This window comes from Polypterus senegalus, chromosome 4 (genome assembly GCF_016835505.1).
Source record: "Polypterus senegalus isolate Bchr_013 chromosome 4, ASM1683550v1, whole genome shotgun sequence".
Classification (NCBI taxonomy): domain Eukaryota; kingdom Metazoa; phylum Chordata; class Cladistia; order Polypteriformes; family Polypteridae; genus Polypterus; species Polypterus senegalus.
Window position 1 is genome coordinate 163855205 of NC_053157.1, and position 60948 is coordinate 163916152.

At 37.6% G+C, this 60948-nt stretch overlaps 1 protein-coding gene across 1 annotated transcript; it reads left to right on the forward strand.

Moving 5' to 3' along the window:
* Window positions 1-32115: 32115 nt before the first annotated feature.
* Window positions 32116-39264, forward strand: LOC120527784 (transmembrane protease serine 11D-like). The gene is made up of 6 exons (XM_039751599.1): window positions 32116-32257; window positions 32457-32522; window positions 33064-33235; window positions 34386-34657; window positions 36465-36601; window positions 37861-39264. The coding sequence occupies exons 1-6, from the start codon at window positions 32158-32160 to the stop codon at window positions 38023-38025; spliced, it is 912 nt and encodes a 303-aa protein (XP_039607533.1). The 5' UTR covers window positions 32116-32157; the 3' UTR covers window positions 38026-39264.
* Window positions 39265-60948: the final 21684 nt, after the last annotated feature.

Consider the following 60948-nt stretch of genomic DNA (forward strand, 5'->3'; position numbering starts at 1 on the left):
GGATCCATGGTGCTAAATTCTTTTATAATTTTAAACACTTCAATCATGTCACTTCTTAAAGGTTCAACTCCTTCAATCTCTTCTCATAGTTCATGTCTCAGAGTTCTGAAATCAGACTAGTTACTATTTTTTTGTAGTATGGAAACCAAACCTGAGCACAGTACTCCAGGTGAAGCCTCACTAGTGCAATTTACAACTTAAGCATAACCTCCTTTGACGTGTACTCCACACATCGTGATAACATGTATACCGTAACACCCTATTAGCCTTCCAGGTCACTTCTGTGCACCGCCTTCATTGAGTGTTCGGTTTGAGAAGAGAGAGGAAACTTTATTACTTGTTCAGGTTCTTAATGGAAACTAATATCTTTGTCTTATAAATAATCAAACATGATTATATTTTGCCGCAGATGTTGAGTATGTGCAGAATAGCCTGTGGCAGATATAGAAGGTGACTATCCTTCCTAGAGGCAAAGTTACTAAAGTGTCAGTCAGGATTTAAGGTCTGAATATAACAATATTCCAGATATACAAGTAATATTACTAAATATGCCATTTTACAGGTTTTTTTTGTCTACAGTCTTTCTTCACATCTTTAGATCTAAATATTTTTTAACCAATTTTAAACTCTTAAAGGCTTTATCAGTTACACATCTGGACTCACTCCCTTCACTTTTGTCACCTCTGGCTTAAAATTATTTGGTGAAACTTCTAACATTTTGAAATAAAGAGTCAATATATTATCTTACCTATCATTTCAAAAATGGCTGTAAAAATCCCATCTGGGATAAGCCTGATACAACATATCATCAAACAATAGAACAGCAAAGATTATCAATATGCGTGAACATATATTAACAGATCCTCCTTCTCTTTTACATTGCCATTAAATCCTTAATGTAATTCTCATCTCTAGAATGTTGGTTTACAGTTTTCAAAGCAACAATAACATGCTTCTTTGTAACAAAGTCTTGTCCTAGTGTAAGTTTTTTTTATTCCTTGGTCAATGTCTTTCAGTTAATTTTGGAACAAAACCACAACAGAAACTGGGAAGTATCCTTGGCACCACAGTTAGACTGGTTTGTTAATGTAGCGCACTCAAGTTATTAGTGGCATCTCAAACACGGACAATGTCCTAGGAGGTATGTACCTTGAAAAGAAATTAAGCATCCAGGTATTGTATTCTGCCTAGAAACTTTAACAAGGCTAGCTTAATATTTCAACTGTGTGAAAACATATAGAAGAAATGCTCATGAAATAAAAGACAAAGATAATGTTTGTGCCAGTTTCTTTGCATATCACTTTTTTTAATCTTGCTAGAAAACAGCAAGGTTACTGCCTATTATGTCCTTTTGTATGTAAAAGGTCAAGGAAATATTGAAAAGTAAATGTAATGCCCTTTTACAGTATATACATGTAGAGCACAACGTTTTTGATAGCTCCCTTCTGAGGATTTAAATCACATTTAACATGCTGCTCTTACGGTTCTTTCTTATCAAAGCACATTGTGAGGAAAAAAACTGGTTAACTGTTGATTAACAATCAATACCGTGGAAACCTGAATCACGCAGAATGGTCTTCTTATTAATACACGTAGTGAAAATGGCAAACAACATCTTAAAAGATGCAAATTTCAGATTAATAACCACATTGATTCAAAGGACAATTTTGGTATTTTTCATGTCAAGGGTATGTTTTCATCATCATGGTGTATAATTTCTACAGGAAACTGTGTTCTTATTAAGTGAAGCAATTGTTTTTATACATTTCACAATGTTACCATACTTGTTCTTTAATGTTTAAACCAGTCCAACAGAGAAACAGAAGCTTTAAAACATATCAAATACATCCATTTCTAAGCCAAGAATTTTGTCAAATATTGATTGGTGTCTTTAAATATATTGTAAAAACAACTTATCCATGTTATTTTCAGGGGAAAAAAAACATAAATGAGGTCCCGTCATTCTAAACAAAGTCTGGCTGTGCTCTTTGTTTTGGTGAATGTTTCCCTCTGTGAGAATTGTTCACCCTCCGGAGTTAAGTGCTCCATAGTTAGGATATAGCAGGTTGGATAATGGATGGAGTGATATCTCATTTTCTGAGTGCTCAGTTGCTGTTGATGTTTTGAGAACAATATGAGTACTTAGGGAAAGGTTTTTCATAGGATTTAGATGTGTAAGCTCTTATTTTTTATTTAAAAACATTATAAAAGCAGAGTGTGGTTATTGTGCTGTTCTACTTGTTTATTCTCATACAAATGTTTTGTTGGGGGCGGCACGGTGGCGCAGTGGTAGTGCTGCTGCCTCGCAGTTAGGAGACCTGGGTTCGCTTCCCGGGTCCTCCCTGCACGGAGTTTGCATGTTCTCCCCGTGTCTGCGTGGGTTTCCTCCGGGCGCTCCGGTTTCCTCCCACAATCCAAAGACATGCAGGTTAGGTGGATTGGTGATTCTAAATTGGCCCTAGTGTGTGTTTGGTGTGTGGGTGTGTTTGTGTGTGTCCTGCGGTGGGTTGGCACCCTGCCCAGGATTGGTTCCTGCCTTGTGCCCTGTGTTGGCTGGGATTGGCTCCAGCAGACCCCCGTGACCCTGTATTCGGATTCAGCGGGTTAGACAATGGATGGATGGATGGATGTTTTGTTGGTCATTATGAGCAGATGAGTGAGCAGGAATATATCCTGACCTCAGGAGGTTGTGCCAAGAATATGTAATAAAATGTATTGTTTCTACTTTCCTTTGATAGTCAAAATCATATTGCAGAAATGTGGCAAGCATGTTTTCTGAACTCAAAACCATTACCCCTGCAAACTGAGATTTCAAACTTTTCAAAGTTTTAAGGCTTTAATTTTCATATTTGATCCTATGTCCCGCAGACCCCAATTTAAACTGCAACAACAGGTAAAGTTTTTTTTTTGGATAAACGAAAAAATGGTCTTGAGTATAATATTACAAAAATTGACTAACACCTGCTTAAGTTAAAAAATTGGAGATGCCATGAAGAAGAACAATTCCATTTCTGAAGCAGAAATGGAGGCCCTAGTAACATACTGGCCTTTTGAGATGGTAATCTAGTAAACTTGTTATTGTACATGAAGAATAAAAGATACTGCTGTATAAAATGTGGTGTTATCTTTAAACGTATTTTTGATTTTTTTTTTTTGAGTAATGTGAGTAATTTGGAATACCTTTGGGGATTATGTGTGGATGACAGGCTTTCATGACTTTTTCCCTTCTTATTTTTACACTGTAAGTTACATTGTACAATCTGTAACAAGTTTCTAGGAGTTTGGGGGTATTAAAAGATGAGGTTGATTAGGGTTTGTTTAGGTTACCCCAAAGCACACTGAGTCAAGAACCCTAACCTAACCCTAATTTTCATTAATCAATATAATATATATACAGTACATATATTTACATTTATTAATATGTATGATACTTTTTTGTTTAAAGAGAAATTTACATTATTTTTGTATTAATTTCAGTAATTGTACTCTATTTGTTTTTCAGTTTTATGGCTCTGGAATGAAGCTCCTTGACATGAGTAAACCGTTTTGAAGCTATAGGCCAATAGTCTTTAGGACTGGTTTATTTCTTCTTTGATTTATCTCATTGGTGGTTGGTCACTGGTGCAGGAATGGGAGAGATTTTATTAGTTAATAATTATCATTTTTGCCTGTGCCAGTAATTAATGAAATTGTCTGGTAAGGACTCCTATATTATTTTTCTTACCTTTCTTCATAGGACAGGGTTTCTGGCCTTTATACTCATATTAAGCTAACTGAAGCACACTCGTTTTAAGAAACAGAATAATACAATTTGCTGATAAACACAATAATTATAGAAAATATGATAACTGCACATTAGAACACTCTAGACGAGAACAGGCCATGCAGCCCAACAAAGCTCGCCAGTCCTATCCACTTGTTTCCTCCAAGAAAACATCAAGTCGAGTTTTGAAAGTCCCTAACGTCTTACTGTCTACCACACTACTTGGTAGCTTATTCCAAGTGTCTATCGTTCTTTGTGTAAAGAAAAACTTCCTAATGTTTGTGCGAAATTTACCCTTAACAAGTTTCCAACTGTGTCCCTGTGTTTTTGATAAGCTCATTTTAAAATACAAGTCTCGATCCACTGTACTAATTCCCTTCATAATTTTAAACACTTCAATCATGTCACCTCTTAATCTTCTTTTGCTTAAACTGTAAAGGCTCAGCTCTTTTAATCTTTCCTCATAATTCAACCCCTGTAGCCCTGGAATCAGCCTAGTCGCACTTCTCTGGACCTTTTCTAGTGCTGCTATGTCCTTTTTGTAGCCTGGAGACCACAGTACTCAAGATGAGGCCTCACCAGTGCATTATAAAGGTTGAGCGTAACCTCCTTGGACTTGTACTCCACACATCGTGCTATATATCCTAACATTATGTTAGCCTTCTTAATGGCTTCTAAACATTGTTGGGAAGTTGATAGCTTGGAGTCCACTATGACTCCTAAATCCTTCTCATATATATATATATATATAAATAATATATATATATAATATATATATATAATATATATATAATATATATATATATATATATATATATATATAATATATATATATATAATATATAATCTATAAAATATATATAATATATAATATAATATAATATAATATATATATAATATATAATCTATAATAAAAGGCAAAGCCCTCACTCACTCACTCACTCACTCACTCATCACTAATTCTCCAACTTCCCGTGTAGGTAGAAGGCTGAAATTTGGCAGGCTCATTCCTTACAGCTTACTTACAAAAGTTGAGCAGGTTTCATTTCGAAATTCTACGCCTTATGGTCATAACTGGAAGGTATTTTTCTCCATTAACTGTAATGGAGTTGAGCTGGAAAGACGTGGGGGGCGGAGTTTTGTGTGACATCATCACGCCTCTAACATAATCACGTGAACTGACTGTCAACTCAGTGCATAGAAAACCAGGAAGACCTCCAAAAAGCGCTTAAGAAAACATGCATTATATAATTGAGAAGGCAGCGAAACAATAAGAAGCGAGCGAGTGACATATACTACCATATTCATGAGTGCTGCTACCTCGGAAAGAAAGCAAGGTGTAAACCTAAACTTTAAATTAAGTCAATAGACAGGCTACCGCTGGCGTTTCACATGCCCACGGGAATGCGGGATACAAGTTTAATGAGAGGACGCAGGATATAAACGAGAGTTTTGATCACTTTGTAACTAAGTTAAAATTGTAGGTGAAGGGTGTGCTTATGCAAATTCCGAGAGACTGTGTTTGTGGGGGATTGACAGTTAAGGCGGGTGGGGGAGTCACGTCATCATGACCCCTCCCATTTACCTCATTTCGCTCTGAGCTGAGCTCCGCAGCTAACGCCGTCTTCCGAAGCAACTTCGTCAGACTGCCACCAAATACTCACAGAAAAATCCACAAGTTAATACACACGCTGTCTCTAGAGATTCTCCACAATGAATCCTCCAGGCACTACTTACAAAAGGTTACATTGACAATCGTGTTACGTTATTTTTAAAATCTGAGAAGCTTTGATGCATGTGCTCCATAACGCGTTAAAAAATAATGCATTTAATCACACTTTGCATTACAAGCAAAGGGGAGCTTTTGTCAATGCATGATTTCCTGGTACACCGATTACATTGATCAGCATCCCGATTCATTTTACCCTCGCACCACCTTAGTTTGAGAAGAAGTATGAAAAAATATGAGGTTAACACAGAAAAACAGATCACCAATTCAAGCTTTATGAATAATCGATTCGCCATCAATAATTGTTTTGGTAAAGCCATCCTCCTTCCATTTTATAATATTTCCGCCATTAATCATGATTAAATGAACGGTAAAAAAGTAAGAGCAAAGCGAGGGCGACTTATTTAGGCAGGCATATATATGACAGCAACACTCATGACAATGTCAATCATGTTACGTTATTATTATATATATATATATCATATAATATATGAATGACCTCCAAAGAGCGCTGAGACTTTTGATATCATGAACGTGTCTGCAAAAACTGTGGTCTCCTGCCCAGCAAAGTCGAGCAGCCAGCCCAGCATAGCTGTGCCGCCTTTGAGACGCTGACTGCGCTTCTGCCTTAAGTCAAAGTGAGCACTTTTAATTTTTTCATCCTCCCCTGCGCTATAGCCCAGACAAGTGCAAACACGGGACCCCTTTTCTACACCACGGCAAAATAATATTAAGGCGATTCACACTTTCTTTTGCTTGTATACGATTATGAGGTCCTCAGCTCGGATTATGAAGACACGCACAGGAGTGGAGGACTGACAGTGCCATCACAGCCGATTAATGGCGGGACGTCTCACCAGTCTACACAAGACCCACCGCGACTGCCCCCAAAAGGCGATCATAACGTCAGCGAACACATCTCTCTATACTATATAAAAGAAAAGGCAACTTTCCTTTCTTTACACCTTTTTCATTTTATCCCAAACCAAAGCCTTTCTCTCTTAACACTGCAGAGGACACAAAACTAATTTTCTTTAAATGCCGGTAAGGCACGTTAACAGAGGCACAAATTTGAACGTGTCACATAGAAAATGTAATTTCTATACCACAGCCGTCGTGTAGCGCCTTTCAAAAGGGATCTACTACCGAGAGATGATCCATATACATTTTAGCTGCTGTTAATTACTTACCTGTTGTGTTAAAATGTAGTTTACCCGCAACCACTCCAGTAGTGCTCAATGTACCTGTACTTCTTAAAACGTTAATGTTTTACTGTTTAATAACTTATAGACTATATTTTATTATTTCTCCCTTGCACTCAGTGACCAAAGCTATACACACACATATATAAAAGCTATACACACAAGTATATGTATGTGTATATATATATATATATATACACACATACATACATACGTATCGTACGATGCGTACATACATACATACACATATATATATAATTTGTGTGTGTGTATGTATGTATGTGTGTGTATATATGATGTAGATAGGTATGTATGTATATATATATATATATATGTGTGTATATGTAGATATGTATATAGATATGTAGATATGAAGATATGTATGTGTATATATATATATATATATATATGTATGTATGTATGTATGTATGTGTGTGTGTGTGTGTGTGTGTGTGTGTGTATATATATATGACAGCAGCAATCCAAGCTGTGAGAAAACAGTAAAAGGAGGTGTGTCAGGCGTCGTGGTACATTTTCTGATGCAGCTACGAAAACAACTTCGGACGCAGCGCCAAATACACAAAACAATTACTTTGACAATCATGTTATATTATTTTTAAAATGTTTCCTTTTCTTTTTCATAACTTCTTTAACACACTACTTCTCCGCTGCCAAGCGCGGGTGTATATATATATATATATATATATATATATATATATATATATATATATATATATATATATATATATATAGATATAGATAGATAGATAGAGATATATATATATAGATAGATATGAGAACAACATATATATATATATATATATATACGTATATATATATATATATATATATATATATAGATAGATATGAGAACAACACTCATATCAATGACAAAACAATTACATTAACAATCATGTTACGTTATTTTTAAAATTTTTCCTTTTCTTTTCGTACCTTCTTTAACACACTACTTCTCTGCTGCAAAGCTGGTATTCTACTAGTGTATATATATATATATATATATATATATATATACATACATACATACATACACACATATATATAATTTGTGTGTGTGTATGTATGTATGTGTGTGTATATATGATGTAGATAGGTATGTATATAGATATGTAGATATGAAGATATGTATGTGTATATATATGTATATATATATATGTATGTATGTATGTATGTGTGTGCGTGTGTGTGTGTGTATATATGACAGCAGCAATCCAAGCTGTGAGAAAACAGTAAAAAGGAGGAGTGTCAGACGTCGTGATACATTTTCTGATGCAGCTACCAAAAAACAACTTTGTGACGCTGCCGCCAAATACACAAAACAATTACTTTGACAATCATGTTACATTATTTTTAAAATGTTTCCTTTTCTTTCTCTTTCCTTCTTTAACACACTACTTCTCCGCTGCCAAGCGCGGGTATATATATATAGATAGATAGAGATATATATATATATAGATAGATATGAGAACAACACTCATATCAATGACAAAACAATTACATTAACAATCATGTTACATTATTTTTTAAATTTTTCCTTTTCTTTTCCGTACCTTCTTTAACACACTACTTCTCCGCTGCGAAGCGTGGGTATTCTTCTAGTATTAATTTATAAGGTACGACACAGACAGGCTGAGCCTGGCTATTTACTGGTAATTTAGAGGTCTATTTATCTTGGTACAGATAAATAGTTTTAGGGCTCATTTATACTTCACACTCAGAACGCATACACGTACACGCACATATCATGGCTGCTACGCTTTCCCAGCGTTCATTTGTTGCGTCGTCTGAGCGTATCCTCAGAAATTAACACTATGCGTGCATGAGTTGCAGTATCAGTAAAAAGTCGGGGGACACAATGTGCTAAAAGTTGGAATGTGACATCAGAGTGTCTGTCTACATGGGACAGAAAGCCACACTGAGGATTCCACAGGATCGATATACGCACTTTGATGTTTGGTGAATGGTTCAATGTGGTGAAGCAAAATGGCGACATACAAATGCATTTGTGGTGCTTCTATATTCAAGGATTGCTTATTCCTGATCGTAATGACACGATACATTTTAAAAGACTCACATACTATCTTTTGTGCCGTCTTTTTTTCTGGAACTTCCTCCTGACCTGACAGCAGTGGCAAACAGCAATAGATCACCACACAGAACACATTAAATGTATGATATTCCAACTCTCTGCACATTTAGAATCCTTAGATTTATACTTGATATCACTTTCATGATGAAATGCATTAAAGTATGTATGTTACATTTTACAGATGTCATTAATTTTGTTTAAATAATGAATACTGTTAATAATTACACACGATAGAGGAGTGGTAGCTGTCTTTTACAAGGAGTCATGTCTCTGGTATTCCCTGCCTGGAGTTTACATGTTTTCTTGCTGGGTTTCCACAGTGTTCAGATTTTGTGACACTGAAATGACCCCAGTGTGTGTCTGCTTGCATTCACCTTGCGATGAACTGATACCCCGTCCAGGGATTGTTTCTTCCTTGTGCACAATGGACACATCCTTGGATTGATGGATTTAATCATTAAGCATCCTTTTCAGAGTGTCATCGGAATTTAATGGATGTTCCAGGCAATTCACAACACGGAGAAGCCAGACCTGTTCTCACCGTGATAATATCTCACACTGCCACCTGGTGGATTCTACTAGATTTACGTAAAGTACGCGCACAAGTATAAACAGTAAAACACTTGCGTAGCAGGAGCGTCTTCTGGAGCATGCATCACATCGTGTGAAGTATAAAGCAGGCCTTATGATACCAAGTCTTTAAAAATGATAACTGTGGTTGTGTGGTTCATTGCTTTGTTGCTCTCGGTTCAAGTGGAGGATTATGCTGTACTATACTCTTTCTCTTTGCTGCATGACCCTTTGTCTGTGGTGTTCCATGCTTTTCTCAGTTTTCTGTGTTGTCTACAACTTCATAAGGGAAAGCACTACTTTTTCTGGCACAGGAGATACTGAAATTGTCTTCTTGAAGTAATCCCTGCTTCTCAGACTGTACCTTACTTGGCTTGGCAGGCTGGCATTCCAGCCCCACAAAGACAAGAATTTGTTAACGTTCACCTCCTAAAAGAGGGAGTGGCTCGTCAGCTTTTTAGTTTCAGAGGCTGGTCATTTTGGAGAATATGAGAGCAGAATGCTCCCCAGAGAGTTTCCTCAGAGTGCCCTCAGAATTCCCATGAGAGTTTAGTGAGTTATTCAGAGTGAGTACTCCAGAAATATGGGGTGCAGTTAGTTTTTGAATGAATGTGTAACTTCTCATGATTGGATTAAAGTCAATTTCAGTTTACAAAATCGGGAACTAGGTTAGGTATTCATCCAGGATGTCTCTGTACATTGCTGCAGTCATCTTTCCCTTTATCCTGACTAGTCTCCCAGTTCCTGCCACTGACAAACATCCCCACAGCATAATGCTGCCACCATCATGCTTCACTGTAGGGATGGTATTGGACTGGTGATGAGCGGTGCCTGGTTTCCTCCGACACCTGGCATTCACACCAAAGAGTTCAATCTTTGTCTCATCAGACCAGAGAATTTTGTTTCTCATGGTCTGAGAGTCCTTCAGGTGCAAACTCCAGGTGGGCTGCCATGTGCTTTTTACTAAGGTGTGGCTTCCATCTAGCCACTCTACTATACAGGCCTGATTGGTGGATTGCTGCAGAGATGGTTGTCCTTCTGGAAGGTTCTCCTCTCTCCACAGAGGACCTCTGGAGCTCTGACAGAGTGACCATCGGGTTCTTGGTCACCTCCCTGACTAAGGCCCTTCTCCCCGATCGCTCAGTTTAGATGGCCGGCCAGCTCTAGGAAGAGTCCTGGTGGTTTCGAACTTCTTCCACTTACGGATGATGGAGGCCACTTTGCTCATTGGGATCATCAAAGCAGCAGAAATGTTTCTGTAACCTTCCCCAGATTTGTGCCTCGAGACAATCCTGTCTCAGAGGTCTACAGACAATTCCTTTGACTTCATGTTTGGTTTGTGCTGTGACATGAACTGTCAACTGTGGGACCTTATATAGACAGGTGTGTGCCTTTCCAAATCACGTCCAATCAACTGAATTTACCACAAGGGGACTCCAATTAAGCTGCAGAAACATCTCAAGGATGATCAGGGGAAACAGGATGCACCTGAGCTCAATTTTGAGCTTCATGGCAAAGGCTGTGAATACTTATGTACATGTAATTTCTCCGTGTTTTTATTTTTAATAAATTTGCAAAAACCTCAAGTAAACTTTTTTCACGTTGTCATTATGGGGTGTTGTGTGTAGAATTCTGTAATCCATTTTGGAATAAGGCTGTAACATAACAAAATGTGAGAAAGGTGATGTGCTGTGAATACTTTCCGGATGCACTGTATAGTAATTTTTTTAAGTGTCTAAAGACGTGAATATAAAGTCAGATGGCCAGAGAGAACACAAAAAATCTTCAGCGGTTCAAGTCATTCCATCTTGTTTTTTATGTTTTGTCTCATTGGATTTGATACAGTGGGTCTCTTGGACAACTAGGGCATCTGCCTTCACTCGAGCATCACTTCAGCACACCAGCACAGAAAAAATGGAAAATAAAACAGAGAAAAACATCTAAATGCCATATGCAGTAAACTCCTAAAGCCATCTTCATTCCTATATTCAGCTCAGGATGGTAAAACTATTCTAGTACATTGTAAATTATTTCTATATTACATTCCCCCCTTACAAAATATTATGCTGCCTCCCCTCCTCATAGACAGCTTCCATTGACAGAAAATCCTTTAGTAGGTAAGTTGGCAGAGGCACTATGACTTATCAGAACAGTTCCTTACTGACAAGAAAACCTAATCATATCCTGTTGATTTAATTTGCCAGAAGCTATAATAGAAAAAGGATAGGTTAAGAAAATCAGTCAATGGATGAAAGTGAACCATTTTTTCATGTGTGTATGCCATACCTCAATTCAAAAAACTTTATGCATTTTACTATGAGCCACAGTGGAATTCTTATATTTCATAGTTATTCTACTAGTTCTTATCTTAAGAAATTGATAGCATTTGAGACAAAAGTAAATTGCCACTTGCCTGAAGATATTCCTTTAAACTCCACAATGTTGTAACAGATGCCAAGCTTATGCAACAAGTGGCTCACATGACTGCAGAACAGGAAATTGAGTGAAATAATTTTGTGGAAACAGAATGAGGTGATTTAATTTTCCGGAATTCTGTGATGTGACTTAATTTGTGGAAATAAGACAGTCATTATCCCTAATGCTAAATTTAGAGCAGGCAGCTTTCTAACAAGACCAGTTAAAGCAACATAGTAGTCAGAGAGTGATTTCCTGTTATTCTACATGACTTGCAAATAACAGGGAGGAGATCTTGACTTCAATCAATACCTTCTGCATAGTGCAGAAGATAAAGACAATTTTTGTTGCTTCTGTGCTTCTGGGTTACAATCTTATTCCTCAATTACTTTGGGTCAAAATGATTGTGTAGGCTTTCTCATGCATTCAGTCACCCTTGTGTAGAAAGAGAATGGGAGGAGGAGAAATCCATACTGGCAGAGTCTCTCTGTATAAGTGTGTGGGAAGACAAGGGGTGCTTGGCAATGTTAGTACTGTGGATGCTTAAATAGTAAATTCTATAAGGCCACTTAGGGAAGACAGACAGAGAGAGAGAGAGAGACACACACACTTTGACCATGGTAGTCTGGAAGGTCATTCACTGAACTACTTCAGGTCACAATTGGATCCTTATCACTAAAACACAGACAAGGTACCACAGAGGGTTTCTTACAGACCTGGCACTTCATTATCTACTTGGTGTTGTAGAAACACAAGTGATCTAACCTGGTGACCCTTCAGAGTCATCGACATACCCGTAACCCTAGACAATGCCTACGTCTTGGATCAGAACTGCTTTTGGAAACACAAACAAAAATTTAAATCTTGAGAGATCAGTTGATTAAAAACTCATTGTTAGGTGGATAAAAATGCAGAATATAAAATGAGAGAGATAGTAGGTGAGAGGGGAGAGAGCTTCTTTGTTATCTGGAAAGTAGGGAAGTCACCTCATCAACAATGACTTCCATAGAAAGGCCCACTTAAGCTGAAAGCATCCTTACATAGTGTTCTGTCTTAATTCATCTCCATTCCGTGAGCTTTTGGTGAATAAACACAATACCTTGTGATGTATTATTAGCATATTTTCTATGTTTGATGAGAATTGGTCTATATGTATAGTACAATCTTTAAAAAAAACCCACCAAAATATAACAATGAAAATATTTGGTTTCCAATGGAAGAGACTCTTTGGGGAATCATAAATAATGAATTGCACTTTTATAGTAATAATTAAAATAGGTACAGTTTGTTCCACTACATTTATACCATTGTTGCCAGCAAAGGTTTACATGAGGCACACCCACCTTGCTTATTTTCATATTTTATTACTGCTGTTTAACTCTTCATAATATGAATTTGGAATCTGCATAAAGTCAGTTTAGAGTTATTATTAGGGTCATTATATTTAATAGGTAGTTCCACCTATCCTAACCTACTTAATCTACTTCAGAGTGGCAGCAAGCCAGAGTTAGATAGGGCATCAGTCCATTACAGTCAAGTGTAATGTATTAGATTTGTATCTTAAATTTCTTAACACTTTTACAAAATGCATTCTATAGTTACCATGTCTTCCACTCTTGTAAATTGAGACACAAGCAGCTACAGTATCTATTCAGTAAACTGTGAATTATCACTCAAGCACAATGCCATCCAGCTTTGCCATCCTGCTGTTTTCTCCTCAGTATCTAGTGCTGTCTGTAAATATGCATGAGCAATTTGTTTTTCATATTTGGTGGATAAATACAGTTATATGATTTTCATTTTTGGCTAATAATACATGAGGTTTAATTTAGAAACACTTTCTAATAGCTTAAAGGGTAAATAGAAAATAAAATATATAAAATACAGCATAAAGATGAAGGACGCCTCACACCTGGACAAACTTGTTAAGAAGACAGGCTCTATTGTAGGAGTAAAGCTGGACAGTTTAACATCTGTAGCAGAGCGACAGGCATTAAGCAAACTCCTGTCAATCATTAATAATCCACTGTATCCACTGAACAGTGTCATCTCCAGGCAGAGGAGTAGCTTCAGTGACAGACTGAGGAGACCCCACACTATGCGACTCTTCAATTCCACCCGGGGGAGTAAATGCTGACATTACTCAAAGTTATTGTCTGCTTTTACATGCATTTTTATTACTATTTAATTTAATATTGTTTTTTGTATCAGTATACTGCTGCTGGATTATGTGAATTTCCCCTTGGGATTAATTATCTATCTATCTATCTATCTATCTATCTACAGTGGTGTGAAAAACTATTTGCCCCCTTCCTGATTTCTTATTCTTTTGCATGTTTGTCACACAAAATGTTTCTGATCATCAAACACATTTAACCATTCGTCAAATATAACACAAGTAAACACAAAATGCAGTTTTTAAATGATGATTTTATTATTTAGGGAGAAAAAATCCAAACCTACACGGTCCTGTGTGAAAAGTAATTGCCCCTTGTTAAAAAATAACCTAACTGTGGTGTATCACACCTGAGTTCCAATTTCCGTAGCCACCCCCAGGCCTGATTACTGCCACACCTGTTTCAATCAAGAAATCACTTAAATAGGAGCTGCCTGACACAGAGAAGTAGACCAAAAGCACCTCAAAAGCTAGACATCATGCCAAGATCCAAAGAAATTCAGGAACAAATGAGAACAGAAGTAATTGAGATCTATCAGTCTGGTAAAGGTTATAAAGCCATTTCTAAACCTTCGGGACTCCAGTGAACCACAGTGAGAGCCATTATCCACAAATAGCAAAAACATGGAACAGTGGTGAACCTTCTCAGGAGTGGCCGGCTGACCAAATTTACCCAAGGGGGCAGAGACGACTCATCCGAGAGGTCACAAAAGACCCCAGGACAACGTCTAAAGAACTGCAGGCCTCACTTGCCTCAATTAAGGTCAGTGTTCACGACTCCACCATAAGAAAGAGACTGGGCAAAAACGGCCTGCATGGCAGATTTCCAAGACGCAAAACCACTGTTAAGCAAAAGAACATTAGGGCTCGTCTCAATTTTGCTAAGAAACATCTCAATGATTGCCAAGACTTTTGGGAAAATACCTTGTGGACTGATGAGACAAAAGTTGAACTTTTTGGAAGTCAAATGTCCCGTTAAATCTGGTGTAAAAGTAACACAGCATTTCAGAAAAAGAACATCATACCAACAGTAAAATATGGTGGTGGAAGTGTGATGGTCTGGGGTTGTTTTGCTGCTTCAGGACCTGAAGGGCTTGCTGTGATAGATGGAACCATGAATTCTACTGTCTACAAAAAATCCTGAAGGAGAATGTCTGGCCATCTGTTCGTCAACTCAAGCTGAAGCGATCTTGGGTGCTGCAACAGGAAAATGACCCAAAACACACCAGCAAATCCACCTCTGAATGGCTGAAGAAAAACAAAATGAAGACTTTGGAGTGGCCTAGTCAAAGTCCTGACCTGAATCCAATTGAGATGCTGTGGCATGACCTTAAAAAGGCGGTTCATGCTAGAAAACCCTCAAATAAAGCTGAATTACAACAATTCTGCAAAGATGAGTGGGCCAAAATTCCTCCAGAGCGCTGTAAAAGACTCATTGCAAGTTATCACAAACGCTTGATTGCAGTTATTCCTGCTAAGGGTGGCCCAACCAGTTATTAGGTTCAGGGGGCAATTACTTTTTCACACAGGGCCATGTAGGTTTGGATTTTTTTTTCTTCCTAAATAACAAAAACCATCATTTAAAAACTGCATTTTGTGTTTACTTGTGTTATATTTGACTAATGGTTAAATGTGTTTGATGATCAGAAACATTTTGTGTGACAAACATGCAAAAGAATAAGAAATCAGGAAGGGGGCAAATAGTTTTTCACACCACTGTATCTATCTATCTATCTATCTATCTATCTATCTATCTATCTATCTATCTATCTATCTATCTAAATCCAAAGGTGTTATGTAGAAGGGAGTTTAGTTATCACTGAAACAGGTCTTTTCTAAAAGGTTTAACTGCATGCTTAACTCCCTTATAATTCCATGGAGAGTAAAAGATCTGGAGGACTTTACCAGTATGTAATACCTGTTAAATATCCTGTCATTTCCTAACCCACTTAATCCAAACCAGGGTTGTGGGGAGGGCTGGAGCCTATCCCAGCTAGCACAGGGTGCAAGACAGGAACAAACCCTGGACAGGGTGCCAGCGCTTTGCAGCGCAAACACACAACAGGGCCAATTTAGACAATTCCCCTAACCTGCATGTCTTTGGACAGTGCGAGGAAACCGGAGCAGGTGAAGAAAACCCACACAGATGCAGGAGAAGAGATAAATTACATGTAAGGACTCGCGAGGTGAACTGTGGTCCCATTACTGTAAGGCGGCCGCACTACCACTGCATCATATCTGTCAAATGCTTTTTTAAATTCCTAATTGTTTACTTAACTTTAATTCTGTTTTATTTCCACAAGAAGACTTACAGCTGGAGTAGAAAATAATGGCCCCATCTGTTTGCTCCACTGCAGGATTAACTTCATATTCTCAAAAGAAAGAACACTCACTGTATATTACCAGCTGTGACATAGTTTATTAGAAGTGTTATTGCTTTATATTTGGTATTTGTTAGGTCTTCATGTTTCATCATAACGTTTGCTTTAACTTGTTATTACTTAAGTCACCGGTTCTCAAACTGTGGGGGGGTGTCCCCCCTAGGGGGGTGCTGAAGCTGTACAAGGGGGGCGTCAAATAAATGAAAAAGACATCAAAATACATTTTTTACATTTTTATTTCAAATTTAAATTTGCAAGCATATAATCACAACAAATGCATTATAACTAAAATTAAAATAAAACATTTCTAAGGCATCGATCTAATGATGGTGCTTTTATAGTCGTGTATTTTCAATCCAGAAAGTTTGAGACGTATCGGTATCTGTCATGAACATTCGGGTAACAGTAGATCAGGTGATAATGCGGCGCGACTGCACCATATTGGCAGCGTAGCCAATATTGCCAAATTGAGTTAAATAATTTACTGCATATTGGGTTATTTTCATGATACAACTAACAGCAGTATAATATTTGTTGGACGAAAATATGTTTGTCTCTCGCAAATTGACTTCATCGGTGTCCTCGTTATTAAAGCACTTAAAAAAAAAAAATGCAAATATTTCATCGAAGTTAGCCGACCACATGCAAATCTTATGGAAGTAAAAATGATAGGATACTGCGACACCGCACGAGTATCATACCTTTGTTTGTTGTATCATGGGTTATTCTCATCTATCTTATATTATGCAGAGGGCGCAGAATTATTCCAGGTAGAATTGATGCAAAATACAAAAGTTTGAGAACCGCTGATCTAAGTTATGTAATCTTATCATCATTTTCTTCTAATTGTTGCATAAAAAGGCAAACCTAAAAGCAGACACAACCAGCAAACATAAACCAGAAACAGTACCTTTTAAATGGTGTCGGGGTGAAAAATAGGAATCCAATAATCACAAAAAGCAGAACCAAAAGACATGAACAATAGAAATGCTGAAGGAGCCATTTGATCAGCTGCTTCTCTTTAAATAACAATGGTTCGGGGGATCCTCAGCTACTGCATTAGATAGTTCCACCCTCCTTTGGTTCAACATACAAGGCACCATAAAGCTAACAGTATTCATAAACATAGAACTATTAAAAAGCAAGATAATATTAATTAATAGTTAATAGATAGAGACTTCAGAACAGACAGCAGAATTAAGCTTTATTGCATGGCACGCATACAGACTCATCTCAGATGGAACAATGAGCTAACAACTAAAAGCAACTCTTACATTTAATACAATTCTTATCACACAAGTCATTATTCATCCTCATATGACTCCTCAATATTTCACCGCTCAAGTTCTGCCCCTAATTAATCTACCATTATCTCTCGGCTGGCTTGGTGTCAAACCCTTCACTGTCCATCATACAGTATCTGTCTGACAACCCCTACCTACACCCCAACTTCTTTCCCAGCACTCACCAATTATTTACAACCCAAGAGTTTACATTCTCCCTCTTATCAAGGGGCCCATCTCTTCTCAACTCTCCTGCATGTCCAGACTTTAACTAGAGAGATAATGGTGGTCTGTGGCTTATACAGGGTATTAAAAATATATATATAGGCATGAGCTTTTTTAACTCCTAACTCTTGCATCTTAATACTTAATAAAATATAGTGTCTGCTTTTCTCATGTGCTTATAATACTTTTTCTAATAAGTAGAGATTGCCAATTTTAAGAATACAATTTTCTGTATCAGCAGCACACAACTGATTATACAGTAGAATCATTTAGTATGTAGTTAATGCAGTGACCAACTGTTGTGGCCAAGGTGTTGGCTGAACCATCCCAAAAAAAAAAAATCAGTCCATCATAGACTACTGCCACTACTTCCAGATACACAACGGGCTGCATTGTGGGTTGAATGTTGCTAGGCTACATGGAACGATGCATTTATGGCCTGTACTACTCTAGGAAATTATGTAGGAATTTTTTAAGGCTTGTAAAATGTGTTTTTCTCTGAGTTTCTGGTGGGGCCACAGGCTGGACCACTCAGAGGTTGTTTCTGCCAGTGGGCCGTCATCTGAATAGGTTGGTCCTAGATTGTCCCCCATCCAAGTAGTTGCTGGGCACAAAGATGCTTAGCTTCAGGTGGTTTACCTGTTCTGCAGTAAAGGAGGTGTGGCTGCTGGCTAAAGTAGCACATATGGGGACTGTAAAGTTGCTCCATAATCTCTGAGATTCATCACTATCAGGGAACTCACCCCTGCTAAAGACAGAAATTATAGTCTTAAAGTATAAAATATAAGAATAACCCAATGTGATAGAATAAAAGACATAAAACAATCAGCATATTCTGTTACTAACATGGATTAACTTCCAGGTAAACATTTGGCTTGGAATAAAAACATGTAGGCAGTGTGTCACTCCTAGGCCAAACTTTAGAGCATTGCTAACATCTCTGATTGTTCTTTTGAAGATCCCTATAAAGAACATCATGTCAAACACATTGTCCTTTATGGTAGCTAGACAGACAGACAGACAGACTTTATTGGTCCCCAAGGGGAAATTAGAACTTTACAGAAGCTTGAGAGAGAGAAAGAAGAATATTTAAATAATATATCTCTCTATTATATAAAAAACTCCTGGGACGAGATAAGACTTTTTAGCCTGAGATGAGACATGACTTTTCTGAGAGATACTTTCATGTCCTGTGAGATGAGTCTTTGTGTTAAGAGATTTAACCTCGCCCTGGGCCGGAAATAAAAGACAAAGATTAGATGACAAAGTAGAATGTCGTAAAGAATTCAAAAACGTTGGCATGATACACATGCACAGCAGGATAGAGATAATGAAAGTACTAAAATTCGAAAGTCTCAAAAAAATGATAGTAAAGATTGCATTAGCGTTAACAAACGGAAATTATTACTCAGTGAAATAACGGAACAGCGAAAAGAGATTGAATTTTGTTTGGATTTAAACTTTAAGTCAGAGACTTGTAGATCGTCTAATTCGTGTTGTCATCAGGGAAAAGTAGTGTTTCTTCCCAATGAAGAGGCGTATCCGCAAGCATTAAAAGATTTGTCATTTGATGAACGTGACATCCAAATACACAAGTGGCAGAGACGTGAAGTGGCTGGCGCGTAGCAGAGGCCGGGGGGTTGGTGGGCAAAGCCCCCTAGTAAGTAATAAAACAAACAACAACCCCCTAAACACACTGGCTTAGATACTGGAGAACTGCTGCAATCAATAAAAGGGCTATAGGTGGCGGCGAGATGGTCAGACCTGTTGAAGGTGTTAACATTTAGATAAAGCAGGTCCAGGTTCTTTTGTCCAAAAAAGGAACATGGCGATAGTAGCTGGTTTAGAATTACTCACCGCTCTTTTAGAGTTTAAAAATAAACATCAGCATCATCAAGATGATAATGTTATATCTTTCATTTATGAACACATTTCATGAGCTCTCAGTTCCATAAAGAAGTGCACAGACTTGGAGTCTTAACCACAATTCTTGGATAGCTGCAATGCATTTTGAACTTTAGTTTAAAACTCATCACAAATTTCAAGCTGCATATTGTGCAAGTGCCATGGTGGATGGACTGGCATCCCTACTGAGATGGAAGATGGATCTTTGCTTGGCTGGTAAAGGCATAACAGAAGGATAAAATGAGAGGAGGCATAACCCAGCCAGGATGGGGCTTGATTATTAACACAGTTGGGATGGAAGACTAATGGATGGACTGGGGAAGGTTGTTTGTCAAAAGTTACTGTGAATTTAAGACTGTGGTGTCGACTATGAAAGAGGTATTTGTGAATAAACTGTGACTGTATTGGTATGTTTGTGTCTAAGGTTTGAGGGCCTGGTGGGCCTCCCTGAAGGTCACAACTGTATATATTAATACATTTAAAAATTTAAAATATTTACATTTTTTTTTAATGGAATGCATCATGGCTCCCTCAGTCCATAATCTCCTTTCCTTTTTTCTTGAATTCACCCAGTAGCTTTATAAGGAACTCATACAGGTTCAAGTGGAGCCCAGGCAACTGCTTCATTATAGCTGACCTTCACATTCGGGGCTCATTTTACATGACAGAGAACAGAGCAATCAAAGACTGTTAAGAAAATTAATCAAAATATTTACAGCCATATTTAAGGCGGCATACTAAAATTTGCTGGATGGAACAAAAGCTGTATCATTTAATCTATAATGTTATTTGTCATATATATTGTTTTCTTTCACTTTAAAACAAGTATGTGTTTTAATTGAAATCTTTCAAACCGGACTTTACTTGACCCAAGCTAAAAAAATGTAATTAATCATAATTAATTTCCTCAGGCCTTATGATTAACTACATTTATTTTAACCTCTTTAAACGTACCATTATGTTTTGCATTGTAATGGATATATTCTAGTCCTTTCTTTACACAGTCTTATTTAATGTACTGTAGTTCCAAACTGTGTGTCCTATCTATGTATTTGTAGTACACTCTGGTGAAATTATTAATGTCTGCTGGTGTGTGACATAGAAGTATGGGAATGGAGAGCTTAATGTGAACATTGTGGAGTGTTGCTGAGATCACTGAATGTGCTGGTGATAATAAACTAGCTTCAAAATGTAATCAGCAAGGAAAGGTGACATTTGGTCAACTTATTTTAATTGTTCTATACATTTATAATTCCTAACTAATTTAGTATGCCTGGATATTGTTCTGAATAATTACCACCGTATCAAAATACAAAAGCCATGTGAGACAAATGAAAGGTGTAGTCTGCCTGGCACTCTTTTTGGCTCATAGTCAAAGTCAGCATACCTGATGGAAAGGCAAGCTTTTTGAGATCTATCCAATGAACTGTTTTTTTTTTTTTATCTTACTCCAGATTTTCTGAAGCATATATTTGTAATTTAATCTATGTACCACTTTATCATTTCTATTTTGGCTGAGATATGGCCTATAACATGTGGATAATGCAGTTTAATATAACTTAGTGCAATGATCTACATACTGTGGACCACCCAGGCTGGCACTGCAACCTGAAATCGACACTGACAAGCATGGGACACAAGTTCAAGGTACACACTGCATTTTTATTTTCTTTAATACCTTGTGGGCAACGCCTTCCCCATTCCCACAAGCTCAACTTAGTTCAACACAAGCACAGCACTCAAACAGTTCTCTTCCTTCTCTTGATCTCCTTTCTCCACCACTCCTTGGGTCAAGTTTTGTTGCTCCTCCTCCCGACTCTGGCTCCTTCTATAAGGGACCCGGAAGTGCTCCAGGTGCTTGATGACTACTTTCTGGCAGCACTTCCGGATGTGGTGAAAACACTGCCCATAAGGCCTGCAGCACTCCTTGGAGATCTCTAAAGGGCTGCACCAAACTCCAACTCCCATGAAGCCCTGTGGGAGTCTGAGCCACTGCTGTGGCCCAGGGGGGTTGCCATCTAGCATCCCTGGGAAGGTATTGCTCTGGCCACGTTTGCTCCCCCAGTCCTCTCAGTGTAGAGGCATCCCACCAGGCAAGGGCCCTGGCCACATGCTACAATACCAATAGAAAACTTTCAATATAACATAACAGTGGCAATTGTTCTGGTTGGCTGGTTTGAATTATTTTCCATTTTCTTGGTTTCTTGGTATTCCTTGCTGGTTTACACTATTATTGCCACTTTTAATAATCTCCCTCTCCCTGTCTGTATACAGTATACTGAATATATACATACATATGTGAATGCAGCAACAGAAGGGGCATTCATTATATCCCTGTACAACCAGAACAACACATAAGAGGAAAAGAGGTTAAAAAAAACAAGTCTCCTTTATCAAAAAAAAAAAGTCATGGAGGAATACAGAAATGAAAGAAAATGAAAGTACAAAAAAATAAGAAAAAAGACAACAAACCCTGCTGCCCCACTGGGTCTACCCTAATGGAATTATGAACTGCCTGTCTTTGTGGAAGCACATACTGTATTCTGTACTTCTTATCTGTGTGCAGCGATCTGTTGAGATCACTGAACTAAAACACTGCCTAGTCCACAGGCTGCAACTGTGTTTAGCTCTTTTTCAATGAAAATGACAGATAGCCGAGTTTATTCTTACATAGTATCATTTACTGAAGACTGATTACATACAGTGATTTATAAATAGAAATCAGTAATAGAAAAGTAAAAATCCATGCAATACTTGTAAAGATTCATAAGTATTCATATCTACCTAAAGGAGGGCATGGTGGTGCAATGATGACTGCTGTTGTAAAGTCAAGTGGCGTTATTGTCATACCATCCATACAGTAACACAAAATAATGTTCCCCTGGACTGCAGTGTAACATATACACAAATATATACATACTGTATATAACATATGTGTATGTTATATAAATAAATATTTAATATAACACAGGACAAGTGTGAGACATGTAAACAAAAATTAAACTCTACTATAAAATATACTCTACTAAACTCTGCTTATAGTCAGTAAATAGGCAAAGGAATACAGATCAGGTCAGGTTGGGGAGCATAGACTGGTACAGTGCATTGCCGTACCCACCACACATTATGAAAAAGCTCAGGATCCCGATTGGCAACCCCCATGGCAGACATGCGGGCCAGTCCCAACCTCCGGAAGTGACCATCAATCTGCTGGTTAGGTAATGTGCCTTATTTGGGAATCCATGAGCAACCACTCATTCAACGCAAAGTCAAACCACCAGTACCCAAAGATTCCCCAAAGCGACACAATACCAAAGGAGTCTAGTCATTGTTTCAGGTCACTGGACACCGTCAATTTCTCACAGCCATATTGCAAAATAAGGAAGCACTAGGACTCTAAAGACCCAGTCGTACTTTTGCACAGATATCGGGAGTGCCACACACCCCTTTATAGCAACCACATGAACCCCATACTCTTCCAATCTGTCTACTGACTTCATAGGAAGAGTCACCAGGGATATGATTATTGCTGCCAAGGTAAGCAAACCTCTTGATGTGGTTGACACTCTCTCCACCGACAGACACACTGCTGATGGCTGTGCCCAAGAGGTCATTAAAGAGCTGAATCTTGGCTTTTATCCAGGACACTTGCAAACCCAGAACCTCAGACTCTTTGCTCAGTCTCTCAAGAGCCCCAATCAGAGTCTCCATTGACTCCGCAAAGATCACAGCATCGTCAGCAAAGTCAAGATTAGTGAATCTTTCTTGACCAATAGATGTTCATCAGCCGCTGGAACCAACAACCCTGCACAACACCCAGTCCAAATGACATACATAAATGTAGCCTATCAGTTCTGAAATCCAAATTTAAAGAGTTTGGTGCCAGGCTGAGGAAATGAACTGAACTTCTCTGAAGTTCTGCCTGTGCCAAGCGCCAATACAGGTAAGATTGAGGGAATTAGAAGATTTAACGTGTGGCTCAGATCTTGGTATAGGGTATATGTTTATGGGACATTGGGACTTCTTTTGGAACAGATGAGACCTGTAACGGCTGTTCTTCCAGTTCTGGATTACATCTGAACTGGAGGGGCACCAATGTGTTGGGGAGGCATATAAGTAGGTTAGTCAAAGATTGTTTAAAGTAAGGTATGGGGGGACAGGAAATTTAGAACAGGCCAGATTTAGAACTATACACGGAGGAATAAACAATAGTGTAAAAATAAAATTGCATATTTATCTGGACTTTCAGAAAGTATTTGATAAGATGCTACATGAGATGCTGGACGTCAGACTGAAAGCATTGGGAGTTCAGGGTGTTGTTTGTAGCTGGGAACAAAATTGACTCATACCCAGGAAGCAGAGGTTTATGGTGGATGGAACCTTAACAGAGTTAAGATTGGTGTTCTATAGGGGTCAGTGCTAGGGCCGCTACTATTTTTAATATATATAAATGATTTTAATAGGAATATAAACAACAAGCTGGTTAAGTTTGCTGATGATACCAAGATAGGTAGATTGGCAGATAATCTGGAATCTGTTGAATCATTACAGAAGGACTTGGATAGCATACAGGCTTGGGCAGATTTATGGCAGATGAAATTTAATGTTAGTAAATGTAAAGTATTACATGTAGGAAGTAAAAATGTTAGGTTTGAATACACAGTGGGAATTCTGAAAAATCGAAAGCACACCTTATCAGAAGGATTTAGGAGTCGTAGAGGAGTCTACACTATCAACTTCCAGACAGTGTTCATAAGTCATTTAGAAGGCTAACAGAATATTAGGTTAAATAGCAGGGTGTGTGGAGTAAAAGTCCAAGGAGGTTCTGCTCAGCCTTTGTAATGCACTGGTGAGGCCTCAGCTGGAGTACTGTGTGCAGTTTTGGTCTCCAGGCTACAAAAAGGACATAGCAGTGGCAGACATTAGAAGAGCAACTAGGGTGATTCCAGGGCTACAGGGGATGAATTATGAGGAAAGACTAAAAGAGCTGAGCCTTTTCAGTTTAAGCAAAAGAAGATTAAGAGGTGACATGATTAAAGTGTTTAAAATTATAAAGGGAATTAGTACAGTGCATCGAGACTATTATTTTAAAATTAGTTCATCAAGAACATGGGGCAACGTTGGAAACTTGTTAAGGGTAAATATAGTTAGAGCTGGCTTTGTTGGGCTGAATGGCCTGTTCTCATCTAGAATGTTCTAATGTTCTAATGTGCAGTGGGGTGTGAACAGGATGGGCCTTCCTGAAGTCAACAATCATGTCTTTTGTGTTGTCCAAATTAAGAGACAGATTGTTGTACTTGCACCAGTCCTGTAGTCTTCGTATTTCCATTCTGTAAGCTGACTCATCTCTATTGCCTGATGAGACCAACCATTGTTGTGTTGTAATCTAACTTAACAATGGTTTTAGAGCTGTACACGGTCATATAGTCAAACATTAGCAGAGTAAACAGGAGTGATCTACAACTTCTGCAGTTTGAATCCCCAATTCAATATCCTCACTGCATTACTGTCCTAAACATAGGGTGTAAACTTGAGCATGATTCATGTTTCCTTGAGTTCTGGTTTTTCCAGTCCAATAAGAAAAGTTATGATATCACTTATGATTGAAACCTTCTGCAATTTCCTGTGTTCTGGTAGATACAACATATGCATTTTGTACAGGATATGACATAATATTCTAATGTGTAAAATGAGATTAAACAATTGTAATGTGACATAACAAGAGCTGATTTAAATGATTTACTTCATTAGAATTTTGGGACAAATGTTTTGGAAAAAGAATGGTGAAAAAGAACAATCTGAAAATGATAATTTTGGAATTTACACACTTGCAAATTTTGGCTGGTCTGTGCTAATCTAAACAATATGTCAGCAAGCAAGAAGTGTGTATTATTCTCCCGTCAGTGCAGTCTGGTTGATGGAGCATCACACACAGTGATAAGCAGTGCAGTGCTTCTACAATACTGATACATCTTTAAAATATAACAATATTTATTTGCTCAATTTCTGGTTTATGTTGCTCCAGTTGATATAAAGCAGAAACTGACAATAACAATACTGTCAGCGTCAGAGTATATAAACTCATTCCCGAATATATCAGATTATATATATCAGCCATCAGATTATATATAAAGTCAAAGACAAAATATATTGATTGAAACTCAGGCACATTTTTTAGTAAACTCAATAAGTTCCTCGTTGTGAAATAAATTAACAAAAACGTATTCAGAAAAAGAATGAAAAAAAAAAAAAAACTGTTCAGTTAATTTATTCAAAATGATGTATATGCCCGGCATTTTGAACACTGTATTTATTTATTCTTTATGTATGGGCGCATTTTTGGACGAACCTCATAAGCCCGGTCGACTCTGAGTGGCTTCTCTTAATGGAACTAGACCATTTTATTTGTGAATTGTCCTAGCTTTATACATTCGGGAATGATTTTATATATTCCGACGCTGACTTTATATATTCAGGAATATCTTTATATAATCAGGCTTTAACGTTATGCATAATCAGGAATGATTTTATATATTCTGACACTGACTTTATATATTCAGAAAGGACTTTATATATTCCGCCGCTGACTTTACAATGAAACTCTTTTACTCACTTTATTTTGACTTCGGATCAAGTCCTGTTTTGCCGACGTTACATCTCATTAAGTGTAAACTGTTTCTTCTAAGCAACAATATAGCCAAAGGGTTATTTATTTGTCTAAGCAGTCTGTATGTCAATTCTGAGCTGCTGCAGCATATGAAAGCCATGTGATGTACTGTAATTATGATCACTATACACTGAAAAAAGTCTAACATTGATGTTGTTCATTCAACGTAAATTTTCTCTTTCAAACAACGTAAGATTAGTCATTTAGTAGTGCAGCTTGAAATACAGTATTTGGTTTCAGATCTCAATCAAAGTAAAAAAAAATTGTTTGTACCCAATTAAGTTATGGTGGAGGGAATAAACGTAAAAATCCTATTTCATTTAACTTAATATTTTAGGTTGTTCATGTGCTGTGTTTGCGGGCCGTTTGTATATTCTTTTGGTCGATCTTTCCAGTTTGATGGCTTTCCAACTGCCAAAAAAGAAGAACAACTTAAAAAATAGATTTACTTCAGTAAAAAAAAACCAAGTGAATTGCAGCCAATCACTCTAAATGATTTGCCTCAACTTAAAAATTGTGGGATCAATAAGCTAAAAAGAATTATATTGGTTCACATTGAAAATATTAAGTGTGAATCGTCACATTTTTTTTTTCAGTGACCATAAGCTTGTGTTTGAGAAGAGAATATATAAGCAAGGATCTTCTCACATATGACGGATTTGAATTTTATGTATCTCTGTAGGTAGGGGGAAATAGGTATAAATAACACAACCTTAATTAGAATCTCTTCTATTAATTGTACATTTTCTTAGTTTTATTTTATATAGATCTCCTTTTTTTTTTCATTCATGCTCTATTATAGTGTATATGTGCTTCTGCTTATAGTTATACAGCATACAGTTGTATTGTTTTTCTGTGTCTGCTATCAAAGCAATGATATTGAAAAGTCCAGTGACCTATTAAAGATCAACTAAAAAGTAAAAAGAATCAAATAAACAAATAAACGCTGACTTTATATTCAGGAAGGACTTTATATAATCAGGCTTTGGTATTATATATTCAGAACATTGACTTTATTGAGAAAATCTTTGCCTATTTTGCACCCCTTAAAAATATGTGTGTGTGTGTGTGTGTGTGTGTATATATATATATATATATATATATATATATATATATATATATATATATATATATACAAAACAAAAGCTCAAAAATGATGTTTTATGATATATATAATTTTTTGAGCTATTGTTTTTAATTTTCCCTTGGGGACAAATAAAATATCTATCTATCTATCTATCTATCTATCTATCTATCTATCTATCTATCTATCTATCTATCTATCTATTTATCTATCTATCTATCTATTTATCTATCTATCTATCTATCTATCTATCTAAAAGCCTCACTTACTCAGTAGTGGAGTGTTATCTTGTTTTGGGTGGCACAATTTTAAGCTACTTATTGAAAGATGGGCTTTGAAGGTTTCAAGTTGCACAGTATTATAACTTCTCAGCAAGCATCCCACTGCCTGTTGAATTCTATTTTAAGTTTAAATCATAGCTATTTATTTAAAAAACTAGCAAAATACCCGCGCTTCGCAGCGGAGAAGTAGTGTGTTAAAGAAGCAATGAAAAAGAAAAGGAAACATTTTGAAAATAACGTAACATGATTGTCAATGTTATTGTTTTGTCACTGTTGTGAGTGATGAGTGTTGCTGTCATATATATATATATATATATATATATATATATATATATATATATAATATATATATATATATAAATATAAATATATATATATATTTACACACACACACAAAAATATATATATATACATATCTATACATATACACATACATATACATACACACATACATACACACACACATATACACACAAATACATATATATATATACATACACACACACATATATATACATATACATACAAATCTACATATATACACACACAGCTATTTCGTCTCAGTGCAATACGCTGCTTGTTAAAACGGATGACTCCCGCTCTTACGTGCAAGTCTGCGTGGATATTATGAACTATCGTATTTGTTCAAGTTCTATTTAAATTTTAAATAGAAGGAATTTTTATTTAGTCGACAGAAATATCTTTGGTAGGAATGGTAAAACAGACAGGAATATTATTCCTGAATAAATCAACTCAAACCTTAAACAACTTATAATATTTTGCTCTCCATAAAAATATATCCTGTCTAAATTATACAAGTTAGAAATAAAGTAAACATTAAAAGAACAAACATTCAAATTTCTTTACTCTTACGTAATTTTATATTTTATAAAAAATAAACTTAGATTTTAAATATCCCAAAAGATTTTGCTCTCCATAAAAATATATCCTGTCAAAATTATACAAATTCAAATATGAACATGCTGCATAACAAAACCTGGAAATATAAATAAAATGTGTTCCTTTCAGCAATAACAAATCAAATCATTCAGTTGTCTTTGCTCATATGTCATTTTAGAGCTGGACACCTGGCATCTTTTTTTGGCCACAGGTTCGTTTCTGTTTGGTGTGAGGTTCTGTGTTGTGGAGATTCTCAGGATGGATTGCAGGTGCTCATCAGTGAGGCGACTCCTGTGTGCTGTTTTGTTAGTCTTTATCACTGAGAAGAGCTTCTCACACAGATATGTGCTACCAAACATGCACAAGGTTCGCCGCATGTAGACGGACTTTTTTTGTTCTTCAAAGTCACCAAAGCGCCGTGCAAACTCAGTGCGCAATAACTGTAGTAAGCGGTAAGTGTTCGGCAAGGCAGCTGAAGCGCTGCATTATGGGATCTGTAGTTTATTGTGTTACCAGCGCTTCATATACCCGGGCTTTAATAACAATAATACAGTATATAAAATGATCTTGCTGGCCGGATATAATTACACGCCGTGCGGATGTGGCCCGCGCCCTTGAGTTTGACACATATGGACTAAATAGAACTTGAAAAGATATATTTTTTCAAATGTGATCGCGCAATTCAGATAGAGTTGACGCCAGGACTACAGCCTGCATGCCTCAATGAGTCATCCTCCCCTCGCTCTTACTTTTTTACCGTTCATCTAATGAATACACTGAGTATGGCTTTACCAAAACAATCATTGATGGCGAATAAAGTATCCATTATTCGAGTATGTAGATCGGTATATATATATATACATATATATATACCTGCGTATCAGCGAGAAGTAGTGTGTTAAAAAAGGTAGAAAAAGAAAAGGGAACATTTTAAAAATAACGTAACATGACTGTCAATATACAGTATTTGTTTTGTGAGTGTTACTGAGTGTTGCTGTCATCAAGGATTTGATTATCATTATTTCTTTCAATCAGGTTCGTATTTGTAGGATGTGTTGTGTTCAAGTTACATTCCGTGTTTGTCAATCGTTGTAAAGATGACAGGTTTCATTCATCGATTCGTTTCTTACTGCATCAATAAACAGCTCGTCTTCTTCTTTATCTGAGACCTGACACACTGCATGCACGGGTTTTTTTTACACTGTCTTCCTTTAGTGGGACATTGACTTTTTCCACCGTGTGCTTTGTTTCCACAGTAGCTGCATTTATGAATATGCTTATCAGGCGCTTCATATTTTTTGCTGCCTTTTCAATTGTGTAATTCGGTTTTGTTCAGCTCTTTGGAACTGTTGCTTTTATCTGTGTACTGCGTCAGTTCACGTGAGCCACTCGGTGTACTTGCATCGAAGGTTCCCAGCTGTGCTGGTGCCATCTCGTGCTATGTCCATAGCTTTATTTAATGTTACCTTATTCCTGGCACTTAAAACTTTCTCTCGCAGTTTCGCTGAGTTTGTGTCAAACACCACCCTGACCATCTCATCTTCCTCTCCATAAGCACAGTCCTTCACCCGTGAATATTTAGTGGCAGTTTGCTATTGGATTGCCGCTGACGGACGGCCTTATATGGGCAGGCACTAAATTACAAACGCCAGCGGCAGCCTGTCTATGAACTTAATTTAAAGTGTAGGTTTACATCGTGCTTTGTTTCCGAAGTAGCAGAACTCATGAATATGGTTGTATATGTCACTCGCTTCGCTTCTTATTGTTTCGCTGCCTTCTCAATTATATAATGCATGTTTTCTTCAGCGCTTTTTGAGGTCTTCCTGGTTATCTATGTACTGCGTGATTACGTGGGAGGCGTGATGATGTCACACGAAACTCCGCCCCCACGGCGTTGAAGCTCAAACTGCTTCCAGTTATGACCATTACGCGTAGAATTTCGATATAAAACCTGCCCAACTTTTGTAAGGAAGCTGTAAGGAATGAACCTGCCAAATTTCAGCCTTCCACCCACACGGAAAGTTGGAGAATTAGTGAGTGAGTCAGTGAGTGAGTGAGTGAGGGCTTTGCCTTTTATTAGTATAGATAACTCACTTTTCATTATAGGCATAGGTGCAACTCAAAGTTTTCCTTTTACTCATTTTATTGATTTTTTTATGATAAAATATTATAGTAAGCAACTTCACCACAGCACCATCTAATTAATTGTCATGTTTCCATGAAGCCACTGGTTGTGTTCCATTTTGCCCATATGACATATTGCAGCATACTGGAAAACTAAAAAGTAGTTTTTAAAGATTGGGTGGAATACTCCTGAATAAGAATTAACAAGGAGACCACCATATTCTATCCAATGCCAGATACAAGCTCATAGGGAAAATAATCTTAAGTAAATGATAAGTATCCGTTAATCTAATTTCAGTCGTTTTTTGGTAACAGGTCACAAAAGTCTATACAGATGAATATGCATACCAACTGGTCGATCCTTTAGCCAAAATCTGAAACTAAAAGGCAGATCTGCATACTTACATGCTAATTTTTCATTACAGTGATGACTGCCCCCTGTCCAGGCTTGATTCCTGCCTTGTGCCTGATGGTAAGAAGTTTAATTTACTCGGTCTAGAAATGTTATGTTAGTTGTGTGGTGGTAAAATGGTATAATGAAACTCTTTTACTCACTTAATTTGGACTTCGGATCAAGTCCTGTTTTGCCGACGTTAACATCTCATTAAGTGTAAACTGTTTCTTCTAAGCAACAATATAGCCAAAGGGTTATTTATTTGTCTAAGCAGTCTGTATGTCCATTCTGAGCTGCTGCAGCATATGAAAGCCATGTGATGTACTGTAATTATGATCACTATAGATGACCATAAGCTTGTGTTTGAGAAGAGAATATATAAGCAAGGATCTGCTCACATATGACGGATTTGAATTTTATGTATCTCTGTAGGTAGGGGGAAATAGGTATAAATAACACAACCTTAATTAGAATCTTTTCTATTAATTGTACATTTTCTTAGTTTTATTTTATATAGATCTCCTTTTTATTTTTTTCATTCATACTCTATTATAGTGTATATGTGCTTCTGCTTCAGACCTAGTTATACAGCATACAGTTGTATTGTTTTTCTATGTCTGCTATAAAAGCAGTGATATTGAAAAGTCCAGTGACCTATTAAAGATCAACTAAAAAGTAAAAAGAATCAAATAAACAAATAGCTATTTAGCACTTTACATTAAAGTCATAAATGCAGATTTGAAAGAGGAAAGGCTAAAAATAAATCGAGAACAAAAGAAAGCAAGCCTGTATGGTCTGTGAATTTCCAGAAGGCATTGCTGCTGGGAAGTGATGCAAAACAGGTTTTTCAGAAGCTGAGAGGATATAAAAAGGCAGAACATGATCCGTGAAAACATGTGAAGGTGGCTTAGCAGAAGATACCTTCAGGTTTCAATACAGAAAAGCACAATGAAGCTGATAGACACTAAACTTTTAAAACTTCTTGCCTTTAGTGGAGCCTTTCTCTTGCTAGTAGCTGTTGGAGGAGTGATTGCACTGGTGGTAATAGGTAAGCTGCAATATCTATCTATCTATCTATCTATCTATCTATCTATCTATCTATCTATCTATCTATCTATCTATCTATCTATCTATCTATCTATCTGTCTATCTATCTATCTATCTATCTATCTATCTATCTATTATATAGTGCCTTTCATATCTATCTATCTATCTATAATCATTTATTTATTTTATTTCTACTTTAGCAATTCACGGCAATGTCAAGTGTACAAATACAGGATGCAAAAATTCCACCAGTCTCATAAATTGCAGTAAGTATATTTAATGACAGTATTTTAGTTTAATTTAGTTTAATTTTATGATGAAGACAGTTCTTTATGAGGAAAGTTACTTGCAAGCATAGCTAAGTGGGGGCTATGTAGTTTTAGGCTATTCATAATGTTAGTCTGTCAAAGTAAACACGAGTACTTGGAAATACATAATACATAGTATTTCAAATTAAGAACCACAATTTCAAATTCTATAGTATGTGGTAAAGTGTGCTGGGATGTCAAACAGAATGTAAACTGTAAGACACACTGTAAAACAATTAACACCATATTACTTATTTGTTTCCCAATAAATTCACTTTGGTGGTTTATTAAAACTAGTACATAGTTAGCAAAATATTATTCTAAACAGATAAAAAAAGAAATTAATTATTTGACTCATGAAACATTTTTTCCCAGCACAAAACTGAAAGAACATATTTGTTATTGTGCATCTTCTTGGTTGTCGACATAATGAATTGCATTTTCTTTGTTGTGGTTTTCATGGTTTTTAATTCTATTTTTTTTTTCCATTGAAATGTAGACTGTGGAACCTTAAAAGCTGCAACCAGCCGGATAATCGGAGGAAGTGATGTTAGAAATGGGCAATATCCATTTCAAGTTAGCCTGCAAACTAACAACTCACACATATGTGGAGGGACGCTGGTTTCCTGCTCCTGGGTGCTCACTGCTCGACACTGTTTCAGTAGGTCCAAGTAAGTTCATCCCAAACGTTATCAGATTTGAAAGAACAAATGCAGGTTTACAAAATCCTTTTTTTCTTTGTTTCCATTATCCTTTTGTGCAGCAGTACATTTTAAAGCAGAATAGGCAGGTATATCTCCTACATCTCTATCTATCTATCTATCTATCTATCTATCTATCTATCTATCTATCTATCTGTCTGTCTGTCTGTCTGTCTGTCTGTCTGTCTGTCTGTCTGTCTGTCCTTAACCTACTTAAACAGGACAGGAGTTATGAGTGCAGGCAGGTACATCCCTGGACAAGGCACCAGCCAGTCTTTGGACTGTGGGAAGAAACCAGAGCAGCCATAAAAATCCTACGACTGTGAGGCTGCAGTACTACCGCTGTACCAACATAATCTTTAAATAATATCATTTCAAGTTTTTAAATAAAGTAATACACTACATGCGCTACATACATACAGTATACAAACAAATTTGTACTAAAAGACATACTTGGGCTAGTCCACAATAAAATAGTTCAGCTTTAGTGAAGTAGCAGCAGAAGAGTGGTAAAGTACTCATATATGAAACAAACACACTCTGCTTTATTTTCACTCCACACAAAGTTCAAGGACATCACCAATATATGGAGTTTTTTTTTTTTTTATAAATTTAATGGAAATGTGCACTCAGAATCATAGAGAATTGAGACCCCTTTGGTTACCCATAATACTCTCCAGTGTAACTTCACAGAAATGATTTCTGCTCTGTTACACTGACTTTTGCATCATCACTGTTGACATAGGATGAGACAAATTTGGAAAATATATGTTTTATAAGGTCATACCATATTTTTTTCTGTTATTTTTCAATATTATATTTAAAATTGCACTGAACTGTTTCATTACGTTCTAGGTTTCCTCAGACTTAAAAATAGTGCATATCTCATCACAAAGATTTGTATTTAATTTTACACTTTCTGAGCTTTTTGTTATTGTCTTATTGTAGAAGTCAACCAGACTATTTTCCCAAAAGTTTATCAAACTGTATATCGAGAAATGTTTCAAAGGAATTGTGACCTACAGAAGTTGGCTGTGTGTGGTAGCTTTTGAGAAATGTCTTTTCAAATCATGAACTTTGATCTGACCAATCTCTCTTGATCTCTCCCTATTATTTTTAGAAATCCACAGGACTGGGTAGCTGTAGTTGGAACAGTGAATTTGAATGATGTGACTTCCCCTAATATACAGGAGAGAGTTATCAAGAATATTGTCTACTATGACTTAAACACTTCAAGCAGTGCTGTCGATAATGATATTGCTCTTGTCGAGCTCCAAAGCCCTGTCGCATTTAATGAATTTGTTCAGCCTGCATGTCTTCCTCTTGATACAACAAAGCTGACTACCGGACAGACATGCACGATTCTTGGCTGGGGATTAACAAGTGAAAAAGGTAATATTTTACTTACTATATTACAGTTTAAATCATTGACATACTGTACATATACAGCGCCTAACTAGGACAATTTTTAGAAACCATTACATTAAGCCAACTGAGATTTTTGCAAGTTGGGTGCCATGCAGCATATAAAATATGAATAATGTATTATCATTAAACTGTTACTCCTAAGATTACGAGATTCACAAAAGAATACATTTCTTTTTTAAACTTTGCAGCAACCTCCATATACACATTGTGCTGTACTCTTCAAACCTTTGGTTGTGCATTATAGATTGTGCCATGCAGCACTTTGGAGGGATGTTTTACATTAATTACTTTTGAACTAATGGAAACATAAACTCTCAAATAATATACTTTACGACACAATGTTTTAGTTTTCCCGGTCATTAAACACAATATATTTGCAGGCTTAAAGTTTCAATTATTTTGAATGGGATGCTAGAGCAAGTACCAGAGTAACAACATATCATGCAAAGATCAAAATAACTGAGTGTATTCTTTACTACTTTGAAAGCAACTTTTGGGGACAGAAAAACGTACTACATGTTACAGTTAAATGTCTTTCGGTTTCTTAAGCCAATAGGATGCTATTGGTTGTGGTTCAATTTATCAATGGCAGGAAAACATTCTAGCAGCACAGATTACTGAAATTATAGCAGTGTATAGAATAATACAATATAATACAGTACATGGAAAAAGAAGTGAGGAAGCCAAAAAAACTGGACTTTTTACGACACAGCAATGCCAAACATAAGGAAAGTGGAATAAGATATGAATATTCTCAATAGTACAACTTCTGCTACATCTAGACACTTACGGCGAGTGTAACTCAGCTGTCCTTATTCCATTATATGTTCCTACAATAAACGTCAGGCTCAGCAGTCGTCTGAGTTTGTTAGGACTCATTAGGCTTAAGTTTAGTTTTGTCTTTTCATTCCTTTGTTTGGCTTATTAGTTGCTCATTTACATATTCCATAGTTATACGATCACAGCTGGTGACGATTTCTTTAGCACCCATTGTGTACCCCTTGATAGGCACACTGACCCTATGCAGTCAAATAATACGGAGCCTAGTTACATTTTTGTTTTAATTTTTACTTGGTACAACGGAGTAACAGTATGTGTTGAAGATGGCAAAGAGTAATAATAAAAAAGCACACTCAGATACGGAAAGGGGTTCAGTTCTTTGTGCATGGACTCATATTAAAGCAAAGTATGTTCATATTGTGAACTAAACAAAGGTAGTATGTCAAACATGCATCAACAAAAAATTTAAAAGTTAACTATAATAAAGAATCAGGTATTGATCAATCCATCTTGTACTACTAGAAAAAAATCACAATATAACCCAGGTGCTATTGTTTTTTTAGCATATCAACCAATCATTTGGTCAATCAGTGCAATTTAAAATCATGCATAATTAAAGGTAGAAATATTAAAACAAATAAACCAGAATCCTGCCAGTGGCACTGTAACTAGCATTGCTGCCACACAGGTTCACAAGACCACAATCAAATCTAAACCCGGCCACTTCTGTGTGGAGTTGGTATGTTCTTCCCATGCCTGGGTGGGCATTTCCCTGGGTACTCTGATTCTTTACCTAAATTCTAAAGATGAGAAGGCTGGTTTGGTTAGTTTTGGTCTGCTGCCCCCTGTTTGCCAGCATATTCTAAAGTTCCCTGTAATCCAAAAATAAAAAAGGGTCAAGAATTTTTTTTTACAGATGAATAAAACATGAAAAAATTATATGATTTTAGAAGTAGGAAAGTTAATATGTTTTAAATATATTCATTTTCAGGTTCACCGAGCTTCAACCTTTTACAAGCACAGATAAACCTTTACAACAGCTCTGAATGCCAGAAACAGTTAGAAATGCCCATAACTAAAAGTATGATCTGCGCTGGGAGGCCAAATGGTGGTGTGGATACATGCCAGGTAAAAACTTTAATTTTCCTGTTCAAACATTTAGACATGTTTCATTAAAGATCATGGCAGCTTACCTAAATGACATTCAAAACAACTCAGTATTTTAACAAAAATTTCTACCCTTTGATCAACAATTTATGCTGGATAGATAGCTTATAAAGAACATTTTTATTTTGCTATATTATAGTAAATACACAGCTTTGCAATGTCTAACTTTAAATATTTTGAATTCAGTATTGGTTTAATATACTGTGATTATGACTTTGCAACAAACTATAAAAACTAAACTTGAAAAACTCAGAAACTATATCTGCTCAGATAAGAGGTCATTTAAAGCCTTTTTATCATTAATGTTTTTATAATTTTTCAATTTTTATTATTTATCAATTCATAACAAATAATGGCCAAACAATAATTATTCTGAACGAATTCCTTCATTCAGGCTGGAAATGTTGCTATTTTACTCTCCACCACTGACTCTTAGTGAAGTCTTCTAGCTTATTGTAAAGAGCATTTGTCACTTCATGTGGTGATGATCAAGGACACAGTACTCATCCTGATGGCAATGCATAAACAAGGCTGTAATAAAGTGGTAATCCTTATCATATAAGGTATAACATAAAAATTACAACAATTGAATCAAGCAAAAAAAAATAGAAAACGGAAAATGCAAAAATACATGTGTGACAAATGCCTAATACTACGCAAATGAATTACATATGATCTGTTCTTTGTTTTCTTTAAAAGGCAAAACAGAGGCAACAAATAGTTAATTCATGGACCAGCTATTCAATTTAATTTCAAATATTTTTTTATTAATCTGACCTGGAGGTGGTAGTCTGTGTACATGTAGTTTATGCCACATCAGTATCACAATAGGATAGATAGATAGATAGATAGATATAGATAGATAGATAGATAGATGGATAGATGGATAGATAGATAGATAGATAGATAGATAGATAGATAGATAGATAGATAGATAGATAGATATAGATCTTTATTTGACCCCATGGGACACAATCTTATGCTAACTAGAGATTATAAATAGTACCCTGTGCTAGTGGTAGTGGGAGTGTGAATGTCTGTATCAGTGAGTTATTCTGAGATGGACTGGCACCCCATCCAAGCTTAGTTATCACCTTGAGCCTGATTCGGCTGGAACAGTCTGCACAATCGTGAGATTATATTACGTGGTTTAAGAAAATAAATGGGTGGCACAGAAAATCATGTGCATATTATCCTAAAACATCTGATTTTTCTTCCAGGGAGATTCTGGAGGTCCATTACTATGTGCAGACCAGGAAACCAATAAATGGATAGTAGCAGGCATCACATCATTTGGAAAAGGCTGTGGAAGACAGAATTCTCCAGGTGTCTACACACGAACAACTGAATTTAACTCTTGGATTAGAAGCTACGTGTTTTCATAATACAGAAATGCAATTTTAACTTGGGACAATGACTTGGATTGTCATGGTATTTGTATTTTCTGTGATTTGAAAGGTCATGAGTTCAGTCTGCATTTCATTTTTGGAAGAAACTTGATCTTTTTGCTAGAGGTGTTCTACAGTAAGCACACTAGACATGCTGTCTGAAGCACTGCAAGTGAAGGTCTAAAGTACATGCTTATACTGCGTGTGTACATGCATTTAGTGTGTGCTTTATTTTAAAGTTGTAAATCTAACTACATAAAAGTCTGTTTTTGAACATTTACTTAGTATCAAACAACGTGTAAGATTAAGTTGTCACAAGATGCATATGCTAAGTAGGTCAAAAATACTACAGTGATTATTTCACCAAGTGAATAATGCAAAATGTATGATGTATTCATTCTATGTTTCACAGTGAAACTAGACTATGTTGGTGCCAATTGGCATAAAATGCACTGTGTCAGTGCTACATTGTATTAGAGATGCAATATATTTGATCAAAGGTGCTGTTTGTTCTTAGTTAGAAATAGAATGTGTACTTCTCTGTTTTCTGTGTGTTGAGTTAACCGAATATTTAGACATATAAACATAGTCATTCAGTCATTTCGCACTGACATCTATTTGTGTTCATGCATAATGTCAATGATGTTTTCATGATTTTGCTTCTGTCATTGCCGATTATCTTTAGTAAATACTAAATCCTTTGTTTAGAGATACCATACTCTAGACACGTGTACACTTTTCTTCTCCCAGTCTTTGTTGTTTTATTTTAGCTCATATGACTCATCACTTGGAATGCAAGAATATACAACAGTGAAAGAGAAATTTCTACACACTAAATCAGATAATCAGATAGTCATTAATATACTATTTAGGCCACACTGAAGACAAAACCTGAAAATTAAAGAAAAAACAAAAACATCTTCATGGCCTTTTCCCCGTAACTCTTACTGTAATCCAAACAATTTGGGAGGACCATGAATACAATACTGTCTCCAGTATTTAAAACAGTGTTTGTATTCATATGAATTTCCCATAAATGTAAACAATATTTGATGTAAAAGAAAAGTATTTCTGTAGGCATTTGCTTATATGTTTGCATTTATCTGCATTTTACAGATAAATATTTTATTCTAAAACTGGCTGTTATTGATCTTTTTGGGTCTGGTAATGCTGGAGCCTTTTTTGTAATTGTTTATGTATTGTTGTTCTTCAATAAATATTTATATTTACATGTAATTGTCTAAACTATTTAATTAACTAGTGTTTCATCTAATTATATGAAACAGTTACCATAGCATTTGATTGCATCCACCTATAAGGTTTCTTAAAGTTTTCACTGTCTAAGGTTTCATCTGATGATGAAGGCTGGCTTTGCCCGTTGAGTTTAATGCTGTTTGAATTAGTTATGGCCTATATCTGTGGAGTTTGCCAATTCTTGCCTTTTCTGCTTGGTTTGTCTGCAGGTAGTCGGCTTCCTTCCTAGATCCCAATGATATGTTGATTAGGTTAACTGCCAGCTTTATTCAGCATTTGTTCAGATCTCGTGAGCAATGCTAGTAGAGGAGGCTACATTCCCCAGCAACCACTGCAAGGAATTAACTGTATTTAGATGTTGAATGATTATTATGTTTTCATTCATTCCCTCATTTTTCACACTTACTTATTCCAGTATTGGTTTGCAGGGAGGTTTTAACCTCTCCGTGCAGCACTGGGAGCAAACCAGAAACCAACACTGAGGAGGGCACTGCAGAAATTGCCAAAGCAATTTAGAATTTCATTTTTGTGTGTGTAAAAGTTTATAAACAGATTATGCTAACTACACCAGACAAACTTTTCAAAAGTCTCATACCTTTTGTGGGTTGTTAGAAGCAGTAGCATATCTCTAAAATAAGTACCAAAGCAACGACTTTTGCTTCAAGGAATGTTCTACTGCCCACAGAATGGCAGTTCTTTTGGGAGGCTGATATGAAATACTACAACATTAGGTGGCAAAAGATATTATTTAAACGTCTGAACATTATACAACAGATTGGAAGACTATAAGTTACTTCTGATGGGAAGAATGGAGATTAAGCTGATGAAATTGCAAGATATGTATAAATAAGTCTGGAAGAGTAAGCAGGTCAAATTAAACATATTTGAATCAAATAGATTAGCATGAATGAAACCATTAGTTTAACATAATGAATCATATCCAGACAGACAAAATTATAAAGTTAAGTGGACTGGTAATAGGTTTACCACAAAATGTTTACAAACATTGTAATTGCTTTTGAGAAAATTGGTGCTTTAGAGCTAACCATTCAATATGTGTGCAAGCTTTGACTCAAGTTGTGTCATATGTCATACCATTTAGCAGTGTGACAAATGTCTCCTTAAAAATATGAGATTGCATTAAAAAATAAAAGAATGGTATGAAAAGTAACCTTTGTTAATGTGCTTCTGCTTATAAACTCTAGGATCACACACATATAAATATATGTTGCCTGTTCATCCTCTAAATTCACATAATCCAAGATTAGCCCATGGGTAGCTGGAGCCTATCCTGGCAGCAAAGGTCACAACTCTTAGCTCAACTAATATTCTTTTAACCTTTTAGATATTATAATATAACTAAATAAACATCCTTTATATTGCGTTCCTTACTATTTTTCAATGAACAGAATTTTTTCCTCTTCTTTTGCATTGTGACATGTTTTTGACCTGAAAGCCTGAGAGCTACAATCACAGTACAGGCACTTTCTTTCATTTGATGCCCATGGCTGCCAAAGAGGAAATTAAAAGAGGCTGTCTGGCACCATGTTATGAACCACCTGATTATGAATAATAGGCTGAGGGGAGTGCCAAGGGCCACGGGAAGAAATAAGGTTTGCTCAGGGTGTGGTGATGAAGAACTGCAGGTGACCTGAACAAGCAGATGGGAGAGAGAAGGCGAGGAACAGATTGCAAGTATTTTAGAGCCAGGGTGGCACTGCTATTTTCTTTTGACATGCCAAAACAGACCTCTAAAAATAACAGCTGTGATTCTTAAGAAATAAAAACAGCAATTTCCTTTGTTGAGCACTAGTGTCATGGATCTCAAATCTACAGTTGCATGCAGATCAACAATGACATTTCAAAATCTTATTTTAGATAGTTATATTACCATTTTGAATACTCAAAATTTCAGTTAAAAACATCTAAATTTCCATTGGGAATAGTCAAACCTAAAAGACTTATATACAGCTATTGATTTCCATACAGCTTTAAGTTGATAATGTGTGGTATGGTGATGTATTTACATTTTGATTAGTCAAAATACAAATTAGTGTTAATGCTATTTGTTTTTTCCATTGAAGATGAATACAATTTTTATTAATTATCAGAATATGTTCAAAGACATTTCTAGAATGTAGATATTGTGGCTATACCTCATACATACACCATCCTGTGTTCAAACCTTACAACCTGCCACCGTCTGTGCAAATTTTGCACTTCTCCCTAAAGACATTTATATTAGATTAAGTGACGACTATTAATTACCCCTGTGAACATGGAGGCATGTAAATGAGTATTCCCTATGATGGATTAGCACCCCATTTGGGCTTATACAGTGGTGTGAAAAACTATTTGCCCCCTTCCTGATTTCTTATTCTTTTGCATGTTTGTCACACAAAATGTTTCTGATCATCAAACACATTTAACCATTAGTCAAATATAACACAAGTAAACACAAAATGCAGTTTTTAAATGATGGTTTTTATTATTTAGGGAGAAAAAATCCAAACCTACATGGCCCTGTGTGAAAAAGTAATTGCCCCCTGAACCTAATAACTGGTTGGGCCACCCTTAGCAGCAATAACTGCAATCAAGCGTTTGCGATAACTTGCAATGAGTCTTTTACAGCGCTCTGGAGGAATTTTGGCCCACTCATCTTTGCAGAATTGTTATAATTCAGCTTTATTTGAGGGTTTTCTAGCATGAACCGCCTTTTTAAGGTCATGCCATAGCATCTCAATTGGATTCAGGTCAGGACTTTGACTAGGCCACTCCAAAGTCTTCATTTTGTTTTTCTTCAGCCATTCAGAGGTGGATTTGCTGGTGTGTTTTGGGTCATTGTCCTGTTGCAGCACCCAAGATCGCTTCAGCTTGAGTTGACGAACAGATGGCCGGACATTCTCCTTCAGGATTTTTTGGTAGACAGTAGAATTCATGGTTCCATCTATCACAGCAAGCCTTCCAGGTCCTGAAGCAGCAAAACAACCCCAGACCATCACACTACCACCACCATATTTTACTGTTGGTATGATGTTCTTTTTCTGAAATGCTGTGTTCCTTTTACGCCAGATGTAACGGGACATTTGCCTTCCAAAAAGTTCAAATTTGTCTCATCAGTCCACAAGGTATTTTCCCAAAAGTCTTGGCAATCATTGAGATGTTTCTTAGCAAAATTGAGACGAGCCCTAATGTTCTTTTTGCTTAACAGTGGTTTGCGTCTTGGAAATCTGCTATGCAGGCCGTTTTTGCCCAGTCTCTTTCTTATGGTGGAGTCGTGAACACTGACCTTAATTGAGGCAAGTGAGGCCTGCAGTTCTTTAGACGTTGTCCTGGGGTCTTTTGTGACCTTTCCGATGAGTCGTCTCTGCGCTCTTGGGGTAATTTTTGTCGGCCGGCCACTCCTGGGAAGGTTCACCACTGTTCCATGTTTTTGCCATTTGTGGATAATGGCTCTCACTGTGGTTCGCTGGAGTCCCAAAGCTTTAGAAATGGCTTTCTAACCTTTACCAGACTGATAGATCTCAATTACTTCTGTCCTCATTTGTTCCTGAATTTCTTTGGATCTTGGCATGATGTCTAGCTTTTGAGGTGCTTTTGGTCTACTTCTCTGTGTCAGGCAGCTCCTATTTAAGTGATTTCTTGATTGAAACAGGTGTGGCAGTAATCAGGCCTGGGGGTGGCTACGGAAATTGAACTCAGGTGTGATACACCACAGTTAGGTTATTTTTTAACAAGGGGGCAATTACTTTTTCACAAAGGGCCATGTAGGTTTGGATTTTTTTTTCTCCCTAAATAATAAAAACCATCATTTAAAAACTGCATTTTGTGTTTACTTGTGTTATATTTGACTAATGGTTAAATGTGTTTGATGATCAGAAACATTTTGTGTGACAAACATGCAAAAGAATAAGAAATCAGGAAGGGGGCAAATAGTTTTTCACACCACTGTATGTGTGTTCAGCCCATTATATCTGATGTACACTTTGGCCCCCGAGATCCTGGAACTGATTATGTTGTCTTTACAACGTCATGCATATTCTATTACAATGTAATTACACATATCTATAAAAGAAATTTCCACAGACCCAAATTGTTACTCAGTTTTAACAAGTCATGGTGTTAGTATCAGTATCTCTAAATCTGCACATTTGTAAAGCTAAAAGAAAAAGTAAACCAACCACTAAGTCATCACCATATAGCTATATGGTTTCGAGACATGGACACCATGCAATTACTTGAGACAAAGATTGGACTCCTTCAGTACCTTTGGTTTGACTTTGAGCCGAATGAGCGCACTACAGCCATGTGGTGTGATTGCCCAAGGGTGATCTGGCTTGTATGATCCTCATTGTCAAGGACACGATTGACTGGACCAGACCAAGGGGATGCTCACATAATACCTGGCTGCAGCAGATAGATGGTCATTTCTAGAAGGTGAGACTGGACTGCCTGTTTGCCTGTGGGGCTGCCAACCGGGATCCTGAGCTGTTTCGTCGGTGGTGGGTGCGGCAATGTGCTGTAGCAATGCATGCTCCCCAACCTAACCTGACCTGGCCCAAACCCATCATCAGATTAATTGATATCAAAATAGTATGTACAAGCTAAAACAGCCTTCAGTGCTCTTGAACTGTTACGTAAACACCAATATAGGGTAGCTTCTCAGATTGCATTGAAAAACTCTAGTCTTGCTTATCTGCAGATCTTTGGTTTTGCCAACATGGATTTCATTTATACAAGTATGGCACAAGAATTATATGAGCAGACAAGAGTTTTGCAAGAGCAACAAGGAATGTGAGTAGGGGCCTGTGGCAGAGAAATCCAGTCTACACCTATGTCATGTACCTACACATTTTGGTTAGTTACATGCTTGTGAATGCAAATGTACACTTTAGACACATATTGAATTTGGGCACTTATTTAACTCCATATCCTGCACTAAACATATCAACAGGGAAAAAAGGTAGAAATAACATGAAGATAACATGTTGGACCTTTGCAGAAACTGGTTTCAAAGCACAATTCCTGGACAATGGGACTGACAACAGTACAAGTAGTAGTTTAGGTTTTCAAGAGGTAAAATATATCTAAAAAATCCCAAGTCATGCATACTTAATTTGTGTACATGTCACCCTACTGTATATGTTTAGAAGTGCAGTTTGTCTGAAAGGGGAAAATGTCTTGGCATGGAGGGTCCTGTGGGGTAGCAGACATTTTCTGAAAATATACAGTTAATGTTAACAACTTGTGGTGAAGGTAAAAGCAACTCTCGTTCATTAAAGTCCATTTTGTGGGTATGGCCAGTGGCAGAATACCCATGCATGCATACTGGAAAGATTTAAAGTAGCAGACAACCATCCTGGAGAGGGACACCAAAAATTTGGGTATAACAATAAATGGCAAGTTTCAAGTGGGGCTAAAGAAAATAGTTGTGAAGGTATGCGGCTACTTAGCCGTAATGGTTCCATAAAGCATAAAATACAGTTAAGATGAAAGGCCAATATTCTAAGAGCCAGACTGAAATTGGGGTATTTTGATGGTATCATACCCAAGAAAACTTGTAACACTCACTTGATGTTCATCACACTTAAGTTAGGAATGGAAATTCAGACAGTTGCCCTCATCTTAATGTGTTTTTGAATTGTAGGACCCATTAACAGTCACTTTTTTCCTTGTTTACACTTACAGCTCTCAAAAGAGTAATCTAATGGAATCCAAAACACACCTTTATTCCCGTAGTTGCCTGAGGGCTTGTAATAGATCTGTAGTTGTTTCCTCTCTACATTCAAAAGTGTATAACTGCATCCCTCACATGATTTTGTAGTGTTTAGTAAACAAATAATTTTCCCTTCTTTTATTCTCTTCTTTAACAAATAATTCTCTTTTGTCACTCTGACAGGAATCGTTTGTGTGACTTGTCAGAGATACTTATCAAAACACAAACCTTAATTAGCTATTGTTTGTTTAGTTCAGGAGAAGTTGTGATGACTAAGCACAGCCTGAGAAAAGACAATAGATGCAGGAGTAATTTAACTAAATGTTTTTCATGTTTGCAGCTTAACTTTAAAGCACAACATTTAATTCAACATCTTCAAGCAGTTAACTGGGATATGCAGTGCATTATGTTGTAGCAAATATACCATTTAATAACATAAAGTAAGCTATACCATTTCAGACAAAAGCAGTCTGCAACTTACCTGAACCTTTTGCTTCAAACTCTACAAACCTTGTAAGAGAAACCACGTTTATACAACAAGTGACTCACATAGCTAGGATAATTGTAAGAGAGAGGAGGAGAACCTGAAAAAAGAACCAGCATATAAAAATACAATCAGTAATTAACTAATTAAGAAAATAAAGTAGTTTATTAAACAATAAAACAATAGTAATTAAACTAAGAATGAATATAGGAAAATTCAAAGACACAAAAAAGGGAAGAACTAAACAAAAGGACAGGATAGAGGAAAAAAACTAAATAAATGGGTAGTAATTACTGAATTCACTAAATTATATCTTAGAATCAAAAAAACAAATCTTAAAACCTCAGTCATGAAAACCATTTCATCCATCCATCCATCCATCTATCTATCCATCTAACCCGCTATATCCTAACTACAGGGTCATGGGGGTCTGCTGGAGCCAATCCCAGCCAACACAGGGCACAAAGCAGGAAACAAACCCGAGCAGGGTGCCAGCCCACCGCAGGAAAACTGTTTCAAAAATCTAAATGATCTAAAGACAGTTGTAAATAACATACTTTTTTTCAAAACCATTTGATCAAATTCAGGATTAAAGGGGGGCTTTAGACTATCATGGCTCAGTGGGTAGTGCAGCTGCCACACAAGTTAGTGCTTGGTTTTGTCTGCTTGGATGTTCTCCATGTGTCTTCATAGGTTTTTAATATTTTATTAATCCTAGGAAATGAGCTACAAACTGAAAGCTATGTCTACTCTATGTCTAGTTATTAATTGTCATTATTAGGATACAACTAATGGAGCATACTCCACAGAAAAAAATAAAAGAATAGGGAATCAAAAAATGAGTTACAAACTTGGAACTATTGCAAAAACACATTTATTTCTATATTTTTTATGAAATCTCACACTAAATTCTCAGTTCTAAATGCAGAATAAGAGAGACATAAAAAGAACAATAGTGATATAGTGAAATTAGTTAGTGGTAAAATGACTCACTGATTGCGCAATTGGCTGGAACAAAAGCTTGTAGGCACTGGGGTCTTCAGGACTGAGAATGGAAAATACAGTTAGAAACACAGACATATTTATAATCATGATGTAAACCATTACCTTAAGCAAGACTTTAATCAAGAACCAAGAAAACTTTTAGAAGGAGGAGGCCTTGGGAAGACTGAATCATTTAGTAATACCGTTGTCTCTGCTATTTAACTGATAAAAATATAGATAAAATGATGCATCCTAAACACTTTTTTCTGGATGTTTATGCAACCCAAAAACATGTAAGATAGGTTAATAGGTGCCTGAAAATATATTCAGTTTAAACAGGTGTTTGTTTGTGCTTGAGTGTGCTGCACTAAAAGGGCATCCTGTTTCTTATCTTGTATTCCAAGTTCCTTGAGCAGATGCCAGCCTTACAGTATATGATATTCATTTGGAATTAGAAAATTTCAATAATTAATTAATGAATGCTGGAAAATAGAAAAAGTACATTCGGCCATTGAGAAAGAGAGAGAGAGGACTTCACCAGAAAGGAATTGCTTATATTGCTTGTATGGCAGTAGCTCTCATCCTTTTTGGTTACTGTATCACCAACAACAATTGGTTTCTGGTGTACCATTTATATATTACTGGTAAGACAAAAAGCTGGAATTATAGACACCTGTTTTATTTATATATGTATGATATATATGTTTTAATATTAATACTGTTTTCCTTTTGTAATAATAACAATGGTCACACTAAAAAAGAATATAGACCAAGTTAGGCAACAAGCCCATGTGCCCTGAGCTGCAAGGCATCATCACTAATCAGTACAATAAAAATCAAGCTAAAAATCTTTATATTTATTTAAGTTACATAATTATGTATATTCATTTATGAAAATGAATACATTTTGTATAAATATACTATTATACATTATGTATAGGGTGGCATGGTGGTGCAGTGGTAGCGCTGCTGCCTCACATTTACGAGACCCGGGTCCCCTTCCTGGGTTCTCCCTGCGTGGAGTTTGCATGTTCTCCCAGTATCTGCGTGGGTTTCCTCCGGGTGCTCCAGTTTCCTCCCACAGTCCAAAGACATGCACGTTAGGTGCATTGGTGATCCTAAATTGTCCCTAGTGTGTGTGTGCCCTGATGTGGGCTGGCACCCTGCCCAGGGTTTCTTCCTGGGATTGGCTCCAGAAGAACCCCATAACCCTGCAGTTACGGTTGGTTACTGACTGACTGACATTATGTATAAATATATAATTCTACAGTACTTTGCATATACAGTATAATGTATTTTCATATACTGGGCTGGGGAGAGGTTTTAATGAATACAATGGGGTGTTTATGTGCATTAAACTGAAAGCAATCAATGTTTGATTTTAGAATAGAATAGAATATCTTTTATTGGCATTGCATTGAGAACAATACAACAAAATTTTAAACAGCTCTCCCAGAGATGCTTTCATCACTCACATACACATCTTCATGCATACACAGATAGAAAAACTGATTGGATTTGTAAAATAATGTAAAAAAAAAATTATAATAATTAAGGTGCATAAGATTTAAAAGTGCATTTCAGTAATTGCACACAGTTTCTCACATGAAACCAAGTCCAAAGCTATTAAGACGGTGAAAGTGAAAGACAATGGGATAGAGGGCAGAATTAAGTTCTTTGACAGTTCATCAGTTTCGTGGTATGGCACTTCAGGGCTCTGTAGTGCCTTCCAGAGGGTAGCAATGTGAAAACGTGATGGAAAAAATGGGTATTTTCGCTGATAATTCTTTAGGCCTTGATTTAATAGTGTGACCTGTAGATGTCTTTCAGAGAGGGTAAGAAGAGTCCGATGATTTTTTGTGCTATGTCAACCACCCTCTGGAGGGCTCTGCTTCTGAACAGTTTCCAAACCATGCCAATATGGAGTAGGTCAGTAAGCCCTCTATTGAGCAGTGATAAAAAGTCTTCAGCCAAGTGGCAGAGATGCGGTTTTTCCTCAGTATCCTGAGGAAGTGCAATCTTTACTCGGCCTTCTTCACTTCAGCAGTAGTGTTTATACCCCATTTTAGGTTACTGCTGATGTGGGTCCGTAGAAACTTAAAGTCTTTTTGATGTTTAAGGACAGGTTATTTACTGCACACCATCCTGTCAGTCTAGAGACTTCATCACTGTAAGCGGTCTCACCGCTATTTGAGATGAAGAGATTGATGAGGCACATCTTCCTGTGAAAAGACTAAATATCACCAGTTGCAATAATCAGAATAGATAAATAGGGTACAAAAAGTGAAAAATCTTATGTAAGCTTTTTATGGCGTCATCAAAATTTAGAGTTTCAAAACACAATGCTCAAAAAACATCGCAGCAAGGAAAGGTGACATTTAGTCTACTTATTTTCTTTGTTCTCTAAATATCAGTAGTTGACAAATTCCATATTTCTGCCGTCATTAGAATGCAATTATTGGATGCAATTACCACCATGTCAAAATACAAAGCCTTGTAAGAAAAATGGTAGGTGTAGCTGGCCTCCAGGCAATAATGACCAAAGATTTTTTTTTTCTCCTGCTATATGAAAAGCTATTTTTCACTATTTTGAAAATGGCTTGTGGTGGAGCAGCCATCTTGTGTTTGTTATTGCCTTGATCCTGACGCTAGGAGAATAATCTCCAGATCCCTACAACCCTGAAATAAAAAAGTGTAGAAACAATGAATGAGGGGTTCCTTAGCTTATTGCATTTATAATTCATTTGTACTGTTCCATGTTCTATGAACAATGGCGAGAACTCCAGCTAGGAGATGAAGTTTAATAAAACAGTCCCTTTCTTAATTATTGTTTATTGCTTAAGCATCTACATGAATTTAACATATAAACATAGTTAATATTTCCTAAAGTTTGAAATGAGTGTCTAATGCTGTAAATTGTAAATTCATTTTCTATCTATGATGCAAATTTCAAAATCACAGTATTAAGTAGATTTGAAATTTTTATTTCATTATATATATATAGAATGGTAAGTTTTAGTAGTTCTATATTGTATTATTGTTATTGCCACTTATAACAGCTAATGCCTGAGACTTAAACGCATGAAGTATCACTTGAAAATTATATTTTGCACTTTTCTTTGTCCTGTCTTTGGTCATGCACTATTCTACTTTGACAAACGATATCTAATTATGAGCCTCTAGACAAATAGCAAAATAAAGTTCATTTCATAGATTTCATTGACAAAGGGTCTTAAAGCTTAAAAGTAAGAAGTCAGTGTAAAGTGGCCACAGTTTACCTTAAAATCTGTGCAGCTTAACAAAGGGTGCCAAACACAGAAGGGCAACTTTCTGAAGGGCTTTCTTGCTAAATTTGCACCTGGTTAGAATCGTTTCTGAAATTTCAGGAAAAGCTCTTTCAGTATTTCAATAAATGAACTATAAGGAAGTATAAAACCTCCAGTAAACAAAAGGTTGCTGTGGTGTATTAATGAGACAATCATTACACAAGTACCTTACTCAGCCATTTTCTTTATAGTCTGCCCAAAAGAAAATAGTTCCCTTTTATCTTCAGTTCACACATGAGCAAGAGCACTTTGCCTATGGTAAGCATTATAGTACAATATTTATATGACAAACACCATAATACAATTCAACTAAGCATTACACGTTAATATCTAAAAAAAGGGCAATCAAACACAATCACTTAAAAACTGCACTGTAATTTCTGCTCTAGTAGCAAAATATCCCTCTCTAGCAGTTTACTGTCCCTTTTCTCTTGGATAAACCAGATCTGCCAATTAGTATATATATATATATATATATATATATATATATATATATATATATATATATATATATATGCATTTCTATATTAAATTTGAAAAACTTTTGGCAAGTAGTATATATATATATATATATTGTAAAAGATGTAGCAACAAACAGCATAAAGGTTGGGTTTTCCGGCGCCGTATATTGTAGACAATCCACAATAACTCAAAAAGCAGGTCAAAATATAAACAAAACAGTTCATATGTGCGACGCCCTTCGGAGGCGTCGGCGGCCATTTTATAGACGAGGAGCCGGAAGTGGAGGAATGCTGGGAAGGAACCGTGAGGGAGGATGGGACTGCTGACATCAGGAAAGATGGCGGAGGAAGGGCGGAAGTGGATGTACTGCGGAAAGCTATGATGGCGGGCGTCTTTTTCCTGGAAGACAAAGGAGAAAGGTTAGTACCCGCCACTCCCTGCCGTGAACGTTTAAGGTTTAAGGTCCGTCCGCGGTCTCCTAATCGCGCGTGCGTGACAATATATATATATTATATATATCCATCCATCCATTTTCTAACCCGCTGAATCCGAATACAGGGTCACGGGGGTCTGCTGGAGCCAATCCCAGGGCACAAGGCAGGAACCAAACCAGGGCAGGGTGCCAACCCACCGCAGGACACACACAAACACACCCACACACCAAGCACACACTAGGGCCAATTTAGAATTGCCAATCCACCTAACCTGCATGTCTTTGGATTGTGGGAGGACACCGGAGCGCCGGAGGAAACCCACGCAGACACGGGAGAACATGCAAACTCCACGCAGGGAGGACCCGAAGCGAACCGGTCTCCTAACTGCGAGCAGCAGCGCTACCACTGCGCCACCGTGCAGCCTATATATATACAGTGCATCCGGAAAGTATTCACAGCGCATCACTTTTTCCACATTTTGTTATGTTACAGCCTTATTCCAAAATGGATTAAATTCATTTTTTTCCTCAGAATTCTACACACAACACCCCATAATGACAACGTGAAAAAGGTTTACTTGAGGTTTTTGCAAATTTATTAAAATAAAAAATTGAGAAAGCACATGTACATAAGTATTCACAGCCTTTTCTATAAAGCTCAAAATTGAGCTCAGGTGTATCCTGTATCCCCTGATCATCCTTGAGATGTTTCTGCAGCTTAATTGGAGTCCACCTGTGGTAAATTCAGTTGATTGGACATGATTTGGAAATGCACACACCTGTCTATATAAGGTCCCACAGTTGACAGTTCATGTCAAAGAGCACAAACCAAGCATGAAGTCAAAGGAATTGTCTGTAGACCTCCAAGACAAGATTGTCTCGAGGCACAAATCTGGGGAAGGTTACAGAAAAATTTCTGCTGCTTTGAAGGTCCCAATGAGCACAGTGGCCTCCATCATCCGTAAGTGGAAGAAGTTCAATACCACCAAGACTCTTCCTAAAGCTGGTCGGCCATCTTAACTGAGCGATCGGGGAAGAAGGGCCTTAGTCAGGAAGGTGATCAAGAACCAGATGGTCGCTCTGTCAGAGCTCCAGAGGTCCTCTGTGGAGAGAGGAGAACCTTCCAGAAGGACAACCATCTCTGCAGCAATCCACCAATCAGGCCTGTATGGTACAGTGGCCAGACGGAAGCCACTCCTTAGTAAAAGGCACATGGCAGCCCACCTGGAGTTTGCCAAAAGGCACCTGAAGGACTCTCAGACCATGAGAAACAAAATTCTCTGGTCTGATAAGACAAAGATTGAACTCTTTGGATGAATGCCAGGCGTCACGTTTGGAGGAAACCAGGCACTGCTCCTCACCAGGCCAATACTGTCCCTACAGTGAAATATGGTTGGGGCATCATCATGCTGTGGGGATGATTTTCAGTGGCAGGAACTAGGAGACTAGTCAGGATAAAGGGAAAGATGACTGCAGCAATGTACAGAGACATTCTGGATGAAAACCTGCTCCAGAGTGCTCTTGACCTCAGACTAGGGTGACGGTTCATCTTTCAGCAGGACAACGACCCTAAGCACACAGCCAAGATATCAAAGGAGTGGCTTCAGGACAACTCTGTGAATGTCCTTGAGTGGCCCAGCCAGAGCCCAGACTTGAATCCGATTGAACATCTCTGGAGAGATCTTAAGATGGCTGTGCACCGACGCTTCCCATCCAACCTGATAGAGCCTGAGAGGTGCTGCAAAGAGGAATGTGTGAAACTGGCCAATGATAGGTGTGCCAAGCTTGTGGCATCATATTCCGAAAGACTTGAGGCTATAATTGCTGCCCAAGGTGCATCGACAAAGTATTGAGCAAAGGCTGTGAATATGTACATGTGATTTCTCAGTTTTTTATTTTTAATAAATTTGCAAAACCTCAAGTAAACTTTTTCACGTTGTCATTATGAGGTGTTGTGTGTAGAATTCTGAGGAAAAAATGAATTTAATCCATTTTGGAAAAAGGCTGTAACATAACAAAATGTGGAAAAAGTGATGTGCTGTGAATACTTTCTGGATGCACTGTATATACAGTATATATATATATATATATATATATATATATATATATATATATATATATATATATATATATATATATATATACTACTTGCCAAAAGTTTTTCCAGTTTATTCTTCAAATTTAATCAGCTAAAATGCAATAAATGACCTAAAATGGTGTAACAGTAAGCAGTAAACTGCCAGAGGTTTAAATTTACACCTTAAGTTGGCAAAACTGAAAGTTAGGACATTTCAGAATATTACAAAGAGGCCTTATTCAGAGAACAACTAATAGGTTACAGCCTACAGTTGTTCTGCAGCAATTAAAGTAAATTAAGCCTTGCAAGTTGAAGCAAACAATTTGCACAGCTGTACCAACTTCTGTCAATTACTTAAAATCCCTCTGAAGTTCTACTTGGACAATGTTACTCTGTAGAAATTTGTAAATTCCAGTGATAATGGCAAGAAAATGGCAATCAACAAATGAAATAAAACATAGCATTATTACCCTGAGAAGATAGGTCTTACATTTAGAGAAATTGCAAAAAACAAATCAAAGGGTTAGTGAGTACTATGTCTACACAATCCAAAGGCAATTGGAAAGTGGAAAAAACTGTGATAGGAAGTCACCCAAAGTCACAACACAATCAGAAGACAAGTTTCTAAGGGTCACCAGCTTGTGTGATAGGCGTCTCACAGCATAACTGCTTCAAGGAGCACAGCTTAAAAGCAGTCAAAAAAAGAAAGTCTCAGTTTCTACTGTGAAGAAGAGACTTTGTCCAGTCTGCAGTAGTCCACTGCCGGTATTTCAAGGCCCTATTTTGTCCATTAAGGAATGTAAGGATTATTCATTTTCATATTCATTTTTTAAAAAGTACAGATTGTTATCTAAGTTGAAGTTGTTTGCCTCATTTTCTCTCACGTAGCCCAAGCAAAATTCCCCAGACACATTGTTAATTGTCTTACTTTGTCAATTAGAGTTCAAATTTCAAAAGGTAAGAATTGCTTTTCTTTTTAATTTAATTTCTATTTATGAAACAATGTCATAAGGATTGATTCATGCTGCAAAGGCTACCCTCTGCATGCATGTGTGCATATTTGTTGTAAACATAAAGTATTATGAGCAGTTTGGCATCTAGTCAAAATAAATGTAATCTTTATTACAGATGTCATCATAAATGTGTACGTTATACTTAATCTTGCAGTTTTAAATCATGCAGTAGTTTAAATTTTCTAGAACTTTAATTAATCTTGAGCTTTAATGTATTTTCTCCCTTTTTCTGAAGAAACCAACAATTTATACATTTATTGCATTCTGAATAATTTTATTTAACAGCTAAAATACATTGAAAACACCACAGACATTTGAACAAACAAGGCTCAACAACCTAAATGACATACTGTAAGTGTCTGTCAAGTGAGGGCTGGTCTTTTCATCAAGCAAGGGCTGGATGGTAGAGTGGGAGAATTAGAAATAATTCTTTAGCTCTTTAGGTATGGAGAAAGTGATGTAACCATAGCATGCATTAGGCATAACCTTTACATTTTAAGGTGTTGACAGGCCCAATAATCCTTTAATAGTATATAAGGTTAAATAACTTGTAAATATTCACCAGCTTAAAAAGCATGTGTATTAATGTATTTTCCTATAAAATATATCAGGTGTAAAAAGCCTAAAATAAAAAACAGAAAAGATAAAGAAGGTGCCAACAGGAACAATTCATAAGGGAACTCATGTGTAAATTCTGCATATTATGCATAAATTCCAACCTCTACGAACAGTTCACAAGTAATCAAATCCAAATGTCAAAGAATTAAACCTGTCCCTGTTCCTACTTATGAGTTGCAAGAGCTTCTAAATGCGCAGACTGAAGCTGAATTGGAACACCTCTCTACTTGTAATCAAAATCTTGTCCCCTCTCCTCAAACATGCATTTGCTTCCTGAAGTATAACTAATATATTACTTTAAGGAGATCTATAAATAGACCTACTGTCTTCAACCACACCCTTCACCTTTAAAAAAGACACATTTTTCAACATTTTTCATTTCCAGTTAGTTATTGCCTGCTTCCAAGGTGGCATACATACTATCAGGCCCTTTATTTGCATTGTCTCAGTTCTGCCCAACTAAATCCATAGCTAGCAAAATACACTCAAACCTCATCTGGGCGTATTTCCTCAGGTCCTAATAATAATAATAATAATATTTTTTACATATATAGAGAGTTTTTCTCAATATTTAAAATGCATCAGTGAGGAGGAGCCACTTCATCCACCACTAATGTTTAGTATCCACCTGGATGATTTGACAGCAGCCATTTTTGCACCAGTACACTCAAATCACATATGCTATTAGGTAGTAAAGAGAGAGAGAGAGATAGCCGATTAGAGACAGGGGATGATTAGAGGGGCAGAATGACTAGGCCATTGAGGGCAATTTAGCCTGGACAACAGGATACACCCTGCTTTTTACAAAGGATCACCATGGATCTTTTATGACCACACAGGACCTTGGTTTTACGTCTCATGCTAAGGACAGCACCATTGTTACAGCATTGAAATCCAGACTCAGACCACGGGATAAGTGCCCTTGCTGGCCTCAACAACACCTCTTCCACCAGCAACCCAAGCTTTTCTTGGGCCGAGTCTGTTTGAAGTGACTGGCTGGCCCTGGCCAGATAAACCTCATTCCAGAAATGGTGGCTGATCATTTCCCAAACCCTGCCAGCACCACACCAAAATCCGCCTGCTAATATTTTGTATATAATGCCAGTATTTGCCTGTACCATGCCAGTTGACTTAAACCCTTTAGCAAAGACTGCAAGTCAGTCAATGACATCTCCATCACCAGATCAGATTCTGCAGCCTCTGGTGCAGTTCATGTCAGAATTACCCTGATTCTGTCTGGTGATGCATTCACTTATTGCATTAATGTTTACTTCAGTACTAATCCCACATTTACAAACTGATTTACATTTTATTTATAAAATAACTACATAAAAAGCAAACACAGTGGTTTAAATTGATTTTAAAATTTTATTTTGGAAGTAAATGAGACATCCCCAAAACATCACACCTTTAAAAGGAAAGTTCAATAAACAAGACTTTCCAAAAAGGTCAAAAATTAGCAACATGGGGGGTTAGTAAGGACAATCACCTGATTAAAAGAAAGCAAACATATCTTATCTTCAAAGGAGCGCCGTCATAAAGGAGCGCCGTCAGGAGCAGAGAATGTCAGAGAGAGCGCTCGCAAAGAAAAGCAATCAAAAAATCAATACGTGCTTTTAACTATACAGAAGCACCGTGATAAAGCGGCATTTTGTAGAGGAGCGTCCGTGTCCTCTGTGCAAACAGCCCCTCTGCTCACACCACCTTCGTCAGGCAGAGAGAGTGAGAAAGATAGAGAGAAGCAAACAATCTCAAGTACCACACGGGAAGCATATCTTATATCATTGAGGAGTTTTAGTTAATATGTAATACATGCTCTGATTGGGTAGCTTCTAACCGCCAATAGCATCCCTTGTATGAAATCAACTGGGCAATCAAACTGAGGAAGCATGTAACCTAAATTAAAAGACCCATTGTCCAGAAAGCGCAACCAGCGAAAAATCTGTGATATATATTTAGATGTGCTTACATTTAAAATCCCGATAGAGTGAAGCCGCGAAAGTCGAAGCGCGATATAGCGAGGGATTACTGTACATATATATATATATATACAGTGCATCCAGAAAGTATTCACAGTGCATCACTTTTTACACATTTTGTTATGTTACAGCCTTATTCCAAAATGGATTAAATTTATTTTTCCTCAGAATTCTACACACAACACCCCATAATGACAACATGAAAAAAGTTTACTTGAGGTTTTTGCAAATTTATTAAAATAAAAAATTGAGAAAGCACATGTACATAAGTATTCACAGCCTTTGCCATGAAGCTCAAAATTGAGCTCAGGTGCATCCTGTTTCCCCTGATCATCCTTGAGATGTTTCTGCAGCTTAATTGGAGTCCACCTGTGGTAAATTCAGTTGATTGGACATGATTTGGAAAGGCACACACCTGTCTATATAAGGTCCCACAGTTGACAGTTCATGTCAGAGCACAAACCAAGCATGAAGTCAAAGGAATTGTCTGTAGACCTCCGAGACAGGATTGTCTCGAGGCACAAATCTGGGGAAGGTTACAGAAAAATTTCTGCTGCTTTGAAGGTCCCAATGAGCACAGTGGCCTCCATCATCCGTAAGTGGAAGAAGTTCCAAACCACCAGGACTCTTCCTAGAGCTGGCGGCCATCTAAACTGAGCGATGGGGAAGAAGGGCCTTAGTCAGGAGGTGACCAAGAACCCGATGGTCACTCTGTCAGAGCTCCAGAGGTCCTCTGTGGAGAGAGGAGAACCTTCCAGAAGGACAACCATCTCTGCAGCAATCCACCAATCAGGCCTGTATGGTAGAGTGGCCAGACGGAAGCCACTCCTTAGTAAAAGGCACATGGCAGCCCACCTGGAGTTTGCCAAAAGGCACCTGAAGGACTCTCAGACCATGAGAAACAAAATTCTCTGGTCTGATGAGACAAAGATTGAACTCTTTGGTGTGAATGCCAGGCGTCACGTTTGGAGGAAACCAGGCACCGCTCATCACCAGGCCAATACCATCCCTACAGTGAAGCATGGTGGTGGCAGCATCATGCTGTGGGGATGTTTTTCAGCGGCAGGAACTGGGAGACTAGTCAGGATAAAGGAAAGATGACTGCAGCAATGTACAGAGACATCCTGGATGAAAACCTGCTCCAGAGCGCTCATGACCTCAGACTGGGGCGACGGTTCATCTTTCAGCAGGACAACGACCCTAAGCACACAGCCAAGATATCAAAGGAGTGGCTTCAGGACAACTCTGTGAATGTCCTTGAGTGGCCCAGCCAGAGCCCAGACTTGAATCCGATTGAACATCTCTGGAGAGATCTTAAAATGGCTGTGCACCGACGCTTCCCATCCAACCTGATGGAGCTTGAGAGGTGCTGCAAAGAGGAATGGTGAAACTGGCCAAGGATAGGTGTGCCAAGCTTGTGGCATCATATTCAAAAGACTTGAGGCTGTAATTGCTGCCAAAGGTGCATCGACAAAGTATTGAGCAAAGGCTGTGAATACTTATGTACATGTGATTTCTCAGTTTTTTTATTTTTAAAAAATTTGCAAAAACCTCAAGTAAACTTTTTCACGTTGTCATTATGAGGTGTTGTGTGTAGAATTCTGAGGGAAAAAAATGAATTTAATCCATTTTGGAAAAAGGCTGTAACATAACAAAATGTGGAAAAAGTGATGCGCTGTGAATACTTTCTGGATGCACTGTATATACAGTATATATATATATATATATATTGTGGAAGACTGCCGGCTTCCGAGGCCGGTCCGCACCCCCAGGCCGACAGGAGGAGCTCTCCCGACAGCGGGATCATGACCCGAGGTCCAGCAGGGCCTTATGGACTCTGTGGTGTTTATACACAGCCCTGCTGGATACCTTGCCACCAGGAGTCGCTGTGGGGGACTTATGGGCTCTGTTGTGCCTTATGACCGGGAGTACGTCCGGTCACGTGACAGGAAGGTATGGCGTGCTCCCGGGTTGAAGTAATAGACTGATTGCCCTGACCCGGAAGGAATAAGGAACTGTGGACTGCTGGGACAGGAACACCTCCGGGTCAGGGGCTATAAAAGGACGCTGCCTCAGTCCAGACACTGAGCTGTGCTGGGTGGGAGAGGAGCAAAGTGTCTGGGCGAGGAGGAGAGGTTATTGTGTTTATTATTAGTGGAAAGAGATTTGTGAGGAGTGTGGTAGGTGCTTGGTGCACTGGAAAATAATAAAAAGGTCGTGGACTATTACCTGGTGTCTGGATTCATCGCTGATGGTTCAAGGGTGCACTACTGCCCCCTACTGCCACACTGGCGTAGTCGGCAGGATTCTCTGGCCGTCTGTTGGCAGGGGACCTGCGCTAAAAATAAATTTTGTGTGGGCAGACACCCCTCGGTTGGTTCCACATCTTTTTACGGAGGTGCAACCCCCCCCCGCTACAGAAGAAGCTACAACTGTGAGCGTTGGTCCGATCCGGAGTAATGGGGAAAAAGACCGGGAAAAAGAAGGTCAGTCCCAGCTGGCTGCAGGGCCTGACGGGCAACGAGGAGTCCTGGACCTACCTGACCGGGAGCGAGGAAGACAGAGCGCTGATACGGGCCAAACAAGCCCGGGCGCGAAAGACCGGGACACGGACAACTGCCGAAGCATCATACTCCCTAGACGGTCCGGGGTGCCGCATTCCATTGCGGAGGGCTGCAGGTAAACCGCCCGGCGTCCGTCTTTGTTTTTATCATGTTTTGCAGACGCCCGCGAGAAACTTGCAGCGTGCCGCAACTGACTACCTCGTGCGGCAAAATGGCGCGGCTCCCAGAAGACAAGCGCGCGCAAGACGGCTAGAGACAGCCGCAGTCGGCGACAACAGACTGGTCAACCGCGGTGGATGTCGGGACGGTGGAGGACGTGAGGAGGGCTTGTGCCTCCTCCAGACCGCGAGGGGGCGTCCGTCCTGGTTCTGTTGGGGGCCATGGGTTGAGGGCATGGAAGCCCTTCCCTGTAGGGGCCCGTGGTCACCGCCAGGCGGCGCCCGATGCCGTTTATCCCGTGCGGTTGCCGGCCGGGCGGGAGCCCGCCGGGACGCTTGAGGACCGGAGGAGGGCGAGTGCCTCCTCCAGACAGAGTGGGGCGTCCGTCCTGGTTAGGCAGGGGGCCTCGGTACAGGGCTTTGAAGCCCAGCCCTGTAGGGACCCGTGGCCACCACCAGGCGGCGCCGGTGCCTAATTATCCCGGGAAGACTTTGTGTGGCACCCGGAGAGCTGCCAGGAAGACAGCCGACACTTCCGCCACGCTTGGGCGTGGCCAAAGACGGAACACCTGGGGCTCATCCGGGAGCCTTATTTAAGGCGCCTCCTCCAGTCATTGGTGGAAGTCGGATAGTGTAAATAAAAGTGTGTTGGGTGCAAACATGCTGTCCGTCTGTCTGTGTCCGGGCCAGGTTTCACAATATATATATATATATATATATATATATATATATATATATATATATATATATATATATATACTACTTGCCAAAAGTTTTTCCAGTTTATTCTTCAAATTTAATCAGCTAAAATGCAATAAATGACCTAAAATGGTGTAACAGTAAGCAGTAAACTGCCAGAGGTTTAAATTTACACGTTAAGTTGGCAAAAACTGAAAGTTAGGACATTTCAGAATATTACAAAGAGGCCTTATTCAGAGAACAACTAATAGGTTACAGCCTACAGTTGTTCTGCAGCAATTAAAGTAAATTAAGCCTTGCAAGTTGAAGCAAACAATTTGCACAGCTGTACCAACTTCTGTCAATTACTTAAAATCCCTCTGAAGTTCTACTTGGACAATGTTACTCTGTAGAAATTTGTAAATTCCAGTGATAATGGCAAGAAAATGGCAATCAACAAATGAAATAAAACATAGCATTATTACCCTGAGAAGATAGGTCTTACATTTAGAGAAATTGCAAAAAACAAATCAAAGGGTTAGTGAGTACTATGTCTACACAATCCAAAGGCAATTGGAAAGTGGAAAAACTCTGATAGGAAGTCACCCAAAGTCACAACACAATCAGAAGACAAGTTTCTAAGGGTCACCAGCTTGTGTGATAGGCGTCTCACAGCATAACTGCTTCAAGGAGCACAGCTTAAAAGCAGTCAAAAAAAGAAAGTCTCAGTTTCTACTGTGAAGAAGAGACTTTGTCCAGTCTGCAGTAGTCCACTGCCGGTATTTCAAGGCCCTATTTTGTCCATTAAGGAATGTAAGGATTATTCATTTTCATATTCATTTTTTAAAAAGTACAGATTGTTATCTAAGTTGAAGTTGTTTGCCTCATTTTCTCTCACGTAGCCCAAGCAAAATTCCCCAGACACATTGTTAATTGTCTTACTTTGTCAATTAGAGTTCAAATTTCAAAAGGTAAGAATTGCTTTTCTTTTTAATTTAATTTCTATTTATGAAACAATGTCATAAGGATTGATTCATGCTGCAAAGGCTACCCTCTGCATGCATGTGTGCATATTTGTTGTAAACATAAAGTATTATGAGCAGTTTGGCATCTAGTCAAAATAAATGTAATCTTTATTACAGATGTCATCATAAATGTGTACGTTATACTTAAT

What these genes read in the sequence shown, in the direction of transcription:
- LOC120527784 (XM_039751599.1), top strand. Translation starts at nt 32,158, where the DNA reads ATGAAGCTGATAGACACTAAACTTTTAAAACTTCTTGCCTTTAGTGGA. An exon ending in GATTGCACTGGTGGTAATAG is followed by an intron (nt 32,258 to 32,456) that starts GTAAGCTGCAAT and finishes TTTCTACTTTAG; the next exon opens with CAATTCACGGCAATGTCAAG. An exon ending in CACTGTTTCAGTAGGTCCAA is followed by an intron (nt 33,236 to 34,385) that starts GTAAGTTCATCC and finishes TATTATTTTTAG; the next exon opens with AAATCCACAGGACTGGGTAG.